The sequence below is a fragment of the Plectropomus leopardus genome, chromosome 19, assembly GCF_008729295.1.
Source record: "Plectropomus leopardus isolate mb chromosome 19, YSFRI_Pleo_2.0, whole genome shotgun sequence".
NCBI lineage: Eukaryota > Metazoa > Chordata > Actinopteri > Perciformes > Serranidae > Plectropomus > Plectropomus leopardus.
The window spans coordinates 7734573-7805457 of record NC_056481.1 but is presented as its reverse complement, the minus strand read 5'-3'; the positions used below and the strand labels follow the sequence as shown (position 1 = coordinate 7805457).

Genomic DNA, 70885 nt, shown 5'->3' with positions numbered 1-70885 from the left:
GAGTACTTAGTGAAATCTCACAACAGAAACCCGCCTTATGGGGTTTAATCTTTTGTAGATAAAGGGCATGTGAGGTATCCGTACATTGTGATGGCCCAGACTGGCTGAAACTGGATTGTTTCTGCAGCTGTTTGTTTAAAAAGTAGGGTAAAGGCGCGCAGAACATTGTGGGAACACTGAACATGAGCCAGAAGTCAACGCGGCCGTACATACCACGACAAATCAATACAAACACAACAACTAAGACTGGAACTGATAAGATGACAACAGATAACTACAGTGGGGCTGCAAGCAACGATTATGTCCATTATTAATTAATATGCCCATTCATTTTTTAATAAATTGAATAATCACTTGTCCATAAAATAGTGAAATATTCTCGGTGTAATTTCCTAGAAACAAAGGTGAGGTCTTTAAACAGTATGTTATATTCAACCTACAGTCCAACAATCCAAAGTTATTTGGTTTATTATCATATATGACAGATAAGCATCAGGTTCTCACTTATTAAAGCATGAAACAAGCTATTTTTTTGGCTTTTTTGCTTACAAAATGTTAACGACAGTTTGATGATCAAAATGGTTACATAAACGTTCTCTGTCAATCACCTAATAGATTAATCGACTTATTGTGCAGCTCTACACTACAGCTAAAGGACACATTGGAGCTGCAACTTACAAGTTATTTTCATGATCATGAACTTGTCAGCTGTTAAATTAATTGGCAACTAATTTGATAAATGTTTAATTGGTAATTCTTTCAGGAAAAAAAAGGAAAAACACTGATTCCAGATTCACTGGTGTAAATATTTTTTGGTTTCTTTACTCCTCTACAGCAGTGAACTGAATATATTTGGCATCTAAGGATGTCATGTTGGGCTTTGGGAAAAACAAATCAATATTTGTTTTACAATTTTCTGACATTTTGTAGACAAAGAAATTAATCGGTTAATGGAGAAATGTTTTTACTGTAAATTATTGGTGTTTTAATGCATTGTACATGTTCTCTGTATCCTTTGTTTGTAACTTACTTAAGAGACTTAGAAATAAATAGATATACTGTATATCTTTATAGCAGCTTTGCTAAAACAACAAATATGTGGTGAACTAAGACTTCTGCACAGTACTGTACATATAAACACACACACACACACACACACCATCAGCAAATCCATACACAAAATACATCCAAAAACATCGCAAATGCATTCCCAAAGATACACGCCAAATAAACACTTAAGATATTAATCCTTCACAGGAAACACACCTGTAATTATCCACAGGAAAAATAAAAACTTTTAAAAATAGTAAATTCTAAAAAAAATCCAATAATGACAGATACTATGTATAAAACTTCAGCGTATAAAAGTGCAGTAATTAATAACAATGGTTATTTTAGGGCATTAAAAAGTTTAATGGCAGCAAGCAGTAAAGTCCCTGCAGCGTTGAGTCCTGCATCTATCAAAATACATCCTCAAATCCATTTAATCGATCATGTGAATAACAGTAGTTTCAGGCAGGAGAATGTAAAATTAGGAGATGAAGACATAGTGCTGCGGCTATCTGACAACAGTTAAGTTCATTCTTGAGAAACTGGATCTGCAGGCCAGAGCACAGTCTGAATACATCTGGATAACTCACCAACTCAGTTCACTCAGTAAAGGCAGTTTTAAACTTGTGCGAGCATTAAATATGTAAAATCATACATTCAGCTCCTCTAATAAAGGCAGAAACTCGGTGTGTGAAAGAGTTGTTTGTCTTGTGTTCACTGAATCGGCTTAACAGCAGTGAAAAGAGTTAAAACATGTCAGTCGGAGAGTGATGCAACTCATAACTCCAGTTAGCAGCTGACGTCCGCAGCAGCAGCATAAACAACCAAACGACGAGCTGACGCGACGGCGCACGAGCTGCAATCTTTATAGAGACAAAAACAGAAAACATACCTTTGAAATGTTCCTCTTCTTCAACCTTCCCACACCGCAACCTGACAGGTAAATCAAATGTGCTCGTGTGGCATAGTAAAGACATGTGCACGTGGCATGCCGTCGTCCAATCACAGGTTGGGGCAGCTCCCTACGTGAAAACCGGCGAAACCCGACGCCTTATTATTAATGTTTACGACCTAAAACTTACAACACACAAGATACACTTAATACACCTAAGAAAAAATAACTAAAAACACACTCAACACACTTAAGATGTTTGCTATGATGCTAGTTTACAACTTCTGAACGTCACTGTTATGCTAACTAGCTAGCTAATTACCTCCTTAAAATAAACGTTTTTTTCTGCGTCTCGTGTCGAATTTAAGACACATTTACTTGTAGCAACTTATTATAACGCCTGTCTGCAAAAAATACTCGCGGGAGTATTTTTGACCTACTTTTGGCACATTTAACTGTTAGCAGCTAAGCTAGCTAACTAAACTCGTCCTCCATGTTTGGGGGCGGGGCCCAAGTTTTGTGCGTAACTGTGCGTCTGACGTCATCCCCCTTAGTAACCCTCGGCGGCGTCTCCAGGAGAGAAGGCAACAAGATGGTGAGTTCAATTTGTCGTGTAATATTTAGCTATTAACTGTTAACATCAAACAAAAATGTGAACGTATTCACGTTAAGTAGCGCTCAGATGAAGGATTTTGATATTTAATGGCTGCCGATATTTGAAACTTGCCGAGAAAAACATCCAAGTGTAAAAGCTGCTCCTTGTTGCTCCGTTCAGTTATCAGGGGAGATTAGCTTAGCACGTTAGCTGCGCTTAGCTCCCGTTAACTATCCCTGCGCTCAAACTACTAACCCGCAAGGGACAGAAAAACAGACAAAGGAGATGATGTAACTATCTACTCACGGGATGTGTTGTTGTCTTCGTGTACCAGTACCGTTAGACTGATGTTTTTCCATTAACAAAAGCCACAATAGGGATTGGAAAATGCACTTACACGGCCTGTTATGCGAGATGCATCTCTGCAATGGTGGTTAGCTGTAACAGTGCTCCCCCTGTCCCCCCGGCAAAGCAACATCACATGGCTGTTTTTTCACTGCAGGGATTGCTGTCCATCCTGCGTAAGCTAAAAAGCACACCAGACCAGGAGGTGAGGATACTGCTGCTGGGTCTGGACAACGGCGGGAAGACCACCCTGCTCAAACAGCTGGCATCTGAGGACATCAGCCACATCACCCCCACACAGGTCCGGGGGACAGCCTCACACATGCATCACCTTCTGTGGGAGCAAACAGACACAAGAGACATGTTTGAGTTTCTGGGAATCAGTGGAGGATGATGTACCTAAAAGCCAAACTTGTGCAAAAGTACAGATTTCTTTTCTAGAAAAATATTTTGGTAGAAGTTAGAGTACTACTTGAGTAAAAGTCTTAAAGCATCTGATATTTACTGTACTTACTGTACTGTTCTCAATAAATTGATGATAGTAAATGTACCTAAGTATTGAAGTAAAATGCTGAAAATAAAAATGCAAGCAGTCAGAATTTTGAGAATTGACATTTACTTATGCATGTTACGAATAAGCAAATGTCAAATTTCTCCATCCTGAACGCTTGCTTTTTTATTCCTTGAAATACCCTAAAATCCTAGGAACAACCTCAAATCCTAGAAATGTTCCAAGATGCTAGAAATGTCTTGAAATCCTAGAAACATCCTAAAATCCCAGAAATGCTCTAAAATCCTTGAAATGTCCTAAAATTCTGGAGATGTCTTTAAATCCTAGAAATGTTCTGAAATCATAGAAACATCCTAAAATCGTATTATTGTCCCAAAATCATAGAAACATGTATGGGTCTTTTTTTGCAACTTGAAAAATTTAAATATCAAAATCCAGTCTTTCCTTTCCTCCTATTCCATCAGTTGTTCGTCCCTTCCTTCCTTCTTCCCTTTCTTGTAGTAACTAACTAAATGTAGTGACGTAAAAGTCAAAAGAAATAAAAAAATTCAAGTAAAGTAGAGGTACTCCCCAAAAATACTTAAGTACCTTAAGAAAGTATCACTTCTTCATTACACTACACCACTGCCAGGAATTACAGCTGTCTTTACCTGCTTTATGTTTTGTGCTCTCCAGGGATTCAACATTAAAAGCGTCCAGTCTCAGGGTTTTAAACTGAATGTTTGGGACATCGGAGGTCAGAGGAAGATCAGGCCGTACTGGAGAAACTACTTTGAAAACACCGACGTGCTGGTGAGTTTGTATTACCCGACTGTTTTATTCATCATCCTTTGTGACGGCGCTGTTTATTAAACACACACCGAGGACCTGCTGCACACGCTAACAAGGAAAACTTTTTGTTTCAGATTTATGTCATTGACAGTGCTGACAGGAAGAGATTTGAGGAGACGGGTCAGGTATGTACAGTGTGTTGTTTTGTGTCAGTGTGCACTGTGCATGCACTGCAGTACTGAAGGGCTGCAACTTACCAATACTCTCATCATCTATCAAGCTGACGATAATTTCTGGACTTTCACAATAGAGATGACGAAGCGGCACAAAGGAGGAGTGACTTTGATGACATTATCTTTTCTCCTCTGTACTGAAGTGGGGAATTTACAGCTCACAGCAACTTAATACGACACACTCTGGCTTTTGTTTAATATGTAGTGCCTGCAAATTTCCAATTCCTAGTTGGTGCAGTTAGCTTGTTTACCATATTACATGAATGCTGCAGTCACATTAAGCATCCCACTGAGCCTCTTTCAAACTTTTAGACTTCATATTTCAAAAAAATGAATCGCTGGATGTTGGTATTGAACGTCTGAGTATGATTTGACCGATATAATTACGCTACTAAAATCCCACACTGGAGCTCAATGATGCTGCCGTTGTTTTGTGTAAAAATGCGAAGGACGCATAAAGAGGTGACTTCATATCAGCTCTATAGCGCGAGCTCTGTGTGAAAAGGGCTTATAACTGACAGATGTCTGTGTGTTGCAGGAGCTGGCCGAGTTATTGGACGAGGAGAAGCTGAGCGGCGTTCCGGTACTGATCTTTGCAAACAAGCAGGACCTGCTGACAGCCGCCCCGGCCTCCGAGATCGCAGAGGGCCTCAACCTGCACACCATCCGGGATCGCATGTGGCAGATTCAGTCCTGCTCCGCCCTCACTGGTGAGGGGATTCAGGTGAGCGTACCAACTGAGCCTCTTTTTTTTGTCGAATTTTTGCAACTTCTGTTTTCTTCAACTCACGGTGCTTCTGTTTCTGTTGCTCAGGAGGGCATGAACTGGGTCTGCAAGAGCGTCAACTCCAAGAAAAAATAGTTCCGCTTCTAGTCTTCTGCTTCTCAGGAGGAACAGCAGCAGCAGCAACACATACACTGACACACACCACACCCTCCTGAGCCTTAGTACGATGGGATATACCTGTGAATGTAAACACACTACTAATACAACATGGACCTGGAGTTTTTAACCCCCCGCACTCCCGAACGGCCGACTAACCTCGACACATCTTCCCACGAAGAGGAGGGCGGTTTGACTTCAAAGGGAACAACATGCCAGGAAATCAACCTCCTCCGCCCCAGACGACCCACGTCACCATCACTGTCCCGGCCAATCCACAGCCGCCATCCACGGCCCGTCACAACCTCAAACATTCCCGTTAAAACTGCTGTCTTCTAACTGGAATTCCCGCTTGTTCGTTAAACTCTTTCACACACTGTCCTGGAAACCAAACCCTTGCCTCCGCCTCCATCTCCGTCTCCTCACAGGTTGCTATGTGTTGTTTTTTTTTATCATTCCACGATGGCTGTACGCTCTTTTTCCTGCTATGGCTCTGTTTGAAGTGAGGTATATTTTTGTAACTGTTTTATTTATGGTGAAGTAGAGCGTAGAGTGCTTTCAAACAACAGCAGGTGTGCTGTGTGCGTGATCTAAAGGATGTTGGCTCCCCACTAAAGAAGATGATGTTAATATGTATAAAAAAAAAAGTAAGATTAAATGGTTAAAACGAACTACGTTTTTGATTCAAGTGTAAATAGCCCGGCCCTGTGGTCATATGTTACGTTATGCACATGTTATAGAGTATATGTTACCCTGCTGTAGTCTATAATGTCTGCATATCTAATATATGCTGATTTTTAACAGCGGTACTGTAGGTCCCGATGCATTTCTTCGTGCTCGTTGGGTTTGTGAGGGAATTCACTCTTTTTGGTGTTTCCTTTTGATATTCTTGAATGTAATCTGTCCAGAATTGAAGGTACTGTATGCGAATAAAAAGACAAGAAATTCAGAAATCACTGAGTTATTATTGAAATAAAACCCTCTAACAGTCACACACAGAAATACAACTGCAAAAATTATGTGATGTTCCTAGTATAATGCATTGTAAAAAGTGCAAAAGTCAATGTAATGAAATAGAAACCTAATACAGTAAACATATAAAAATAAACAAAAGTAAATAGATGCACATAAAAATTAATGTTAAAAACACAAATTTGTCAAAAAAATGGTTAAAAAAAACCCCTCAAATTGTTATGGTAGAAAAAAACAGTCAATCTAATATAATAAAAAATAAAAACACTAAAATGCATTGTATAAAAACATCTGAATAAAATGAAATTGGGGTTTGCCCAGTTTTTAGTGAAGCATTTTGATAGCAAAAAATGTCAACAGTGCGGTTACAGTGCCTGTTAAAGGGTTAAAGTTGCTTCCTGCACTAACACTGTTCGCTCGGATCTCACCGGGCTTCAGTGGTCACACACCAGCAGCAGGTGGAGTCAGCTGTTCATGACAGCGTTAAAGGCTGCGTGGAGAGGCCTCTGTGTGAGACAGCAGCAGAGCACAGGATTAAACAGAGAGCTGAATTCTGTTTTAAAATGTACTGAGACGTATACAAGCATTAGTACTTGCCTATAAAAATTCAAAAATTTTTTTGGAAGATGGCAATGAGCAATGAGAGAAGAAATTACCCCCCCAAAAATAGAAAGAAAATAGTTGCAAGTACAAGAAAATTACCTGAAAATGATTAAAAAATAAATGAATAAAATAAAATGAAAAGTAAAAGACATACGGACACAAGGAAATGGGCTAGGAAAGTGCTTAAAAATTTAATATTTTTAACATAATTTTTAATATGTAATTATGAGATTCTGGGTCGGCTATAGAGAGCAAAAACTCTTTTTTTGTGCCAGGCTGTTAAACATGTTTATTTCTGCTGTAAAGTTGGGCATTTTAACACAGGGGGTCTCTGGGGATTTACTCAAGTGGCCACTGCAGTTTTTTCACACTTCCATGTTGGCTTAATTTTTCAGTTTTGGAGGTTGCCACTTCCTAATTACACATTGTCAAAGTGAAAAGACAGAAGATTAGATTTTTTTTTATTATTTTTGGACAGTTGTGCATGGTTGCTTGTTATATCATAGATTTTCATTTATATTGTGGGGATGTGTCCCTCCCCATTTCATATTATGATTTATATTTATATAATTCATATTACAATTTCTTTATAATTATTATGCTTTAATTGTAAATACATTATATATAAGAAATTATATTAATGGATCATATATCATTTTTTGTGATGCACTGTAAGTCACCCTGTCCTAAGTATTTTGCTTTTTTTTTAATGGAAATTATGAAAGTCAATGTACTGTAGTTTTCTCTTATCAGACACCTACAGTTTGGGAGGCCACAGAATGCTTGTAGACAGACTTGAAAAGTTTGACTTCTTAACTACATAGAAAAACCTGTCATTATCATCCTTATTATTATTCTTATATTACTTTTTTAAAATGTATTTATTCATTACCAAACTTTACAGATGTAATCAAACAGCCCCAGAAAAGATTAATATCTCACATTTTAATGTTCAGCTGCAGCAGTGTGCTAAATGTGAAATTAAATGTGTTCTCACAGGCAGCAGGTTCAGGCAGGTGGTGCTGTATCCACCTGGTCGTGTCGGTTCCTCATGGCCTGAGGCTGAGCAGGAGAAGCTGTGCAGCTCGTTTCTTCTCCTCCAGCCAAACCGCCAACCATCTGCAGCTCACATCCACCTCCGAGGCAGAGAAGGCTGCAGGTAGGACACATGAGAGCACCTGCATACCTGAGAGGGGAGTCAACGAAGACAACATCGTGGCTGTCCACCCAGACTCACTAGTGTAACCTAACTAAAGCTCTGCATTTAAGAACAACTTTTAGGTACTTGTACTAGAGTTTATACTACTACTCCACTACATTTCAGAGGTAAATATTGTACTTTTGACAACACTGCATTGTTTTTGACAGCTAGTTACTGGTTTCTTTGATTTTAAGTAGAAAACATGTGATCAGATTATAAAATACTTATTGTTACTGATGAACGGCTCTACATACTCACACAGTTGTTGCCAGTTAAGTTTTGACTTGTCCTGCAAGAAAACTATTAACATAGCCTCTGGAGTCCTACAAAATGTTACTATTATATTGTGATACAAGATACCTTGTGTGCATAAGGTTAAAAATAATTTTTAAAAATTCAGGACATTTAGTACTTCATGATGTAACACTAAAATAATTTCATATTATCATATCAAATATATTTCATTATACTTTTTCTGTGATTATGATTATAAATAGAGTTTTCCATTTTCTGTTTTTTAAAAAAAATATTTTCTCATAATCGTTCCCTCTTTTTTAAAGCAGATTTTTAAGTAAAGTTTTGTGGGACATTTCTTGCCAAGTTAGTCATTGCTTTGTTAAAAAATAAATAAATAAAAATGTACTCAGTTTTCAAAGGGTCATACAGCTTGTAAAACACACCTGAGTACAACACAAGAAAACTGAAGTTTAAGGAACATTTTGATTTTAACTCAATTTGTGGAATTAATCAGACAAAATAACACAAGTCTGTTTATAACTGCTTTCTCTCCAACATGTGTTGTATTTGTTTGTGCTGAAGAATTAATAAATAAATTATAAAGCTTGTAGAGACAGCATGTGTTTGAATAAGTTGTCACCTACAGGCTCTTTACTGAACTCCTAACTACACTGGGGTCATAAATAATTGCCCAGAAGAAGACATTTGGAGGTGTTACATGTCTAACAGCGTGTTCCTGCAGTAGGAACAATATGCTGTGTGTTTTATTTTGTGAAACATTGTATGTGACTGATTCAAAAGGCCTCAGAGACTTGCAAACAGCCTCTTCTTCTTCTCTCACAAAGATTCTCATTGTTCAGTCGTCTTCTCCTCTCATGGACAGAAAGAACCAGTATTGTTCCTCATTTCTGGCTCTTTACTGCCTGTTACTTTAAAATTCACACAAAAGATTAGGGAAAATTAAGTATGACGCACCCTGGGAGTTAGAAACATAAAGGTATGTTAGACATCTCGGAAACTGTTTGGTTTCTGGTGGATAGTTTGATAAGAAGATAAATATCACTTTCATGTCTGTATAGCCTCTTTCCTATTGCCCAAAACTCCCCGCTAACACCCGCTAGGCCAACACACACAAAATACAGTACGTCTCTGCCCAAGTAACACTCAAACCAATCCAAATTAGCAATAAATTTGAGAGAGAGACTGAATAAATAAGAGAAAAAACAGAAGTAACCACTGTAACATTTTCACCGGCCTCAATGCTGCTTGCTACTGACTTGTTTTCCGGCCTGTCCGTTACATCAAATGTGACGCACCAGGAAAAAAAAACAAAAACACACACAGAAAGGTATGCTCTTCTATTGTACACAGCTCCAGTCTACTGTCAATGGGAAAGTGGTCTATTGCTCATTTTTTATGGTTGTTCCGCATTTAAAAATCCTGCGTACACGCACTAATTTTCGTGAAAAAGGGTTAGCCACGAAATCTGCGGGGGTACAGGGATTCTCCCCTGACACTTTCTCGGTGATAAACAAGCTCAATTTTGATGCTGTTTTATGCACTCTGGCACCTTATATGTACTAAAAGTACTAAAACAATTCCCAGTGTGAATCATTTTTTTTTATAGTGAATTAGAAAATGGCTGGTGGGCCACCCAGCACCCTATCAGGAGCCAGATTTGGCCCACGGGCCATAAGTTGAGTGTCACTGGTTTAGGCTAAGTGTGCACACTGAAAAGAAAAATCAATGTCAATTTTCTTTTTCTTTTATTTACAGTATTTTTGGTGATTTATCTTGTGTTTTTTTAAAACTAAATAAGCAAATAACTTATGTGGTTGTTCTATCGATGAATAAAAGCTTTTTAGTGTGTGTGTGTAATTCAAAGGAGCCAGACAGTGTGAACGTGTGTGTGTGATGTTTGTGTGTGTGTGTGTCAGAGATACATATCAAAGACGTAGGCGACCGGATTACTGCCTTTCTCCTCATGGATCAGACAGCTGTGCAGCAGCTGTGTGCGCAAGTGTGAGAAAATGTGTGTGTCAGGAGAGAGAGCGAGAGGGGAAGTGTTTGTTAGTGTGTGTGTGTGTGTGTGTGTGTGAGAGAGAGAGTGAAAGATAGAAAAGCAGCGCTGTAATTTATGCTGCACCTCCGACCCCACAGTTCTTGGCTGCCTGCGTCTCTGCTGAGGTTTGCTGACGTGATAAAACCAGAAAAGAGCAGCACATCAGACCATGAGACGGGAAGGCGGTGGGAGGAAGACGAGGGTGGAGCGAGAAGAAGCTATATGATTAAATATTTGTTTTTACGTGTACATTAACCACTGATTGGCGTTCAGAAACTCAAAGGGACATTTCTAAATGAATGTTCAGCTCTTTAAAGTTTATTTTTGACTTTAGAAGCAGTTGCACAAAAGCAGTCTCATCACATCAGGTCATGGAGTTATAACGGAAAATTAAATTTACATTTTTCTAAGAACTTTGCACCCATGTCAGCTTTTAAGTGTTACTTCAGTAATTTTCAAATTCGATTTGGGTTTTTTTCCTCATGTTTTTGTGTGTAAGTAACTTTTTTTTTTTAACTGGTGCAGTACTGAGAGAAACAGGCTGCAATGTAAACACTGACAGGCGCAGATTGATATTCTTGTCAGACGACATTATGAAAATGATCCCTACAGAGATAGACTATATTGCAATATTACAAATTATTATAAAATATTACCCAATACATGAAATAAATACTTTTTTTTATTTTCAGCATTTCTTTTTGGGTCATTTTCTGTTTGTTTTTGTTTTTTTTTAAACTTTTTTTCCCTTATTTTCAGGTAATTTTCTTAACTTGTTTTGTTTTAGTATTTATTTATTTTTTTGCAAATTTTTGGGCAATGTATGTTTTTCAAAGAAATAAAACCAATGTGTTTAGATTTCAACTTACAAAACCAAGAAATAAAACAACACATTGGTATATTTTGTTACCTTTTTTACAGATGCAGTAGTTATTTCCTGTCTTTATGCTAAGCTAAGCTAACTACCTGCTACGGACGCAAGAGTGATGTCAAACTTCTCACCTGACTCTCGGAAAAAATGTAATTAAGCATATCTCCCAAAGTCTAATTTAACGAAATTAAATCTTCTCTCCCAAATATATATATATATATTAATTACCAATCCCTGTTCATTCACTTCAAACCCATGAACACAAGTGGCTCATCCCTGCTGTCTGAATGGGGCTCAGAGAGCTGTTGGAGGAAGCATTAACTCTTAATCAGGCTGAGGGGAACAAACACTGACTAACTACTCATCTCAGGACTCGTTCTCTCCATCCTGTTTTCTCTCTGCAGACCTCCGCCCACACACACTCATGAGCCCCGTTTGTACTGCGCAGACAGAGACACAGAGGTCTAAAGTTTTGTGTCCATCTGTTCACATGTCTTTTAAGTTAAATAAATACACTAATAGCTGGGCGTATTAGTTGCTTGTGTAAGAAGGAGCAGAAGAGTTTGGGCGGTTGTTCGGGTACAAGTGGGAGGATGTCGTTTCTTTTTTAAGTCATATGAAAAGTAAGCAGATGACTGTGTAGGGGTGACTGCATGACCTGGAAAAAAAACACTCAGTACGAAACAAATGCTGAGATTCTGTGATTGTACAAATGTGAGAAATATTAAATAGGATCAGAGGTAATGCGTAATGTGCTTATTTTCAACCAAGCCCAAGAAAAGCCCAAAAACAACAATTTTCAATTAACAAGTGTTGTTAGATCTTACTTTTCCATAGCAGATAGATAATTGGCTAAATAAATTGATGTATCAAGATTGTTTACATTAATCAATGGACTTTAAATGACTTGTTTGATTTTCATGTCAGATGTAACAGTTTTCAAAATGTCAGTTTCACAATTGTAGTTTAATATTGACATGAATGCTATTTATGAGCCAGAAATTACAATAACTTGAATGAGATATGAATGCAGCATTAGTGATGTACTATTACACTTTTCCGTACGGTAAAATGGCCCAGCATTCGATCCCCAAAAAAGGACGTCCTGTGCTTGCAGTTTTTTCATGCTGTTTTCTTAAGTTCATTATTTTGTTGTCCCGTGAAAGCAACATAATCAGCCCGTTTTCATGAGAAAACAAAAGATTGTTTCCTGTTGTTTCTTAATGTTTATCAGACATCAGGACAGAGGGACGCTGGTCAACCTCAGACTGTCTGCTCTGCTGATGCAAGTGCAAAAAAATGTTTGCTCAAATGCTTTGACTTACTTTCCGTTTAGTCATGAATCCTCCTTTTTCTTGATTGTTGCCTCAGTTCTGAATCCTCCCCGACAGCCATGACAGTGATCTTGAGGGCTGAAATCAGGTGTAGTTACATGAGACAGACATTTTTTTACTTCTCCACAGTTATCTTGTAATCTTGAGAAAACAAAAGTAATTTCTCTTCATAAATTATCTCAAGAAGTCAGCCTTTTGTTTTCTTTAGAAGTGACGCAGGTTGGCCTGCTACCACAACAAAACGAGCTCTGTTGTCTTGAGATAATAAAATAATTAACTCAAGATCCCAAGATAATGGCATTAAAACTGCAAGAGTGGTCGTTCTCTGCTTCCAAATATTTCTGATGCTGGTTACAAGTAAATACTGATCAAAGTGATCAAAACATGTAAACAGCGTAGGGCTGCAACTTATGGTTACTTTCATTGTGGATTAATCTGTTGATTCTTTATTCAATTAGTTGATCTATGATATGAAAAATGGTGAAAAGTGTTGATCAGCTCAAGATGACGTCCTCAGATCTCTTCTATTGTCCACATCCCAAAGACATTCAGTTTTCTGTCATAGAGGGGAAAAACAAGAAAATATTTACATTTTAAGATGGTAAAATCAGAGAATTTTGACTTTTTTTCTTAAAGTAACCGATTATTAAGTATAATGTAATCGAGTTGACAATAAATTGAGAAATTGTTGCAGCTGTTAAGCAGTGAATATGGGTGCTGCAGCAGCTAACAGACTAATAGTGTGAAACTGTACTAAAAATAACGAGGAAATGTGCTAGAAAAATAACTTCTCCAATCCTGAACACAGTGCAACAAGGTTTCTATAGGCTCATCAAGCACATGCACATGGTCAAAGCTGAACCGATACTCCCCTCATACATGGAGCCGTGCAGGTCACTGTATTGTCAAAAACAAGGTCCTGAATATATTTCACAATTAAAAGTCTCCTGTTCACAGCTTAAGGGATTCTGACCCCCGAAACATTGTCAGAGGGCTTTTATTTTGAAATGGAAACAGGAAAGGTTGAGATAAAACATAAATATTTCTATTTTTTCATGCCTGTGACAGCTGCTGTAGTGAAATTTGTTAGTGAAAGGTTGTTAAATCAGTACGACCATCAAAAACCCATTTCCCCCCATCCCGAGGTTTGTAGTGACAGAGTTGACAGCAGAGGCCGGTTTAAATTTGTTCGTTTATTTGGAACCCTCCTCCAAATCACGTCTGTAATTTTTCCATTTCACAAAATATTTACAAAAAAAGATACTTTTATGTTGTTGTTTTTTTTTTCTCTTTTATGTTAACCGTTGTAACAGCTCCTTTTTAGGATGATGACAATTGCTTACATCTCGCAGTCCACTCTTGTTCTTTTAGAAAAAGTTCATGAAAAAAATTACTCCCACCCTTCTTTTCTCTCATACACTCGATTTAAAACTGCATACGTTTTGCTCCCCCCATTGTTCTTCTTTTGAGTGCTTTAAAAAACTCTTCCTTGCATGCTTTCAGCTGCAAACAGGAAGCCAAGAGCTCATGTGCTTATAGAGAGGAAGTGACATCTTTGCCCTGCAGGAAGTACAATTACAGCATCGTCAGATCCTCCAGATGCTTGATTGGTTTGGTCTGTCCAGTCTTGTCTTTTTCTCTTCAATCACAGAGTCTCTCTAGACAAGCATGAAGCCTACAGATGTACCAAATAACACAAAGTCATAGTAATTACTAAATGGAAACAGTCTTTGTCAGAAGATTTCTGTCCTGTGAGAAGCCTGATAGCAGGAAGGGAGTGCTAAGAATAATCCCCCAAACTCTTTGGGCCGAGGTCAACCGGCCCTTCAGATGCAGCTCTAGTGTCCGAGCATCTGTAGTCCAGGCATAACAAGGCGTCCACAAGTGCATTGTGGGTGTTCCATGGAAGAGCGTTTTGTGTTCAAGCCGTACGATCCATCCCTGAACTCAGCAAAGAAAGGAAGAAGTGCCGTGACGATGAAAATCAAGAGACGCGAAGGGACCCTCTTTAAAGAACAAAGTGAGCTGGGCAGAGAAAATTATGATGCTAATAACATAAGGCAACTGACCTCAGTACGACTAGAGGGGCGATTATATCAGCGAAACATGAGGCGCTATACTGGGAAGCTCAACACTGCACGGATTGAATCTCTTTTTCCCTTTAGCGTCAGTGAGAAGCCACAGATTTTCTATTAAAAGTTTATTTTCTATCAATCCATCTCCTGCTCTATAAATAAAAAAAGAAGCATGTCACGTTCTCCTCTGAGGCCTCTCTTGTTTGTTGTTTATGTGTACGATGCTGAAGTTGTGCCAGAGTGAGCGTGTTGGCTTGCATTTTACGTATAATACACTACATGAAACACTGACAGAAAATAAAGAAGAAAATAAAAACACAAAGATATCGACCCTGCCCCCGAATTGTGTGTTCTAGATTTGCGTGTGTGTGGATATAAATCTTACTTTTTTAATGCGTGATAGGCATGGGCGGTATCACAGTATCACTGTATACCAGGGTATTTAGAAAGATACCGTCAAAAATTCGGACCCTCATCTTTGTATTAAATTCATACCGGAGAGGCTGTATTGAGCATGTTTTGCATGCAGTGCGCATCATGTGCCATGGAGGTTACGCCCGGGCCACACTGCAGGTGTGAGCAGTGTGTGTTCACATTGGCAGCGTTTTTTGTTGCTGCTGCAGAGCTGTAATAATTACTGTATTTCCGTTAAGGCTGCCACCTGAAGGTCAAAGAGATTCAAATCATCAGACGGGACCCCTCAGTTGACTGAGATTGCTTCAAGTCGAGCTGTCATTTTTGCTGCGGAGTGACTGTCACGCTATTCTTTGGTAGAAGCTGCTGCTGCACAGAGAAAGAGAGGAGTGCTCTGTAAGGCTCAGAGATCACATGATCTTCTCTCCTCTGTTTAGAAGTGGTGGATTTACAGCTTACAGCAACTTAATGCGATACAGTCTCTTGCTTTTACTTGATATCTTGTGTCGGCAAAACGCATTTGTGTTGTTACGATAGCTTGTTTACCGTGTCGTGTGAATGCCGTTGTCACACTGAACATCCTGCAGAGCCCCATTAAAAATTTTTATGGAGAAAAAAACTAAATTGTCAAATATTCTCAATAACCAACCAAATCTGATCTGACTTGACATAATTCTGAATCTCGTACAGCCCTGATTTTCACAATTAAAAGCACAAACTCGTTTCTGAAGCCGTGCAGTTAAAGCATCAACGCAAAACTCCTGCAAATGTTTCACAGTAACATTGGGGGGGTGTATGCGCCACACACTGATACGATCATATACTGTATACCCCAATGAAACGACTGGAAGGTATGAAAAAAAAATACCGCCCAAGCCTAGCGTGAATAGTATTACTGTGTTTTTTCCGGTTAATAAGACGGTAAAGGTGTGCTATTTTGGTGCCTGTCTCTATATGCAAGTGTGCGTGTGTGTTTGTGTGTGTGTGTGTGTGTGTGTGTGTGTGTGTGTGTGTGTGTCTACTCTGTTAACTGGTGACGTAGTGCTTTGTCGACGGCTGCCCGTACAGCCCGTAAAAATCTGCATGTCTGTGTGTCTGCGATGCGTCTATCCAGTCCCTCACTGCTAAACCCTGCATGGACGGACCCCCGGAGGCCAGGCCGGGAGGAGGGGGGTAGTCCTGGGCACTGACCCAGGGGAAAGAGCCAGAACGCGGGTACGGAGGGTGGCTGCGGTGGCCTGACACTGATGGCACTCCGGAGCAGTAGCAGTTATCCATCGTGCACACCAGGATCTTACGGCCACCATATTGAGGCAGCACGGCCTGCTGGGAGGAGTGCGAGGAGCTGCTGCCTCCGGGAGGAAAGTGCGATGAGCCGAACACGGAGCCTGAATGGTGGTTACTCAGAGAGCCGCTTCCGCTTCCCGTGCCTCCACTCTCGCTGATGTGAGGCGGGCCGCAGGGGCCGAGAGGCTGCTGATTGGTGGACTGACCTTCTCCGGAGGCAGAGCCGGAGCCCAGGTAGGGCTGCTTGGCTAACGACGAGGAGGAAGATGAGGAAGAAGAGGAGGAGGAGTCCTTGAAACCAGGAGCGGCGTTTTTTCCGACGTTCCCGTTCCCCTCCGGGAAGGCCGTGGAATGTTTCCGTTTCTCTGCTCCAGAGCCGGAGCTCTGACCGCTGGGATACGCAGGAACAGACTGTAGGAAGGTGGAGGGAGGGGTGAGGGGAGCTGAGAGGAGAGAGAAGATGTGAAATAAGAGGAGTAGTAATTAACATAAAAAACAATCATGATTATGATTAAAGAAGATTTCCAAACGCTCAAGGCTAATAAGATTGAAGACTTTTTAATAACCATTTTCCACTAAAATTAGCACGTGCATGCAGCCTTTTCAAACATGGGTAAACCTGCTAAATATAGGCGGTTGACTGCATTCCCGCTGCCAGCGAACACACCTGTGGAGCACACGAGTCTGCCTTTCTATCAGCTTTTGTGTGGATTGGTGTTTTAGCACTGCTTAGGAGGAACTAATTAGTGACAGCGCATCATTGCATCTTGCCAGGTGAGGAGCTGAGATTAGAGCGTTCACCTGGGTGCTGTGTTCCCGTCAATGCTGATGAAAAACCTGAGTCTACTGCAGAGTCATTTGACCCGGGTGTGAATGTTGATCGTAAACATTCTCATTGCATTAAAAAGCCAGATGTTAGCGGGTGTTGGCATTTTTCTGTATAGTGGGAATGAGGCTCAAGACTATTTTAATGGCACTTGGAATGATATTCAAGATCAATGTTAAAATAACCAAAATTGAAGAGAGAGAAAAAAAACCAATAAGCGCCATCAATTGTAGAAGTTTAAGGAAAATTTTGCCCAAATAATTGTGACATAAAACATGACTTTGTTGTCTCGGTGAGGAGGCAAGGGTAGAACAGAAATGGAAAATGGCTGACGTTTAATAAGTTTTTATGGCGATTTTATCATCTTTAATTAATTAATTAAATGTATTTTTAAAGGATTTGTAGGTAACCTGTTAAAACTTGATGGTTTGAAATCCTACCTTCCAGCGTTCTCTTCAAGCTCTTCTCTCTTTTTGAGATTTCAGAGAGGAATAGTTTAGAGTTTAGATTCCCCACTTTGTAAGGAGGGAGAGTGCTGCCCACACATGCCTGAGACCTGCAGAAAGTGCCAAGAGACATGCAAAATTCAAGATAAGACGTCAGCTTGGAGACATCACCTGCGTATCAAAGACCTACAGGCAAAAAAACCCCCATAACTTTTCTCTCACCTGTCTGTGAGGATTTTAACAGGCTTGGTGTTTTTCATGAAGCTCAGTTCCTCCGCCTTGCTGAAGGCCGTGTGGATGGAGCTCAGCAGCTTCTGGGCCTCGTGGCGCTGCTCACCCAGAGCTAAAACCTGGGCGGCGTTCTCCTGGCAGAACCGGGCCTGAGCCCGGTCCAGAGCCTCCAGTGTCCGACCGAGATCCTCCTCCAGCAGCTGGTGCATCCGCTGGTACTGCAGACGCACCTCCTCTTTCAGCTCACACACCCTGTCCTGCAGAGGAACAAACACAACATCAGTCCGCTTTTTGTGTTATGCAACGGCGTGGGGAACCTCTGAAAATGTGTGTAGTTAACGCCCACAGATGTAAAAACATACCTCCACCACACACTTGTCAGAGTCGAGTTTGCAGAGCTGCTCTTCGATCTCCTGCACTCGCTCCTCCACACGCTCCTGCTGCCTTAACAGGCTTTGCTGTGAGGTGAGGGAGAGAGAAAGAAAAAAAGGTCTTAAGCTTTGGGAAGTTCTGACCTCAGCTCGCCACAAGCATCCCCTCCCCATGCCGGAGATATTAGAATCCGGGAGCCAGCTAATTTAGTCTCCAACCAACACACAATCCCTGCGGGGGAGGAGGGAGGGAGTGCTGTCATAGCAACCAACAGCTATTTTGTGTTTGCATTAGTGAGTGAGGACTAATGTTGGGGGAGCAGAGATAGATAAATGGGCAGAAAAAGCTCCAGCAGCTCTCCCCTCAGTGCACCTCCTCTCTGTACTTAAAAAGATGTATTCACACAGAAGAAGCTGCTCTGTGAGCTGTGGCAATGTTGTGGCAACAACACTTGTTATTTCTAGGACGACGACGGCATGTGAACAACAGCAGACGCCTGCTCAGGCAAAACTGAGATGCCCATCCGGCTCTGCTTGAGGCCAAAATAAATTAAAAAACATAATTAATGGCTCCATATGAGACCAACAATCCTTTATGTTGCTCCCTGCAACGTATCAGTCTGAGTAAGAATGTCATTGACACAGAATTGCTAATCCTTCATGTTATTAATATTTAATGTGGGATATGAATAATCCTCAATCAACATTTAATGATAGAGAAGCGTGCTGATAAGATGGTACAGAGAAAAATAACACGGTGATGCAAACATGACAGATTTAAATAAACAATACAAACAGTCTTTATGAGAATGCTAATGCTAATGAGCACAATGACAATGCTAATGTGCTTATGCTAAGTGTTGTGGTGTGTTGGTATGGTAACTTTTGTCACGTTTTGCAAGTATTTGGTCATCAACACAAGTAGGGCTGAAACTTACGTTTATTTTCATTATTCCTTTACTAATTAATAAATCATTTCGTCAGTAAACTGTCTTATTTTGTCCCAAAAATAATCCAAAACTAAATTTATTCAGCTTACCATCATATAAGACAAAGCAAAGCCTAAAATCCTGTCTTTTGAGAAGTTGTAATGTGGCAAATGTTTGGTATATTTAAGGAATAAATAAATAAATGATTTTTTATATTAACATTTAAAACTGTTTAAGACTGTCATTAGCTTTGCAGGTATGTGGAGCTGCAATTAACAATCAAATTTATAACCATTAAATAAGCTATTAATTTGTTGATGAATCAATTTGTTTAATCAAAGCTACTAAGTCTATGAAATGTAAAAAAAAATATAGAGAAAAGCCCCTTTAATCTTCAAAATACTTCAAAAACAAATGCTTAGTTTTAACGCCTGTTTCTTTAAGCCCCCCTCCTGAAAAACCTCAGTGTGCTTTGATTGGTCAGCATTTCCACGCTACTGAGTCTCTGCATCTTTGGACAGTCATTGCAGTCGGGAATGACTGTGACGGAGAATAGCTGCAATTTCTACCATAAAAAATAATCAGCAAAGGCTTCTAAACACAACTGGACATGTTCCAGCAGGAATATGATCCAAACTGGGGAGAAATTAACATCAGCAAACAAGATGTTTTCCTGGAGTGGATGGATATATAAAGAAATATGTCACGAGCTGACGTCAACTTGTAGCCAAAAACATTGTAAACTGAGTATTCAGAACGGTCTGAAGGTCTGAGGTCTGAGGTTTTTGCTAACAGCATTTAATGCTCAAATGTAGCCATATTTATTATCAATATTTGACCTTTTAACATTATATAGAGGACCGAAATATTTTTTTTTTAAAAAAAAGCATAAGAGGTGCCCTGCAAAAGACCAACACAGTCAGAGAGATTCATCCACTGGGGAGCACGAATACAAAATTTCATGCCAATAGCTGCTGATGAAAGGAGATTAAATTTGTCATTAATTCCACAAGTCAATAATCAGTAGTTTTTTTTTTACTGTTCACAACACCATCATTATCATCATCATCATCATCCTCATCATCATCCAATCATCCCCACTGACCAGCAGCTGATTTTATCATTAGTGATCAGCTGCTGTAGAGCTCGATTGGAATGAAAACCCGCATAGTCTTGGGCCTCAGTGGCACATGGCTGGAAACCACTGCCCTAGATATCTCTCTCTCTCTCTCTCACACACACACACACACACACACACACACACACACACACACAGACATCTTCATACTCATTAGCACACACACACACACACACACACACAGTTGGCATGGTGAGATCCAGGACTGTGACCTGGTTGTGCTGATTGATTGAGTTAGGCTCCGAGCAGAAGCCAGGGGAAAAACAGGGTCGAAGGAGCCGATCCTCCCCGCAGGGGGGTAGCAGCTAAATGTATGGGATACCTTTGGGTGAGGGAGGGGGAGAAAGTGTGTTGGGGGTATAAGAGGGGAGGGTGCTCTTTAGCTGTCATTTCACCACAGCGTCTTTTCCATCAGAGCCATCAAAGCAGGAGAGCGGGGCCCGAGGGAAGGTCGGCCCTCGCCTCGAGTGGCTGGTGGATGGTGTGAGGTGAATTTGGTGGGGGGCTGGCGGAAGTGAAAAGCATGTGTGTGTGTGTGTGTGTGTGTGTGTGTGGAGAGGGGGGTCCACTCCACATTCCTTGATTGCATTCAACATGGAGGATGTTTAAGTAGGGTTAACATGGCTAAAATGAATGTCACAATGTTATAAAATTATTTTTTATATCCCCCATGAAATCATTTAGCAGTAAAGCACCACAGTCTTGTCTTGTGATCATTTTCTGAGCAGAAGAAGTAACACTTATTGAGGATTTGGTATTTACGGCTCTTTACATCTAATAAAATTGTTTATAATGGTTTTATTATGTTAGTTGAAGTTAGAACCCAACCGAAATGTCAAACACTGCTTCTGATATGTCAGGATTTAATGGGTTTTTTGTTGTTGTTATTGGTAGTAAATAGATATCTTATAGTTTGGGACTGTTGGTTGCACAAAATAAGAAATTTGAAGACATCACTGCGGTAAATTAAAATTTGCCTACAGATCCATCAAATTTAATGCTTGTTTTATCCCCTTTCTAAATTTGTTTTTTGTTTAATTCTGAGTTCTCAATGTTCTACTCTGCATGTACTTTTATTTTATGTCAGTGTCACTTTTTTTGTCTGTTTATACGTCCCTACACTTGCCTTCACTTGTTTTATTATCACTGCGATTCACAATAATAGAAGTCTCAAAAAAGGAAAAAAAGAAAATGGCCTTTTCCCATATTTTTCTGATTTTTTGGGGGGATTAAATGTATCAATTACCTTCTAAAAAAAGTGTTATCTGATTGAGACAATGAAAACAATTGTTAGCTGCAGCCTTACTTTTTATTTATGTATGAATATTTACAAAAATAGTTTTTAAATCCATCTTAAAACTCATTTGTAATACTTTACTTTTAACCCAGAAGGAGAGTTACCATAATTGTTTCTCTCTCTCGCTCTCTCTCTCTCTCTCTCTCTGTGTGTGTGTGTGTGTGTGTGTTAGTTCCTGTGTAACTTTGCTACTTATTGACTGTACAGCAATTTGGTCAACTTCGTTTTTTAAAAACTTGCTTTATAAAAAAACTTTGATTGGATTGTAAAGCTTCAATGGCCATTTGTTTTTAGTGTTAATTAGCATATGCTAGCACAGGACTGACCTGAATTCTTCACAACTTCTTCCAATGCCACGATAATTGACGTCCAAATCAGTATATGAATGCTCCATACATATATCAATGGTTAAGTCTGACTAGCTCTCATCTAATGTTAGTCACTCGCTGTCCACCACTATAGAAACTGGGACAGATTGACCACGTAACAGGCTTACAGTCACGCTGGCAAGATGTCAAAAAAGTGAAGCATCGAGAATAATTTCACAATTTGTGAAGATGACTCCCAAAAAGTCAAGTGCCAGATATGTTGGCACGTCACAAATCTAATATGAGCTTGGCAAATCACCTAAAAAAAAACGTGCATATCTCTTAGCCGTCAAGCAAAGTGGTCTTTTATTAAGCAGTTATGGGTAATGTTACTGTGACACAGAAGCTGACAAAGTGGCAAACTGTCACATTTTTTATGGTGCATAAAAGTCTTGGCATATGTCCTCATCTTTAGTTACTTCCCCATTGCAGATATTTGTCATTGAAGCCTTGATGCAAAAAAATAAATACAAATTTTAAAAAAGGGTATACAGGACAGCTCTATGCTAGCATGATTAACAGTTAAAGGCCTAATAATACAATATTATCACAATACTTAAGTGACGATACAATATTATTGTAATTTTTAATTGATTGTGATAAAATATACTGTAATATATTGTGTTTTATTACCTTTTTAAAACCAAAAATTTTGTCCCCAAAGGAAAACTTCGTTAACATCTGATTGTTTTAATATAAAAAAGTTCAGTTCATCATCTCACCTCAATTTTTACTGCAGCAAAATGTATCTATTGGACTGAAAAAGTAACTGATTTTATTATTCATTCATTCATTTTCCAAAATGAAAAAAATATTCAATACTATATTAATTTTTCCCCATTATACCTGTTTAACATCAGCATGTCAGCACAGTCATACACCATTTTTACCACAGACATTTTGACTTGTTGCAGTAGGAACATCACAGGTGTATTAAATAAAATGAATGATGGCTGCATTCCACTTTGGGGAGGTCCTGGTGTTACGATGCTGGCTTACTGAAACACTGAGTCATCGTTAAGGTTATATATATCACACCTGTGCTTTCTCTACTACGACATGCCAAAATGTCTGCTGTGAAAAAAGGTGTATTGTGTGCCTAATTGAATCGAGCTCTGCTTATCCCTGAGCCTGAGTATAGATGATGTAGGACAAGCTCTAAATGTTAAAGATTTAACAGCTTTTAAATTCAGACCAGGTCCCGCCCGATGGCCCTTCCTGTGCCCCAGGCGACCGATTAACTATACATAAAGCTGAGTCATAGCATTACCGACAGGAAATACACCCGAGCATGACACCTAAACAGGGTGTTGGGTGAACAACATGAGTCACTGAGGTCTTCATGGTTCTCCCTCTGACTAAACTGCCCCGCCACACACCCCTTTAAAAAAAAAGGTGGAGGAAAACCAATACGACCAGCTTGAACCGACAACAGCGAGCACCAAAGCCCCAGGAAGGGAAGAGGTTAATAAAAAAAGCCCCAAGTAGACCGCAGAATCAAGTGACGAATCACTTTAATCCCCCTTCCCCTTGTCTACGCTCCCACCCCCCCTCACAACTGGCGATCCCTGAGCTAGGATGCACCTGTGCTGCGGAGATAAGGCCCTCTGAGGGCCCCTCATTGTTCCACCCTCGACTGCATTGTTTGTCATTCCAACAGATGAGAATGGAGGCTGGAGTGAATCGCAACTGAAAAATGCACAAGACTCTCACACAGGCGCTAAAAAAAAGGGAAACAGTCAAAATGCAATTGTGTCTCAAAATGGAAAATTCTGTTTTGGATAAAATGAAGTGATAAATAATCAAACGATTGAGAACTTTGTACCCAAATTCTCCTCGCTTAAAAATTACTTTTAAACATGCTCTTTGTTCTGTTGATGTTTCCTTAAGGATTACAAAAGGATAAAAATGACCTCACTGGCTTGTGTGAAGCTATGTTCTGCTCCTTCAGTGGGCACTTAGCCATCACTTATTGATCACTGATGAATTGGCAAATTCTTCCAAGCAGGTTGACAACTACCGGTTATCTTCTCTCCCACAGAGCAGGCTGTAAGACCACTAATAGATCACTTTCTTGGTTGTCGATAAAATGCCCAAGGAGGGTTGCAGCAATATACCAGTTTTAAGGCATACCATGATATGTACGTTTGCTTATCTAAGATACTGAAAAAATGCAACTATATGCAGCAATACCCATACTGTGGCTGCATCATCTATTTGGATTTTACCCATTCATATTTTCATTTTTAGGATGCCTTTTAACATCAGGCAAGGGACTCCTGATGAAAATTTGCTCTCCAGCTAACTCAGGTGCATGTACGTTTGTTAAAATGTGGATTCTCATGTACATCGTCCCTTTTTTTTTTAATAAGGGACACCTTTTCAACATACCTACATTAAAAATGGTTTCAAATCTTACAATATTTGCTAAACCAATAAAACCCTTTCTGATCAATATTAATAATTTTGTAATACCATGACACTGAAATACTTTCTGAGATGGTCATCATAGCTGAAAATCTCATACCGTATCAACCCTATGTACACGAGTTTCCCAAAGCCCAAAATTAGGTCTTAAAATGTCCCTCATTGTTTGACCAACAGTCCAAAACCCAAAAGATGTTCAGTTCATTATCACAAAAGATGTATTCAAATATGAGAAGCTAGAGGATGGATTCTTGGATGTACTGCACTTCTCTCTTGAAAAAGATTGTCTCGATGAAGAAAAGTCAGTAATTGGAAAGCTGAAAACACAATTCTTGGCATTGCAAAGAACCGCTAGCATCCTCGCTACTGTACTCTTAGACGAATGCACATTTATTAGTTAAGGCATTAATAAAATATTTTGTTTCAGAGGGGTCTTTCAGAGGGGTCTGGGGCTCTTGATGTGGGTACCGCCCCATAAAGGCAACTGTAGAGGAAACACTGCAGTGAGAAAAAATAAATCATGTGTACAAATTAAAGAATTTGATGCGTCAATACTCATTTTATAATTGCATCATAGCCATTAAATTAGAATTGAATCATGAGGTGCCTTAAGATTCCCATCACTAGTGCCTCCCCAGTGAGCCAGTGATGAAGTCGTACCACCGGCTGTAACTTTGCGTCTGTCACAGTTAGAGGTGCACGATGATATCAGCACGTCATCAGCAGAAATTGGCTTTGCAATGAAATATCGGAATTGGCCAACATGCTGATTTCTGCCGATATCACAAAACAATTTTTTTTAATTGACAAAGTGAACATGTAGAAAGTATCAGCCCAAATTTGAAGTATTTTTGTTATTTTGCACAATGAATGAATATTACATATATTTCGCAACATTTTATGTTATGTTATGGCCATCTGGATAAGAGTACGCACAACATGATGTTTATTCCACTACAGGAGAGACTTGATGATCACTAAAATTAGGTAGTGAAAATAAGTGGATATATTGATATCGGTATTGGCCAAATTCGTTGACATGTATCGACAAAAAAATCCAATATCGTGCATCCCTAGTAACAATGTTAGAGCGTGACTACACCTTTAAGTAAATAAACAAGTATGTATTTATTTAATGTTTACGAGATGTGATTCTTACTCTGATGTCATTGCGTCGCAGCTCCACGTCAGTGACCGCGTGGCCGTGGCTCGGGTGGCAGCGTGCGAAGCAGCAGTACTGGCACACGGCTGTCTGCTCGGCCTCGCAGTGGTACAGCCTGTACTCGTCGTGCTGTAGGCAGGTCCAGGCTTTCACCGCCTCTGCCTCCACCAACAGGTGCCCGAGGGCTGAGCATGGCTGCTGCAGGTGTGTCTGGACGTGGGACTGGCAGCACGGGGCGTTGCAGCGCAGGCACACCTTGACAGCAGGGAGTGGTGGGCCTCGGCGACACAGGATACACTGCAGCGCCGGCGTGGTGGCCTTCTCCACGCTCAGGGCGTTGTACTTCTCAACTATGTTGGACAGTTTGTGGTTCTTCTCCAGGCTAGGCTTCTGCGTGTAAGCATGATTGCACTCGGGGCAGCGGGCCAGCGAGGAGTCTTTGGCCCAGGCCTCGCTGATGCAGCCCCGGCAGAAGTTGTGCTTGCAGGGCAGCTGGATGGGATCTGAGAACACGTGCAGGCAGATGGGGCAGATGAGCTCCTCCTCAAAACAGTTCCTCCACGTCTCAGCCATGTCAGAGGCCATCATGGCACGGGCAGGCATACACTATTTTCCCCACTTCTACCAGACCTTTCTTTCCTCGCAGGGAAACCTGACACTCGCAGTCTTGAGAAAAAGATAAAAACAGACCCGACACTGTCCTGACAGATCACTCTGTGTGTTTGTGACCAAACTGAAGGAGACTCCCTGACAGATGACGAGTATTGCTTATTGCTGCAGCATGAAGGCAAATTCCAGAAAACTGACCAGAGAAGGCTTCAGGCAAGGATGACAACACCTTGGTGATTTCAACACACACAGCAGGGGCTGACGTTATGCAGATTACAGTAAACGGTGCTTTCCTTTCCTCTAGATCACACACACACACATAAACTGGGCCTACAGCTTCTGTGTGTGTTTATGGGCCTACAGGAAGCTAAAAAGCCTGTCAGCTACAGGTAAACCATGAAAGGCACAGAACTAAATACCTACACAATTACTCAAATGAACATGAGGTGAATCAATCTCTGTGTAGCACATGAAAAGACACTTGATCCCTTTTCTGCTCGGGCCACCCTTACCTTGGGAGCTTCCTTCACTTCGTCGGATTATGATTGACTGTGGACCAATTCAGACCAACAAACGAAGCATGAAAAGCTTCAGTCCACACCCTGATTACTATTCACACAAAGAGAGCTTTTTAAAGGAAAAAAAACCTGAATGTGTTTTCTCTGGACCTCAAGGACGCTCAATAATCACAACGCAGCGCAATGCTTTTGTCCGCTGAATCATAAATAAGTATCCGAGGAGCCTCCACCTGCAATTTAATTATACATACAACCAGCGACGGTTTGGCAGTAGACGAGAAATACAGTTTTACGAGTCAGATTAACAACACAGCAACCCCCAGCTCTTCAATTTAACATAACATTTCTATTTGATGAATAACGCCTGCTATGTGGCACAGCTCGCATATCTGTACACAAGGCCTCGGATTTTTTTTCCACCAGGTTTCAGTCGACAACAAAGGCCTTATAATCTCATTAAACGGGAAATCATACCATCATTTCGAGCTTGTTTACTGCATAGTTAATCGTTTTAATAGTCGAGTCCAGCTCCTGCGCACAAAACAAAGGGTTTTAGGATCCGCAGGAATGTTGGCTGCTGTTGCAGAGCCTTTTGGTTTCCCCCCTCCGACACATCTATCAAATATCTCTTCAAACCAAAGATTTGATCCTGCTTTTTATCTTCTTTTTCACTTTACCACCTTATTCACCTATCGTCGCCTCAGCCTTTAGCCAACAACATTATTTTTCTACTTCCTTATCTCGGTTAAATCGCGTAAATTACCTCAGACGTCACCTCACCATTTTCTACCAGGTGCAGATAAACACTACATTAACCGACAAACACGATTAATTTCGGGCATTATTTTTTAAATGCAAACATATTTGTGTTATTTAACTAATAGAAATACAAAAATATACCCTCCTAATCTTAAAGGGGACGTCGCTTTTTCTGTCCTTGTTAGGGGTAGCTGTCATCAGCCATCTTGCAAATCCTCATTTAAAAAAAAAAAAAAGAAAAAAAGGAGATATCCGCCGAGGCTGTTTCACCAAAGCTGCTTTTCGATAGCTGACCTACACAGGCACATTAACGGCAAACTCCCGTCATTTTTAAGAGAGAAAAAACGCCTATTTGTCGTTATTATAGGTCCAAACGGAGCAGGCTTGACGTGGTTATTTTTTTGGTTCTGTCTGGTCGGTGTGTCCGGAGTGAGCAGAGTCTGTGGTTCATAAAAATCCAACACGGTGGAGGATAATAATCGGTGTTTTCTCCCCCTTTCTTTCTCTGTCTCTATCGGTCAGGCTTTAGAGAGAGGAGGAATGCAGGCGAGCTGGACTGGTCTCCAAAACCAGCGTCAACGAAACCAGTATAACGTAATACTTCCGGTGAAGCTTTTCAAAATAAAACACTTTTTGAGTGCAGATTCTGAGGTTAAACCGGTCTGATACATTAGCTTTTTATGTATTAATCTGTAGTGAACTGACATTTTTTACTTAAAGGCCCAGTATGCAGAAATTAAGGCCATCTATTGGCAGACATTGCATATAATATTTATTTTATTAATGTATTTCACCTTTTTTATTATTATTATTATTATTTTGTTTTCATTAGTTTATAACCGCCTGAAAAAAAGAGTTTTGTTTTTGTTACATTAGAATCAATAAATATCTATGTATGGAGCATGTCCTCCTCCACCATCCATGTATAAAGAGAACTGGAAACAGCGTTGGAGGTGGGACCAATTAAAACTTATGAAAGTTAGTCATATAGTGCCCCAGTCAAAGTCAATGGGTTTTTTGAATGGGTTTTTGGTTTGAAGCCTGAAATTAGGTCTGCGATTAACACAAGCTGAAGGGACTTTCTCATTTTGTTTTATGACATAAAATATATCAGTACATACCCCACTCACAAATTTTGAGCCTGTTATGAGTCTTTTTCCAGATGTGTTTCCAAGGCGCTTTTAGAGCGGTTGCACCTGCTGTGATGAATCTCAGTGTGATCGCCCCTAAACGTTAGCTTTTTATTTCTACTACTTTTTTTGCCCCAGAGCTGCAGTGATCCAATGTAAAAATCCCATGGGCTTTTAGATGAGGGAACCAGGGTGACGTTAGCTTCCAGGTTGGTCTACAGAAAAACATTATCCCTGGGCCACTATATTGTACACAGATTAATCAGTAGTAAAAAAGTAAGAATTTTTTATTTATACGTCCAGTGTGAGGAATGTAGGGGCAGATATCATATATAATATTCATAACTATGTTTTTGTTAGTTTATTATCACTTGGGAATAAGGAACTGAACTTGTGGTGTGACTTGGATTCTTATTTTTAAAATATCACGACCCTCCCACAAACTACATTTACTACATTTCTCCTTAAGCCTCCCTGAGTGACTGGGGGGAAATACATGACCCTCAGTCTGCAATAAACAACCATATTTCACAGTTTATGGCTATGATAATGGTGCGATTTTGGAGACTTTTAAAGAAAAAATCTGCTTTTTAAACCCACTTGCAGGTTTTGAGGTACTTAAGGTATTTTAGATAAATACAAAATGTGACCAGTTCAGGTTGAATGTCCCTCCCCAAAGCCAAATCAAAAAACATATTTCCCTTCTTGGTGCTAAATGTTTTTTATGAAGTGCCTAACCCATTTCTGCACCATCCCCTCCCCTCCCATAAAAACAAACAAATAATCCCTAAGAATCTTGTTTTCGTTACCCTCAAACGAGTCATTACTATCTACAAAGGGAGCACATCCTCTTCATTCACATATGTATGACAGAAGAGAAATGGAAACTTAATTTACAACTCTAGCTACAGACATGATCTTATAGGACATGATGCATTGCTCTTTTTTAACAGCACAATAAAAGTCTTTATCATAAAAACAGACCAGATCCTGACAGTCATTGTTTAGATAAATGGCACCACTGCCCTCAAGTACTTCTCATTTTTTTAAGTTAATGTGATTCTGTTCATCTTGCCACTATTTTTAACAGGAGCTATTTTAATGAGCTTTTAGTTTCCTATCTCTTCACTTTACGCCATCCTGTAATGTTAAGTGTAAGTGTGTCTATATATGTCTTTTTGTGAACATCATGTCTTTTATAAATAAATAAATGAATGCAGCAGCTTTTGAAATAGGCACAGGGGTAAAAGCTCAACATTTTGGGCTCCCAGTTTTGTAATAACATGAAATTACTTTTGGGCCTTTTATGGACCCTCTCCAGCTGCGGGGCTTTTACTGCTCTTTTCTTTACCTGCTCCATTTGTAGCTTCACACATTGTGTAGGAAAGAAAAACTGGAACACTAACAGGGTGTTTTGTTTTGTTGCATCACAGGGTGTTACATACATATTATATAAAACAATCAATCCCTCAAACACTTATTGATAATTTATGAGTTCACCCACATCGTCTGCACCACCTGCTTATGGACCAGCATGCAGCCAATGCATCAGAAAAACAAAAGGAAATTATATTTTAACCTGCGTCTCATGACTAAACCACACCAATACATTATTTCAGTCAGAATATAAGTTAACCAGTCTTTATAAATATGAGTCTTTAAAGCTGCACTTATTAAAGTTGCACCACTAAAGAGCAAAAAAGCTCCGAACAGAATAACAAACACACATCCCTGAAATATGACCACCTTTATTGCTATGCTAACTAGAAATGTGTAAGACTAGTCAACTGGTCACTGATTTTCTCATACTAAGCTCAGTTGCGTCCAGGTGAAACAGACTACACAAAGACCAGATCTTAATGACACATTTCCTTTCCTCTGGGGCTGCCTGCTGTGACATGGCATCAAAACATGGTGCTAAAAAAGGCTACAAAGCTTTAGAGAGCTGCATATTTGGGTGATTATTCTCTGTGGGTTTGTCACAAGCCACCTCATATGTCAGTCATTTGATTTAGCTTTGTTATGATGTTTTTTGAGTTCTTATTTATGTAACAAACCATACTTTGCTTTATTCTGAAGCGGAGTCACCCAGCTTCCTGTCTGCATCAAGCAGTCTGCGGCTGACCTGACGCAGTTTCTCGGCAACATCAGCCACCCCCTCCTCCCTCCCCGCCGCCCTCCCCTCCCTCCTTCCGGATCAATGCTACGGCCGTCACGTGACCTGTCACACAACTGATGTGTGTCACGTTTTAACCGGGAGGAGCTGTGGGACGAACCAGGGAGGAAGGGCAGGGAATCATACTTAAAGGGCTTACTGCATTTGTTAATGGCTTGGACGCTCATGATGTCCCTCTGGGGCAGAACTGCACATCTCTGTGTGTGAGTGATTACGCATGCTGGTGTTGCAGGAAAATACAACCGTAATTTTCCTGCAGAGACTAATATGGTTGCAACATGCATTAATATGATATTCCAATAAAAGCAAACGCTATATTCATTATTCATAGTGGTAGAAGGAGTTTTCATATCCTTTACTGGAGTAAAAGTACCTCTGACACATTATGAAAATACCTCAATAAAAGTATCAAATATTATCTGCAAAATATACTTTAAGCGGTGATGTAATGTATAAGTACATTTTCTCAAGAACTGTGCTTGAGTATATTTTTAGGTGGTTTTACTTTACTTGATTATTATTTTGATTACTTCAGCTCCACTACAGTTCAGGGAGAAATGTTGTATTTTTTACTCCACTACATTTATTTGACAAAATTAATAACTTTGCAGTTTAAAATTGATAAATCTGTAATATAAGGATAAAACTTAATTGATCCTCTAGGGTAAATTCATAAGCAGTAGATAAAGTAATGCACACATTATTGCATCAACAATTGTAATCCAACAATATGAGATACATTATTCTAAAATTAGTCATTTTGGATATTTTTACTTGATGTATATTTTGACACTAATACTTTTGTACTTAAACAAAAAATTAAACTTAAAATTTTGAATGCAGAACTTCAAAGTATTTCTACACTGTAGTAGAGGTGGAGGATATGGTCCTACAATATTATCATGATATTTCAGGGCATTTTTGCAATAACGGTATCCTTGACAAAATATGCACAATTGGTATTATATTACCAATTTCAAGAACACATTGCAGCAAAATAACTGTTATAGTTTTCCATGTCAACATAAACATAACAATTCCCCTTCAAATTTTCAGTAAAACTAAATGATTATCTCCCATTTATTTAGTTTACAAACAAGTTACTTTGTTTTTTTTACTTTGTTGAAACTGACAATAATCATGCTATGTGCATTTGATTATGAAAAGTATTGTGAAAAAAAATAGCAATCTCACCTTTACTTCAGTTATTTTCAAACGGGAGACTTTTTACAAATATTTCCATTTTTATAAAGACTGCTTTAAAGTTTCAGTTATAGTCATAAGTTTGTTCAACAATGTAAAAAAAAAACATTTTCATTCTTTTTCTGGTTTACTGTACCTGATAATAACATTTCCGCAATACTGTGATACCATGAAACCATGATATTTTCTGAGTGTTCATACCATAAAAAATCTCATATCGTCGCAGCCTAGTTGTTAATAAACCTGATTCTGATTTAAAAACCAGCATGAAAGAAGCAAAAAGAAATTAGTCTTTGTAAAAAAATAAATAAATAAAATAAAATAAAAAAGTGTTTCAGGATATTGAGTAAAACTGAACATTAAACACTTAAAACTAACAATGTAACATTCCATATTTTGACTGATATTTATGTTAAATGTGGCAACACTATGATATAATCCATTTTGCGTGATGAGAATTTTACTCCTGGTGCTTTTATTACTTCTGTAACGGCATACTGAAGTCATAACTTATGCTTGAGTTAATTTCAAATACAACATGTTGAAATTATTTGAATTTTGATGCCTTTATTGTTGTTGCATGGTCACATACAAGGAGGCATACTGTCTTTCATAATGAACAACCGCTCCTATACTTAATGCTGTAACATACAAAACACACACAGCTTTGCTGAAAGCAAACTAGTATCGTTGTCCTGACTAAAATATTCTTTTTGAACAAGAAAGGGAAGCCCCGCGTTAGCAGGGCATCAAAAAATTGAGTAAAACTCTTAGTGTTCCTCTCCACGGAAATCTTTAGTAAAAGGCGAAAGATTTATACGATCTGAAGAGAAACAAGAGTGATCTGCTTCAGGACAGTGAATGAGATCGACGTGATTCACGGCGACACTAATCTGAGTGCTGGTTCACTCAAAATACACAAAAATCAACGCCACGTAACGTGCAGAAAACGATAACACAACAGCAACAACGTAGTGCGGACTTCTGGTGTTAAAAAACACACGTTTATTTAGCGTCGGTTAGCCGCTAAAGCTATGGCGCAATGCATGATGGGATTGCGTGTTCACTTCGGGATACATTTTTAAGTTTTATTTTCTCTCTACGATTTTTTTCAGTAATTTGACTTCGACCACACAATCAAAAGCACAACCTTGTTGCAAGATGATTTATTTCTCGCTGCGTTAAATGTCCCCACATGTAAATAAATCTTAAAATTAAATTCAAGAAAGAGCCGCCCACACACACACACACACACACACACACACACACACAGTATGAATATAGGCTTATATTGTGTGAAAAGCATGGGAAAAAAAAAAGGCAAAAAAAATAAAATTAAAAAAAAAGAGAAAGAAAAGATAAAAAAAGATAAAACTGAAAAATCTGTTAACTTTATGTAGCATATTTTAATACACAATTACGAAATTTGCTAAGTTTGTTTTGGATATTATCTAATATTCCCTACCCCCAGCTAATTTTAGTGCATTTTCTTTGCACCATTCATTCATTGTTTGTTTAGCAAATCATGGCTTTTCTTGCCAAGTTGCGCATTGCATTTCAACGTTTGTAAAAGGCGTCTGAACTCCCCACAAGTAAACTGAAGCCGATCCAGGTGTTATTTGAGACAGCTGTTTTAATAGTAAATAGTAGCCTATGAATATTATGTTTTGCTTTATTTCTATAATTCAGTGTATATTCTTTTCTTTTTCTTTTCTTTTTTACATTTGAGTGTTCAACCTGAGGCAGAAGCTATTTAATGAACAGGACTCGCAAATCTGCCTTATTTGTTTGTCCATATAAAGTTCATTTAAGAGTACTAAAAAAACACTTCCCTTTTCTGGTTTGAAGTCTTTGGCCTATATTAAATCTAAATTTAGATGTAATAGTTTAAATAAAGACTACAATGGTGAATATTCTTCCTATTGTTTTTATTACATTTTGGGCCAATAGTTATGCATGTATGTATATATGTATTTATTTAAATTTAAATCAATTTAATTCAATTCATAATTTTGTGCTTATTACAATTTCCACACAGACATGCACTGTCTGAAGCTGTAGGTTACTGTTAACTATTTACTCCCATAAATCTGTAGCTTTCATGCACAACAACGACACCATGTGGTAAGACACCAAACACAACCAACAGTATCCTTCTCAACACAACTGCTAAATTTGTCTTTTTCTTTTGTTTTTGCGTCAATTAACCATAAAACCTTACTAATAATTTGCTTTATCGCAGAGTGAAAAAAAAATGGAGAAATACAGTATCGCAGGTAGGGGACATGGTCCAATCAAAGTCCCCACGGATGTTAAAACTACAACTCCTACAAGGTAAAAAAAACTCTGACAAATTTGAAGTTTTATTTTGATAACTGTATAAACACAACAGGCATGCATGAAAATAATAATAAAAATGTCCAATAGATGAGGTGTAGTCTGCCAGCTTTGATGGTTTGGATGTAAGGTTACTGTTTTAATCTGTTTTCTGTTGTGTAGCGTTATTTTTTAAACAAAATAAGAATAACTACTACTACTCCATCCCCACACAAAAGTAAAGTAGCCAATTCGCCATCACTAAACAATGTTTTTATGCTCTGGAAACACAAAAACAGTCCAAATAAAAGCACCTGGAGACTTACCTGTTTGACGTTGTGTAACGTTACTCCACATCGTCTTTGCACCACAGCTAACCGTCGGTAAAGTCCACTTTCCAGCGCAGGTCACATTCAAACATGATGAAAAAGTTACTTTTTAAAACATTTAACCGGTGTTTCACTTCCATATCAGCAGCTAACGCATCGCGTTTCCTCACTTTTTGACGTTTTGTACTTGTTTTCCAGCGCTCCGCTATAAAACTATCCGCCATGATGGCAGCAGCTAGCTTCACTCACCTCTGACCTCTTCTTGACCGTTAACCTAATTTCAATTGGGCAAAACCTAACCAACCAAGAATGAGTAATTGTATTAAATTAATTCAAATTCATTAATAAATTAGTACAAAAAAATGAGTATTTAAAATTTTCACTCATTAAAAAAAATAAAAAATTAATCGTGTTTTTCCTTCAGTCCCTTCGGCGCCCCTTGCCGTTGGCGTCATCTCAGCAGTGACCCGGATGTTTGTTCACAGGTGTGACACCGCATTCTGTTACCATTAGATTCTGTGACCCAAAGCTAATTTGACCTCCCTGATGTCATATAATTGACAAAAATGCCCCCCTAAAATATCTAAAAAGGGTCAGTTTATAACTGTATATATTCAGATAATAGAAGCTGATACAGTCACACAGTCAAGTGCATTTATCTGTCTGTAAACTGCAAAAATAACTTAGCACTGACTTAGCTTAGCATAAAGACTGTAAACATGTGGGAACAGCTCCTGATGCTGTCACCTAGCAGAACACAATGCTAATTTATTAGAAAGTCATATGTTCTTTATTTAATACACACAAAAATAAAAGTGCGTAAACGACAATTTGGCAATTTTTTTTAGGGGTTGGTGTTGCCTGACTGGGAGTGACAGAGTCAGGCTCGCTCTAGCTATGTTTCCAGTCTGCTAGGCTAAGCTAACCAGCTGTTGGATGCAATATAAGCCTCATAGGTTACCAATATTGTCATCTACCACAGCTCAAACACATTATGTCTCCAATGTTAATTATATTGATAAATTAGTAAAACAAACAAACAGAAAAAAGCAGTATAACAGCTGTCCATTAGAGAAAGAATAAAGGTAAAGGAGATTATAGCCTAAAGGATAGACTAATGCTTTATAATAGGCCTGCAACATTTTCTAGTAAGTATGTAAAACAACATAAAATTACTTACTCAGTTTATATGATGTGATGTTGTATTTTCTGTTCTACTGGATGGATAGCAGCATTACCTATATTATTCAGCTTCTGATCATTCTTATAAATTCTTTATTCACAATCAATCGTGGTCTGACTCCAAACCCTGCTTTGATCAGTGTATTGTTGATCTCAAGCAGTATGGCCCTTACTAAAAAATGTCAAGAACAAAAACACTGTATAGACTTAAAATTTTTTAAAGAAAGCAAGTTTACTTTGAACTCTAATCTTAATTTTGATCCCTCTGGTTTGCTGTATGACAGAAAACCAATTTGTCACAATTAATTTGTTACGATTAAAAGTTAAAGATAAACAAAAAAAAAAACTTGGCCTTGGCCCTTGGCCTCCTGTCATTTGTGTAAAGATTTGTATCCTCGCTATACATGTTCCCATTTACAGAAAACCATTATAAATGGCTTGAATATGGCTAAATGAGGCTAATATGGCTGAAATATTAGCAGCTATGTCATGGTATTACCATTTTCAGCCACCAGATGAAGACATAGACGCTGAAATCAGAAGTCGGGTTATGAGATCCTACCTGCTCAAACTGCCCCATTTTAATCAAAACAGACTCTGACACAGCTGCTGTAACCCGCTCTAAGTGACCAAGTGATTACTAATTTTTAGCAGTTTTGTGTGACCAGACACATCTTTTGACAACAAAAACAGCAAAGGACACAAGTTGTAGCTGTAAATGTACTAAAGGCCCAGACGCACCAAACCAACATTAAAGAACTAGTAGGCAAAAGCCAAAAAGTTGTGGGATATTTTTTGCCAAGTTGCTCCATATATTTTTCCTGCATGTTGAAAGAAATCAAACCAAATTTTCCAGGTTTCACAGGTTAAAATGCTTGTGAAAGGCATCTAAATGCAGCACAAGAAAACTAATGACAGTCCAGGTGTTGAAGGGTTAAAAAAGTTAAAGGCTGTCACTTGTTTTTTTGTGTTTTGAACTGAAACAAAACCCTGCCCTGATTGGTGAATCTTTCTCATTAAAAATCAACAGGAAATCACTCAGTGAGCGTTTAGTTGCAAAAACTTTATTATCCGTTTAATGTTTTCTTTGACGTTTTCACTCATAGTTCTAGAAAAGTGAGGGTCGTACAGATTTCGGACCCATTCCTTTGATATCATTCTGCGACTGGTGCCAGAGAACGACTTCATCTACACATTCGGACTGTGATCACGTGACTGTTTGCAGCTTGGATATAGTAGTGCAGTCCTCTTGACCCGAACAGTTCGGGCCGAGGAAAAGGGAGCCAGCAACGGATATATAACACTGCAGAAGGATATGGTCCGGCTTTTTGTGTGTGCAGTGATCCATCATCAAGTTTTCTACAGGAGGGTGCGGGCTGACCTAGACTAACATGCTTACTCTACTATCGCCTCATGCACCGCAAAGTGTGTCGTCTAGGAAACAGCTAATAGTGCATTAAATGTTGATATTGTCCCTTTTCAGTTATTCGTGAGCGCGCATGTGTGCGCGAGTGTGTAAACAAATTTTTCACATATTTTCATCCACATTCTAACAAACGACACAGTGTTTTGCAACAAATTAAAACACGGGAACGGAGAACATCGACAACAGGTGAGCTATACATTAAAGTTATACAAAAAAAACCCCAAAAACTAAAAGCTTCACAAACGAGGAGGATAGGGCTCGTCAGGGTGAGAATTATATGAAGATGAGGAAAATGCCAGCTAACCACAGTATGGCCTAAATCTCAGATTCACTGTTTGATGTTTTATCACAATTAGGGGTCGACAGATTACTGGCCTGGGCGATTATTGGAGCTGATATTTGGCATTTTGCATTATCTGTATCTGTGTTTTATTTCAATGACCTCCAATAAAATTAATTTAAAAGTGCAAATAAAGTGTCAGCATGGGAGTAACTAAAGCTATTTTTATTTATTTATTTATTTAATTCATTTATTTCAGTTTTGATTAAACATCTGCGAAAGGCATTTTAACAAAGTTTTGTGTTGAAGTTGTCGAAATATTGACATTTTCATTGTAAATGCATATTGGTTATCTCATTAACTACTAATAATCAGTATCGTAATGGCCCTGAAAAACCAATATCGGTCGACTCCTAACAACAATAAATCCTTTTACAATGGCAAAATTAAAATAAAAAATAACATTGAATGTAACAGGCCAGTGCAAACACAGTTTTTGTTTGAACTGCACATGAGCGTCCTCCTGCAGGAGAAAAAGGAGATGCAGCTTCAGCCTCTTTATTGCTTGGTGGTACGTGTTGGTTTCCAGTTGCACTACGATAATACTGACATGCTAAGGTGATGCTGCAGGAGAGGATGGCGTGGTGTGTGTTTGGAGAACAAGTTCAAAGTTTGAGTTTAATTCCAGTTCAAATGTCTCGTACATTCCCCTTCTTAGAGATCCACATTCGGTGTGACAATTTTTCAGTCAATTTCTGTTCAGTTTGGCCGCCATTTCTTGGCTCTTCCGCCAACCTCGCGAGTCCAACCGCTTCGCACTCAGCACAAGGTTGAAAAATCGTGGCGGGAATGAGAGGAAAAAACATCAGCAGAGGTCGAAAGCTGCGTGCGAGACGAGAGCTCCCTGATCAGAGGAGAGGAGTCAGCACTTTGCTATAAGGTAGTCCGGTGTGAGCTGACTTTTTAAATCGTGCCCGCAACACTCACTCAACATACAGTTTATAAGAGAGAAGAATTACAAGTACATTAGTAATAAATCCGATTGCCGATCACAGTAGCCCCTGACTGTTTGGCTGGTAATAGAGGAGAGGAAAACGGAGGAGAGGAGCAGCATAGTGTCACAATACACAGCTCTGATTGGTTAAACCTACAGTAATAAATAATAACGTAGCGGTCGGCTAAACAATCCCACAAGTTAGGTCACAGACAAAAAGCAAAGAAATGTCCTGTGAGATAAAAGTGCACAGACGACAGATGTGATGTCCTTCTGTTCCTCTTCCTCCTCTTTCACACGAGAGGAGTTTCCAGCAATCAATCTAGGAGGTGTTCAGGCGGATGGAGGCGGAGGTGGGGTTTCCCTGCTCAGTGAGGACAGTATCCAGCGATGCAGCGCTATGGCAGGGTAAGAAGAGCTGACTCCGGACGGAGAAGTCTGTGTAATTTTGTGTGTGTGTGTGTGTGTGTGTGTGTTTGTCTGGGTGTGTTACACAATGAGTGGTCCGCGGCGAGGATGTTTGGGACTCTGGCCGTCCCGGTTCTCGGCCCCCTGCTCCTCCAGGTTGATGTTGCTGGTGGAGGTGTGGTGGGGGAGGGGCTCCAAAACAGGCCGGTAACCCCCAAGATACATCAGACCTGACGGAGAGAGAGAGGGAGAGAGAAAAAAAGAGACAGAGAGGGAGACACGGAGAGAAAGACAGAGACAGAGACAGGAGAGACAGAGAGGTTTATGATGTAAATCCAAAAGACATTTCATCAAACGTTTCAGGACACAGTTGTATTTCACCGCTGTAAATTCATGTCCCAACACCAAAAGCGGGGATGGTTAGTTTTGCTTTCAAGAGCCCAATACCCATTGATCGGCAACTAATTTTTAAGAAAAAAAAGACAAATAGAAGAGGCTTTTCTTTTTCGCTCCATTGCATCATAAGAATAAATGATGAAGCATGTAGCTTAAAGGGATAATTCATCTAAACATGACAATTTAGTCATCATCAACTCACCCTCATGCCTAGATTGGAGGATTAGGGCCATGTTAAAGAAAAGAAAAGGGTAAATTTCGAGCATACGGTTATTACAAGAATAAAGTCGTTTTTTCCTTAGTTTTTGTCGTTAGTTTTAAAAGACAAAAGTTGCAATTTGGGTTTTTATAAAGTTGGGATTTTATAATAAAAACAAACATATTTCCATAAAAATATAAAACAGGTGAGAGCACAGGTCAGGAGGTTACTGTGGTTGCTAAGGAAGCCGCCTGTGCTTTCAGTCTTTTCATGTTTTCAACAAATATTTTCTGCTATGTATGATGTGTTGAGAAAGAAATCACTGATTTTGTTTTACCTGGACTTTTTGGTGTATGTCAAAATCCGTGTCACAGAAAGCATTTCTGAGTATTTATGGATCAAACTCCCTCTCTCTTCTCATCCTGTAAATTATTAATACATATTTGCTGACTCATCCTGCAGTCTTGTTTGGATCTGCAGTCTGGAGACCAGCATCCTGGACTCTCTCGGTGCAGCATAATGATCAATACGCATATCTGGATAAAACATGATCAGTTATCATCCTTAAAACTGAGACTGGCTGTCTTTTTCCTTTGCAAAAGGACAGGATGCTCTACTTTTCTTCATCTGCACAAAACTTTGTAGAAATTGCATATTATACAGCTGTAATTTGGACCCAAGATAATCACACATTGCACATTTCTTCACTGTGCATTACACTGCAGTCGTGTCCTGAAATGAAGGTCACTTCAGTTAAAAGCAACTCAAACACTCACAAACCATCATGGTCCTGACTTGCAGGGAATAACGGTAATTATTAACCGGGGAATAAAATCAATTATTGATACTTTTAGGTCTTGACCACAGAGAATATGAATAATGAATAACATCAGCAGCGAAAGCTGCCTCACCTTAACTGTTACTGTGCAATCAGAAAATATAACGTACGAGAGAATCAGAAACAGAACAGCCTTAAAACAAACAAACATGCTGTGTTCATTTCCTTCTTGAACAAAAAAAATAGTAAAGTCTATACATTTAATTCGACTTTTATTAAGACAATTAGTTTCCTGTATTTTTTGTCAGATCTTATAATGCAAATTTTTAAAAAAAATTGTTCTGGTGCATGCAAACTACAATATATGACCCCGGAGTCTGAGCTACCATCTAGCCATTACTCCATACCTAGTCCTCAATGTGCACTGGGCACGACTCCTCATCTGTCCATCCGAAAGAAGGCGAAAGAAGGAAAAGAGACAAAGGAGAGAAGAGAGAGACAGAGAGGAAGGAAAAAAAGTCCAGGGGAAGACAGCAGAAGATGTGAAGAATGACGGTGGGGAAAAGGAGAGAAACAGAGAGATAACAGAACACTTTTACGACACAGAAAGAGAAAACATGTCACACCATCCACCATAAAAGACCAAAGGCGTGATGTCGGGTCTGAGGGGATGAAATCGGGGTTTAAGAGGGCTACGAGACGGATGCAGAGCTAAAGGCTGTGGAGCAAGTTTGAACTCGAAACTGTTAAACGACCAAAACATTAAAATATAGTAAATCTAGATTGACACCTTTAGCTCTCATCGCAGTAGCCCGCCGAGTGTTAGGAAGCAGGGAGGAGGATTAGGAGAGGACGAGGGGAGGGAGGGAGGGAGGATGGAGGGCCGTGAGAATGAGTTGCAGATGTTTTGGCAAAGCGGCTCGGAGCTGGCAGACGCTGAACATGAACTTCAAACTCTGGGATGGACCTTTTCTCTCTTTTGCACACACAGGGAGAAAACACCAGCATGCAGAAAGCGCTCGTCAGACGCACGATACGATGCACTCACACACAAACACACACACACACACACGCACACACCAGGGCTGGAGCTAAAGGAGGGAGAGGAGGGAGAAAGTGCACAGCTATCCGCTACTGAAAAAGCCATGAAGCACCACAACACCAAAGGGTAGGGATGAAGAGAAGAAGGAAGGCTCCGGATCTTCATGCTGGGCAATGATAGTCACTAACTGCTGCTAAATTAAGCATTTATGTTGTTTTTATCGTTTCTTTCTAGCTTTAATTTGCATCAGCGTGTTAGTAAATGTGTCAGAAATCCTTATTTCTTCTGACTCATGCACTCTTTCTGTGCTACCCCCGCTCATCGTCCTCACTTCCCCCCCTCACTCTCATGCCCAGTCCTCAGCTCTCATCGGTCCATGTTCGAGAGGTTGCCACTCACCGGCGAATCGGCTGTCGGGAGCCTGCTCATTATCCAACCCCAAAGAGGGCGTGTCACAGAGGGCGACGCCCTGATTGTTATTGGCCAACTCTGGACACCTGCTCCGCCCACCTGCAAGCGAGGGCAAAGGTCAAACAAGAGCAGCCAGGCACAGCAGGGGGAGGAGGAGGAGGAGGGGGGACAGGCAGGGTGAGAGGAGGGTGTCAGAGGTGGAGGGGTGAGGTCGGCCATGCTGGAACGGCATCATTAAAATAACAAATGACAGAATATTTCTGCATTTCAACACCATGAGTCTGACGTAGACGTCAGAGATCAAGGACACAGTCTTAGGGACAACAAAATCAGCTCATTTGCTCTGATCCTCAGTGTCTTAGGCAGACGTTTATGGAAGCAAATATGAGACATAAGTGTTTTAATTAGCCTTAACATTGACCTTAAAAGACCACTGAATTCATAGCATTGAAATATTTTACTTTGAAAACCATTTATCTTCATTTATTTGTTCTGAATTAAAAAACTAAGAATAAATTAAATTTTGAAATTAAAAGCGGAAATTTCTTGATCTTGATGTGAATATGAACAAATTTTCATCAGTGTTCATAAATTCATATCCAAAATTCGAATTTCATAAAAAAAAAAAAAATTCAGATTACTGTTTTTCAAATAATAATTAATCAGTGAATCAAGTGTTCATTTTACCAATAACCGATTAAGGTAAGTGCTTAAAATTTGCAACCCTAGTGATCATACACACAATTTAAAAAAAATTAAATTCAGCTTTTAAAATTGCAATTACACATTTTTTTTTTTAATTAAAGAGGTGATATACAATGTGTGATGGTAAGTGTGTGGTGCTTTTTATATCTTTGCATCAGTGTGATGATTTTTTTAATCAACACAATAAAATAATAATAAACAGTTCTTCTAAAGATTTTCCAGAAATTACATTTTATCCTGACATACAGTGAAATATATAGATACCCTGATAATAAGAACGTAAACCATATTTTTTCCACATTTCCCACTTTTTAATTTTTCTTCTATGTGCAGATTTTTAACACACCCCAATCTGATTAACTGCAATTAAATAAAAATAATTAAAGTAAGGATAAAAATAGTTTTTTAAAACATAAAATTAAAATATAAATAAATGAAAATACATAAAATATTAAAAAATCATATATAATTATAAACAAATATATATGAAATAAATATAAATTAAATGACAAAGAAAAAAAATGTTCATGTTTACTCCATAAATTTATATTTTATGTTATATTTTGTTTTTTTCCATGAATTTTACAAATTTTAACATAACCTCCAGACTTGTATCATTACAATTACCTGCAGTTTTATTTCAAAACTGCCACTTGGTTCTCATTTATTTTCTTTTTTTCTCTCATCACTTAATGCAGTGTTTTCTGAAACTGAATCACAACACACTGGAGTGAATGATTGCCTGATTTTGTGTCCATTTTCTCATTAATTAGGTAAGCCTACAAAAGAGGAAAAAAGCTGATCCAGACAATTTATACTAACAATTCTGCCTTTCCCAGCATGGCCAGATAACAGATACTGACATGTTTCATCAAGTGCCTCATGCCTGCAGCAAGCCTGAGTGTGTGTGTGTGTGTGTGTGTGTGTGTATGCAGCATGTGTGTGTGCTAATGAGGAAGAAGATGACTGGATGATTGGCAGCTCAGCACAGAGACACAGACAGGGCACATACAGAAGCTGTCTGGCAGTGCTGCTGGTGCACAAGATGCAAACACACATCCTACAGCGCGTGTGCACATTCACAGTCTGTCAGGCAGCACAGGTCCGCTCGGCTCCTAAAGAACTGAAAGGTCATTCGGTAACTCACAGGTAGATTGTTTCAGTCTGGCCCCAGGTGGCACACACACACAGACACACACACACACACACAATCCACAGAGAAACTAATTTACATTTACAAGTTTCAAACTGTTTCCTTATGAGGGTGACCTTGTTATTTTCACTTCAAGCCTTACTGGTCATTGACTCACACTCTCACACCACAGCAACACTTTCTTTAGTCCTCCATCAGTCTCTCTTTCACACACATGCGGGCACACACACACACACACACACACAAACACACACACACACACACACACAGATGGCAGAAGAAGCCTTCACTTCATGATGCAGCAGCTAAAAAGCGAATGGTGCAGAGCTTTTCTTGGAGCACAAACACGTAAATATTAAACCTCATACACATACAGTAAATACACAGGCACACATAAACATGCACACAAACATACACAGAAACACAGAGGGGCAAATCATGCAAATGCAAGCCAGTCGCAGCAGAACCTCATCTGCACACCACACAACGCCTGTGCATGCTCATTTCCTGTTGCGAATAAATGGATGCTCCGAATCAGTCGATGCTGTAGCCGGTTACTTGATTACGGGTTATAAAATTCACCAATAAGGAAATAGGGGAAAAATAGGGGAAGCACATAAACAAAAGTCACTCCAAGACACTTTTCACTGTCGGACTTGTCAGCTGTGTAATCATTCAGAAGCTGGATCCTCTATCTGAAAGATGCAGGGTTGATATCAGTTTGGTCTCTTTTAGTACAATACTTATTTATTTAAAGGCACTTTTGACAGAGCTGTGCTGAGTAATGAAGTATAGAGTCATTTTCACATCACGTTTGCTGTTAAACTCACAAAAACTATAATTTTTTGGCAGAAAAAAAGTCTGGACATGCCACTGGACATCTAAACAATGAGCTGAAACGTGATATAAATCTAAAAAACAAACAAACTTGTATTTCTCTAAAAGATTTGGAGAAACCTTTGAATTGGAAAGGGCCTGTTGTTATGATGTACTCGGTTTTGAAATGCAGACTTGGGAGGATCCAGTCTCTGAGTTAGTACACAGCCTGAGGCAGTTAATGTTCCCGTCTATCTCTTCACAAATTAGGAGTGAAAGGACTGTTTCCTGCGGTGGGACTCAGACGGTATCTTTGGGCTTTCTGGTGTCTTGTGTGGTCACAGTCTACGACATAACGGAGTCAATGATTCAGATTTGGGGAGCCGGTCTTCGCCACATACAGTCCAGTTTTGTGACCACAGGTAAAGACCGCACTGGGACAGTCAGTGACAATATTTTAATAAGGAGAGTTGAGACTTTACTGTGAAGCAGACCGAGGTTCTGGTGCACACAAACTGCATGAGAAGCCATTCACTCCAGTCCAGATGCTGCATGTCGTGGTGGTTTCAGCCAACGTTTCGTGCAATTTGAAAGAAACTGCCCATCTAAAGGACATGTCTGACATATAAACCCTTTATTTTGAAAGGGTTGTCATTACTCAGCCATGATTAAAAAAGATTTACAGACAGCAAACATATTTAGATCGACCACTCCTTCCTTAGTTTGTATGAAAAGGTGTTTTTTTTTTTTTTTTTTTTTTTTTTTACATGGCCTGAGAGCAACAAAATGCAAAGGGAGGGGGGGGGTCTGAGGTGAAAGGTGAGCAATGGTCACCATAGTTACCTTTTCCATTAGATGGCGAGGAGCAGTCCTCTTCAGTGACGTCGTTTCCCTGAAGAAAACAGAAAAAAAGCTTTGTAAAACTTTGTAAAAGTTAGATAAATACATAAAACAAGAAGCATAAATACTGCTGTGCTCTCACCTCTGAGTCCTGCTCCTCTACAGCCACTGAGTAGTTTTGTTCCTTTGGCTCCTGGGAAAACTCCTGTCCAATTAGGAGACAAAACGTTTACAATTAAATTCAGGATTTTGCCAAATTTCACCTCCATCCATCTCGACATCGATAGATTCCTCACCCCGTCCTGCTGCGATGGTCCTCGGCTCTCCATGGTGGCGTCCTGGTTCTCCTCGCCCTCGGCGTCTCCCCCCTCGTCCCCCCCGGGCTCGCCATCGGCCCCGGCCAGGTAGGACCCTGACATGGAGGACATGGTGTCAGTGCTGATGTGGGAGTGCTGCGAGTGGGACGAGGCCATGGACATCACTGACTGGACCAGGCTGCAGCTCACTGGGTCTGACAGACACACGGAGACACACATCACGGGCGGGCTCGGGGTCAAACGACCTTTTCTTTTGGTGCCCAGTCAGATTTCCACCATTTATTAAAATAAGTGATCCCTACTCTCACAGAACTACCACCAGCACAAAATGCAGATTATTGTTCTTTTAGAATAATGGGCAAAGAAGAAATTTTTAGGAAGGAAGCGCTACAGTAACTCACCATCTTTCTGGGAATTATACGAAAAGATCTATAACACTCCCATTTCTGTGCACAAAGTGTGGAGCTAAAGTCTGGAGGTTGATTAGCATCACTTAGCATAAAACTAGCCTGACTCTGTCTAAAGTGCAAAAATATGCCTCCCAGCACTTTCCAGGGTGCAGACCTTTGAATCCGCCCACTCCACAGAGTTGGCTAATACGTCTGGCACTATGACATGAAACGCTGCTTTCCTCACTTCCTTTTATCTTTTCGTATGTTGAGCTGAACTGAAAATCAGAGTGATTTCTCGCACCAACGAGTCCCGGCGTCTCTGCCGCTGATTCATCACGCTGAATCAGCCAAAAACCAGGTCACAAAGGAGCACACTCCACAAAAACAAAAGTGACAGACGCTCACCGACGGCCAAATATTGACAGATAGCCGTCAGTCTGCTTGGTGTGTCAGAGCCATAAAACACAGTCTGCATGTGAGCAAAAGGTCAAAACACAGAAAAAGTGACATTTCTAATTTTCCCCTTAAATGTGTGAACTAGGTCTAAAGCTCAGAGTATCCTGGTTTCTTTTGCCTAACTTTACTCCTAACTTTACTCCTCTGTCATCGGCACGACATGGAAGCCAACAACACCACGATTAGCTTAGTATTAGAGGATAAACGTGTCTGAAGCGACTGTTTCATTGAGCCTTTTATTCCAGCTGGAACAACAGCCCTCTCTTCCTGTTTTGTGCTGAAAAGTCATCCAGCTGATTTCCCATCAGATCAGATCCAGTGGCACGAATGTAAAATGCGGAGGTGTTAAAAGCTTACGATTTATTTATGTTAAAATGCTCCATGCAGCGTCTGGAGGTTTTGTAACCTCCTCCGCCCTGCTGGCACTGTGAAAATAGTTTTTATAGACTGAGATGAATCTCTTAAAAAGGGCTCATTCACAGTTTCTTATTGTTTATAAAGCAGATTTTATTTATGTTAATACTCTTAAGAGATGAAGACTGAAAGATGTTGAAAGGCAGAATGAGATTCAATTTCTCTCTCTCTCTGCAGGTTTTACCTTTACCTAGGGTGAAATTTAAAACCAATTTTATAATAACCAAAACTGAAAAAGAAGAACCAATTTTTTTTTTAAATGTTTATTGCAATATAAAACATTACGCATTTTGGTCCACTTAAAAAGTTACATCTGGTTAGAACTGGGAAAAACCTAGCATTTATTGGTGATTTTTATCATTTAATTTGTGTGTCTCACTCTTTAAGTGGGATTATTCCACTGCTTTAATACTCATACGGAGAGGGGCTTAAAAACAAAAAAAAAAATTTAACAGATGTTTCCAGTTAGTTTGAGATTTTACGGTGCAACACCAGAAAAAAACAATACAAAAAATCCTACTTTTAGTTTCTTAGCATTTTAAGACTTTTGAAAAATGATTTTAAGACACTTTATTGCCAATTAAGGCCTTATTTTTAGATGAATGAATTCAAGCATTGTAAGGTTTTTGGGGGGTCCTCAGAAAGACTGGTAATCCGACAGTAAATTCAGACTTGTGCCGCGCTGAAAGTGATACAGAAATCTTATTAGGTCTGTTGCAGAAACAGACTCAAGGCCTTTTTAAGTTTTTCGCCCTTGGCATGCCTTAAGTTGGAAAATATTTATGAGCAAGGTGCAACCTTGACTGCTGCTGAGGCTTTCACATTAAAGTGAAGACGTAAGACTGACATGTAAAAATCACATATATCTAACAGGAAGTGTGTTTGAAAGAGGCTTCAGTACATTATGAGCATCTACTACAGTATATACGGTATGAAGCATGAAAAAATAAACATATATTTTGCATATAGGAAATAACAACAACATTCATTGTTCCAGTGCTACTCCAGAATTTGGTTCTGTGTGTGTGCGGGCCACAATCTGTCAGCCATAGATAAGCATCTTTCACACAAGTTTTTGACATGTCTCGCACCACTGGCACTAGCTGGCCCTTGTCAGCTATTTTTCGGCTGATTCATCATGTTGAATGTAAGGAGGAGATGATTGATCACTCTGATCGGCAGTTCAACTCAGTGCACGAGAGGAGAAAAAGAAGTGAGGAAAGCAAATTAAGGATTAAAGTGAAGAGGGAGTGAGATATAAAAATAAAAAACTTGTCATATTAGGTACGTTTATGTTTTTAGCCATTGAGCTCTTCAGCAGACACAGTTCCTAATTGTTTGTGTTGCTGTTCACAAGTGCACAATAAATATCATGTTCAGTCGGGCTAACTGGCATCTTGAATTTGTACAGTCGGTTTTCTGTTTTTTTTGAATGTCGATTACAGACAGTGGTCGCCTCCGCTTATCAATAGTTGGCCTTCGTTGCCGCTAGTTCTTTGATATCAGTTTGGTGTGTCTGGGCCTTTTGACAGTATTCTTTAATCTTAAACAAGTTCCATTATTCTAACTTCAACAGTATCAGTACAAAATTTAAAATATAAAAAAAAAAATACTCTCATACCTGAAAATCCGTTTTTTTTACCGTAAAATCTGCATACTTTTTCATGCAGTTATGAAATTTCACATTCAAGGTCAGTAAGGAAGTGGTTAAACAAGAAATGGATAACATGACTCTTAGGTCATTCGTTCTCGGTGGAAGTGGTGCTGTTAAAACCGTCTCGCTGTTAGAAGCATCCCTGGTCCCCTTGTTTAGGGTAAGTATGTTGAGACAAACGTGTGTGTGTGTGTGTGTGTGTGTGTGTGTGTGTGTGTGTGTGTGTGTGTGTGTGTGTGTGTGTGTGTGTGTGTGTGTGTGTGTGTGTGTGTATGCGCGTGCCTGTGTGTGTACCTTCAGGGGAGGTGATGGTGGAGGAGAGCGGTGTTCCCGTGCAGGACGACTGGTCGATGGCTCCAGACGAGGAGAGAGTCAGGTTCTCGCTGTCTGGAGTCACTCCGTTCTGTAAAACAACGAGAGCGGCGGTAAGAGAGGAGCTCAAGACGCCACATGATCCTCCAAACACAAACACACAAACAAAAAACGCACACACATCCACAGCATTTGACGATACTTGACACCAGGAAGAATAATTCTGTATTTTTTTTGTTTGCCTCACACACACTGACACACACACACACACCTCCTGCTGGTCCACGGTGAGTTTGTGGCGACACGCCTCTGATTCGCTGCAAGACTTCTCATCTTCCTCTTCAGGAAGCACAGAGGAATTCTGGGAAAGTGACCTAAAATAAACATAAAAATCGAGCTTCAGACAGAAATAACAGGAGTGGGTTTAATGCACCTGTACCCGAACTGTAACAACACGGGGACAGTTAAAAAACATTTATGTCAGCAGGATGAGGTTATAATGAGAAACACTGTTTCTATTTAAAAAGCCAGTTAAAAAGTTTTTTTTTCTTTTTATGCTCCAAATGAGATTAAAAAAAAAACAATGGCACAAAAAACTAAAAAAATAGTTTTAGACAAATGTAAATTTGAGTGCAAACACAGGTTTAGATTGTGTATGGAAACATAGCCGTCCATACCTTATGTTTTTTTCTTCTTTATCATTTTTGGAAACTGTAGCACAAAATCAGCAGCTTTTTTTTTTGCATAAACTTTCTCTTTATTTAGACATACTCGAGATATAACAATAAGAGTGTAGACTATAGCAGTGATTCAAACCATGGCTAACGTCACCCTTGGGGGCACTAACTGGGGGGCACATGAAAAAACTTTGGTATACAGTAATTTGAAAAATGTAAATAAGTGTTTGTTGAGAAAATAAAATATGCACGACCATATGGTCACTTTTTTTTTTTTAGGAATTAATGGGTCCACAGACCACCGCCATCTGTAACCCTGTCTCTGTTAAAAGATACATTATTATGACCTCCTTCACCTTTGTCATGTTTTCAGAAAATCTGAAATCTGCCCTCTATTGGCTGTATCCATGGCAACATAAAGGATGCACTGTAGAGTATGAGGGCAGTGACAGTCTATAAATCTATTTTCGTACGTGAAAAGAGTATAGATCGGCCTAAAAAGTGACAAAAGCAAACTCTGCCCATCATTGCGACTCACTTCGATCCGCTCTTCTTGAGTTTGAGTCCCTGACTGGAGTTGGAGTGGTCTAGAGGGGAGAGCGAGCGGGCCGGCGCCGGGTGAGGCTCGCTGCTGTACGGAGGCAGCACTCCGGAGACGTGGCTGGGACCCGAGTGGAGAGGGGGAGGATTCACAACGGAGGTGTTGAGGGGGCCGTTCAGCGCCTCCAGGAGAGACACCACCTCGTAGCCTGGAGGGATGTGCTCCGACGCCTGCAGACCAGGAGAGGACACTGGTGAGATTACTGGGAATTATTGTAATTTTTTTTATATTTAATGTGTTATTTTTTGTGTCAGCTCTGTCTTACTGAGTGTTCCTCCGAGTCAGAGGTCTGTGAAGTGATGACGGGGTTAAAGCTGGTGGGTGACAAAGGACTGAGTTTCTTCCTCATGGCTCGGATCTGCAGCAGAGCTCTGAATGCTTTAAGGAACAACATATGACAATAAAAAGAGATTAAAAAACTCTGTATATCTAATATTACGGCATTTACATGGATGTCTTTTGAAGCCGAGATGACGTTGAAGATATAGCGTTGAGGTAAACAAACTACCAGTGCATTTCAGCGTTAGCAGGTTCTTAAACAACTACAGGCTTTCTTTTTGTCTTCCTTGTGCAGGTTTAACTGCCGCAAAATTGTGCAACTCTTTTGTGAATTTGCCTGTCAGTGGGCAGACATAAAAAAAAAGTGCACTTCTTCTTTTAATTGTCTAAAAAACTTCAACTGTGATTCCTGCCAGGCAACAATGTTTAACATTCTGCAAATTAAATAATTTTAATAAAATGCTGCATGTCATCCCCTCACTACCTGCCCTTTTCTGCTTCCCCTTGTCCTGTCAAATTAAGGCAAAAAGCCAAAAAATTATCTTAAAAGAGATTAAATGACCCAGAATTGAGCAAGTAATTATTAAAAAGTACAAGACAATTACCTCAAAATTAGCATACAAAAAAAGACAGTAAAGCTGGAAATAAAAAACACAAAAAACAAGGAAATTACCTAAATACAAGGTGCTTAAAATTCTAACAATTCTGTAAAATAATTTTAAAAATATTAATTTATGATCGTTCCAAATATGGTTCTACAGACATTTCTCCTGCAGATTTTTTTAATAATATCATTTTTCTTCACCCTTTTCACCACATTTTTTTGGCTAAATTACTAGTGAAAGGCATGTGAATGCAGCATAAGAAGAGTGATGTCGATCCAGGTTTTGCTTGGGAGGCAGCTTGTATCAAATTAAATCATTTTCTCATTTTGGAAAGAAATTCGTCATCGTTGGTTGGAACTCACGCAGTCTGCAGATGGGGCAGCAGTTGGCCTGGTAGCGCAGAGTGTCGGCGCAGGCGTTGCAGAGACACAGGTGTCTGCACGGCAGGATGAGTGTGTCTCGCACATCCGACAAACACACCACACACTCTGCACTGTTGTCACTGATCTCATCGTCAGCAACCTGGAGAGAAAAAAAACCCAAACAGTTAAATGGTAGGAACAAAGAGTCATCCAGCCAACTACAGCCTGACAGTTACACTGATTTATTTTGCTGCACTGCCGTTTCAATTGTGACGCACTCAAAGATGATCAGACAGAAAAGCCTGTCGTGTGATACTTACCTTTGATTCTTGGCTGTTGTATTTGTTCTCGATCCCGTAGATCTCCTGCAGTAGATAACTCACTCCATCCACCTGGGAGAGGGAACACAGCGAAAAATAAAGGCTGCAGGTCTCGTGGGATCAGGCGTGATGTTCAAGAGAGAAATAAAGCTTTGGTATGTCTTTGTCTTTCAAAAACGCAAAAAAAAAAGTTACAATAAAGGAAGACAGTAGAAAAGAAGGTGTACTCACCACCTGTTTCTGCTTCAGAGGCTTCACACAGTAACTCCCGTCCATGTGCTGTCAAATAAGCAACAGTTATTGACTATTTTGTCTAATGTATTCCAAAAAGTCCCTTTATTTTTTATTCATATGCATTGTTTATATTTGACCGACACTTGACTGAACTGTCACTCGGTGTAGAGGACTTCTTTTGTTCCTACATGTGCATGTTTGACATCAGAGAGCAGTTTGAATCTTCTCCCAAAAGAAACGAGGGATCGGAGTTCTTGCTAATGAGCACTCATGAGACAACGTATTTCGGCTATTAATTGTTTTATCTAATATAGGGTAAGCCTGGGACGGGGTGGGCTGGGGGGGGGTTTGAATTTTGGGTGGGGGGGGCTGTCTGTGTGGAGTCTACATGTTCTCTTTGTGTCAGTGTGGGTTTTCTCTGACTTCTCCAGCTTCTTCCCAAAGGCCAAAGACATGCAGCTTAATTGGTGACTCTAAAATTAGCTGTATGTGTGAACGTGAGTGTGACTGGCTGTCTGTCTGTCTGTCTGTCTGTCTGTCTGTCTGTCTCTGTGTCGGCCCTGTGAGAGTCTGTCCCCTGTCCAGGGTGTCAGCTGGGATACGCTCCAGCCCCGTGCGACCCCTGAGAGGATAAGCGGTTACGGCTAATGAATAAAAGAATGAATGAATTTCGCTCATGTGTGATGATTCCCCAACAAGACGAGATTTATTTCAACACCACACAGCAGCATTTGTCTTTATGCTGATGTCAGTTCATGTATATTTTATACATATTCTTATTTCTATTCTTGCTTATGTGCATCTTGTTGTTCATTGTTGTAGCTTTGCACGCATATTTATATTTTTAACAACATACTAGTTTTATACATTGCATTGTATCATATTCTCAGCACATTATCCATATTATAATTGAAATATTCACTCAAACTATTTATCAATGATCAAAATAGCTACGGAAAAAAAAAATCTCTATCTGAGCACCCTGGTAATCTCTGTTGAAAACCGAAATTCCTGCAAACACATCATGCCTGGCACAGTTTCTCTGATACAGAGCGTCTTTCTTACCTTCTCAAACGTAGCCAGCAGGATGTGAGAGTGGCCCAAATGTTCTGCAAAGACAAAACACAGCGGACACGTCTTTGCTTTAAATTCTGCAGCTTAACTTCAACATCAGGCCGTCGGTGGGATAAACTCACCTTCCCCCTCGTCTACGACGGCCTGCACCACCATGGGGAAAACCTCTTTGTCCATATCAAACAGCAGCTGAGGACAGAGACAAAGCTGATATCTATCTGACCTTGTGTATAAAATGTTTTTGCAGCAGCTCAGCCTCGAACAGGCGCGTTTCAGTATTCAGCGGACAGACGCGAGCTGCCTACCTCCTCGTCGGCCCACTCGCTGAGGTTGACGGTGTGTGAGGGCAGACAGAACTGCTGGCACACTCCCCTCTTGAAGTGCACCGTCTCAGACTGCAGAGAGCTGTCCTGAGGCAGGTAACTGCAGGGGATGCACAGACAGTCAACAGACAAAATGCGGGTGAATGATAGATCACTCAGCTTATCAATATCAGGAGGTGATCGGTTATACCTGCTGCAGTTTGACAAGCGGATGAAAGAAGAGAAAGAGACAGAATTTTTTTTGTGTGTGCTAACTGTCAGGTAATTTTTTGTTACTTTTTACCTATTCTTTGCTCATTTCAGCTAATGTCTTCTGAAGTTACATGTTTTTGAAGCCAATTTGCTCAGGTTTCAAGGGGTTAAAGGTTTTATTCTCTGATGTGGAAGCTCCTGGACCCTGCAGGAGCAGCGCTGGAATCACAGGTGGCTCTTTATGCAAGATATGCAAATACTGATGTATAATATATACATGATATGAATGAGATATGTAAGACCATGTTGGAATGACTTATGAGTGTCTGCATGATATATTTATGGAAATGTTGTTTTTTTCCCTCTTCTATACAAGCCTATATTTCTATTTCTGTTTTTGATGACTGAAAAGCAACAGATTTTCCTCTTTTGATATTTACTAGAGATGCAAGATTTGACTTTTTCTCTCTAACGACAGATTATGTCACTTCAACTTTAGCGTATCCATCGTGAGAAAACAGCGTCACAGTGAATATCTCACAATAAAGTCTTTAAGGATGCGTCGCATTCCCAGTGCAAAGCTACTTGATAATATTATGCCAAAATAAATGTTACGCATTTTCTACATTTCAGTGGAAGTAATTAGTGCTCGTCTCGGGTGAGTGCAGTCTCTTGATTGCAGACAGTTGAGTGTTCAGTGATAAATCAGCAGGCACATTAATAAAGCTGCGATTTAAAGACATCGGAGTCTATACACATAGAGTAACACAAACAATTTTACTGATATAGTCATTAGTTATTAGATTTTACCAATAAAAAGCAAAATTTCTGCACACCTGAGGGTCAGAGGGTGCGTAGGAGAAGACCATGGGCTGATTATCATCGCACAAAGAACTCCAGCACAATAATATTACTAATATTCTGCACTGAAATGTTGTTCTTGTTCCAAATAAAGTGTGAGTGACAGTGTGCAGGAGTTCTTTGTTTTAGTGTATTTTATCATTTTTATTTACATGCATCCAGTGTTGTTTGTTCACCAGGACGCATGCTTCCACTTACACTGGCACTCCATTGTGAAACTCTTCTATGGCCTGGTAGTAGATGGTTATGGCCACCTGTGTGTCGGCGTCAAAGGTGAACTCTACGTTGTAGCACGCCCTGTTTTTCCCTGCTGCTTCGTCACCCGGCAGCTTCAGGTCCTCGCTGCACCTGTGGGTCGGGAAAGAGGAGATTAGGATGATTTTAAAGAAGGAAACAGAAAGCTGTGCAAGATCCAAACTCCATTTACTCTGGTTGGAGTCATAAAGAGTGTGCATTTATAAAACAGGCATGAAAACCAGTTAGAGTGCTCCAAGCCGCAATAATCACAGAGAAATTATCTGCAACAGGTGGATTGATTCATTGTTTAAAGTCATGTAATGAACACATCCGAAGTCATTTCTTGAATAGCTCTCCATATTTTTTGTCAACCGATCAATCAAACATGTGGACTGTGAAAACAACAGAAATGTCAGAAAAATTAAAAACACAGCAATGTAACAATTTAAGACCAATGCATAAGAGACAGTAAAATAATGAAGAATATATATATATTTAATAAATTAAATAAAATTAAAAATATTTAATAATTTAAATAACTAGATAAAAATACATTCAAGACAAAACAAGAATACAAATAATGACAAAATAAAAAATAAATAATTAGTTTTGAAAGCTAAAATAATTAAAAGCTATAATAATATTAATAATAATAATAATAATAAAATAGCTCAATAAAAGCTAAAATAAAAATACATTAAAATAGATTCAAATATTTTTTTAAAAATGGTAAGAGAATAAAATAATACAAACAATAAAATTAAAGATCAATTTAAATAGAGTAGGACCTGTGAGGTGTACTGGGTCACACACTGTAAGCATGTGAGAAATATATGTCAGGTGCAATTCATGTTTATATCTGTTATAACATTATTTTTTGTGTATGTAAGTGTTTGTGATTTTTTCAGGATTTTGTGCTTTTGTGTTTGAATTTTGTAATTGGATTTTATATTGTTACATATAATTTTGTCATTCCTAAAAAAAAGTTTGAATAACGTGAAAACACGCATGAACATGACACCTTAAATTAGATGTTGTGGCTTGCTGTCTAAAAAAAGCTCAGTGGACATAAAATTAGTCAACAGTGGTGTAATGAGGGGTTAGGTGTACGTTTTGGCGGATAGAGGTGCGTACCGTACGAGCCGCAGCGTGTCCTTGCGGATGTTTATAAGGCTTCGTAACGTCTTTACTGGTTCCTGAGGTGGAGGGGCTGCGTACGGGAACTGAAAACAAAAAGAAAACAAATTATAGATGTAAAATACATGTTATGAGACTGAAAAGTAGCGGCATTCATCTTCCCTCAAACCGCCGCAGCATTCCTCTCTTCACCGCAGGGAATTCAGGGTTACACGGTGACCGCGGCTGCTCCTGCTTTAACCTTAACACAAGTGTTTTCAGTTGGTCAGCACCAGCGAGATCCGTGCTGACAAGTGCTGAGCCCGCAGCTAAAAATCTGCTCAGACTGTGTCTTTCCAGGGACGAGGCTGACACTTCAGACAGTGTTTAGGCACATTTCTGCACACGCAGGGACCACAGGAGTGTAAAACAGGCCAGGGTCAAACAGAGCCTTTCTGCATTTCAAAGACCAGATGGGTGAAGTTTAACACGTCAGGGGGATCCTGATAGTGTCAAGTCACAGATAAGGATGAGAAATACCTTCTTTTTCACAATTTTCTCATGTGAGCAACCCAAATATTAAAAACTGATGTCAATTTGACACATAACCTTTAAACTTGACCCAGTCTATGCAGGGTTCATATACGTTTTTACCAATTAATTTACACGAATTTTCCATGACTTTGAGTCAAATTTTAAAGACCATACAACCTCTGACCATTGATTTTCCTTATCAGTTCTTTTTCATTACTAATTCATAGCTTTGTAAAATATATATTATTATAAAAATAAATGAATTCAGAACAGGATTAGAACTGAATGTTTGAATATAATTTTGGGAGTGTTCGTTATTGATGAGATGGGAGTGAGCGGTGCAAAAAATAGAATAAATGTCAAATATTTTTTTAAGCACTGGGAAGGGACTTAAGTGTTTTATTTTGTGATTTAAATGATTTTTAAAGAAAACATGCTTTCGTAAAAAAATTGTTGGCCATTTGGTTTGAAAAGTTTTTTTGGCCATTGTTAAAGACAAAAGTAATACTGCTGATTTTTTAAGAACATGCTCTCCAAATCCGTGTTTGGGAGGAATGTTTTCTTTTTAAAAATGTTGGCATTTTTTTAATGTTTTGCTGATTTTTAAAGAAAACATGCCTTCCAAAAAAGGCAATGTTTTTGTCTCTTAAACTTTCAAACTTTCCGACGGTCCTACATCATATTATGTGTTATAATACAGGTTTGTGGAAAAAATAATACACAGCTTTTCCAAAACTTTCAGGATATATTTAGTTTTCTAAAAGTTTTCCAGGCCTGGAGAGGGCTATTTGCAAATTCCATGTCTGTTCCAGATTTTTCATGACCGTACGAACCCTGTCTATGGCCCGACTCTCAGCACTCTTGTTGTGTGTTTGAAGCCTGAAGTTGCTGACTGAGCGAAAGAGGAGAGCTGAGGTGGTTTGAGGATCACTGGAGGAGAAACATGCAGGATGTGGTCAGATACCTCCACACTACAACCCCTCATCTGTCTGTGTGTGTGTGTGTGTGTGTGTGGTGTGTGTGTGTATATTTGTGTGGCTGTGAATGGCACCATATTCACTCCCTAAACACATGCGGGCACAGCGGGAGTCACGCCTGTAAACTACACAAGCAAACACACACGGAGTAACAGATGCTGAAAAGAAAGAACCATTCATTAAGGGACTCACAGGTAACACTGCGGGTCTTATAACGTGTTAGAAATCAAGAAACATCAGAGCCACAGTCCGTATTTCCTCACACATACTCAGACTAAAATCAAAAGCTCTGTTTCTTTTCTGTTTGTCAGCGTTGTACCAACAGACTACAGCCATGCTAGCAAAAAATGGGTACAGTTACTTCACTGACAAAACACAAAAATCCACATTTATAACAAGATAATCTTGAAAAACTCATTAGCTGATCAAAGTTTGTTAGCAAAAGATCTATTCTGGTTTTTTTAATAATAGTTAAAAATGATGACGCCTTCACTCACAATTGAGTCTTTTGTCTTTTTTCCTACAGAGCACACAATGTTAAACCCTCACCAAGGTCACAAAATTCATCCTCTGTGGGATCATTAATTTCATGATAATCCTTCCAATAATTGTCTAGATATTTCAGTCCGGGATGAAGAGGACTGACTGACCGTCACTGCTGCTCGCATGGCTGAAAATCAATTTTGAATGTATCTGTGTGCTTCGGGCAGGAGTTTCTGGTAGAAATAAACCCTAAATATAGCCTCGTCCATTATCATATTTGTAGAGCGCTGCAGGAGACTGAGAACACAACAACTGCGGTTGGTTTTATGATTCGGCGGCACCATCTGCTTGGAAACTACCAAATATTATATAATGCTGGTAAAGCTTTAGACACACATACAAGAAAAAAAAATCACCAGCTGCATCCTGTGCCCACAGGAGGATTATAAACACCCACATAATCAGGAGAAAAAACTGCACTCCTAATTTTAGCCCCAGTCTAGACAAAAACAGCCGTGCGACTGAGATTAGCAGTCTCTCCGTATCAGCTCCACTTCGTCAGGGACTTTTCTCCCTTCGAGGCTTTCAGTCTGTGACGAATTCGCTCTTTCCTCTGCGGACTCGAGCTCTTTTTGATCTGCAGCTCTCATTAGTTTGACCTTCAGGTTCACGATTAGGTTGAACGAAGCCTCTGAAGGAGCCGCCGCTTATCAGCCTCTCTGAGCCGGCACGCTGTCATTTCACTTTTAATTAGTTTGACAGGACGAGACGTTGAAATAAATTTCAATCAGTGACAGGCTGAAAGCTGCTAATTGACACTGCAGGAGTCTCTGGTGCCGAAATGTATCAACTCCTGTTCAGTGATTTAATGACGAGGAGACGGCTACACCTTTGGGTCGATTGATTGATCAACATGAAGTTATTTCTGAAGTCATCTGTCGGACCAAAATGCAAAAAAAAGTTTTTTTCTTCTCAAATGTGACGATATGCATATTTTCTCTGTTTTATGTAAATGTGATTTATTTAACTCTGGTTTTAGACTGCTGGTTAAATAAAACAAGACATTTTCAAGATATAACACCAGATTGTTTGATATTTTTCATATTTTAAAACACAATAATCAAAATAGATGGCTAGATTATAAATAGCAGACAATGCTTATATATAATACTTCTATCTATACTGTATGTATATATATCTATCTATCTATCTATCTATCTATATATATATATATATATATATATATATATATATATATATATATATATATATCCTTTTTGTTTAATCTTTGCATTGTGCTCTTCAAATGTTAACTGACTGGTTACTTTTTCTGCTCTGTGCTCTTTGTTGTCATTTATCCTTTGTTGTATCTACCTGTGATTTTCTAATTTTTGTCTGTTGTTGTTGTTGTTTGTTGTTATCAGGTTGAGGGGGCATCCATGTGTATAAGCCTTCTTGACCTCTCCGGACACATTTCTTTCTTATTTTTATTCATCTGGATATCATGCAGTTTTTTTTCAGTTTTTAATTGTTTGTATTTTTTTTTAGTAAAGTGCAGCTACAGGTTGTAAAAGAACAGCTGACAAAAACATTTAATCTCAACTCTGCGTCTTCCTTTAAATACTCCCAATAAATGTAAAGTTAAACATCTAAAATTATGTGACGACTGGGTTTAACTTTTGGTGACATTATTGGAGTTTTTAACGTATAATTCGGCTGTTTGTGTGTGAAAACACCTACCGCCACAGGTCTGGTCCCCAGGAAGTTAAGGTCTGTGTTTTCCCCAAACAGGTAACCCTCCGGATGAGTGGAGTCAAACTTCTCTCCCCCCATGATGAAATGGCTGGCGAAGTAACTGCCTGTACAGAGAGAGAGACAGAGAGAGACTTACATTTAAAAATAAATTTAAAAAAAGCATCTCATCATCTGAAAAACATGTTATTGACAAAGACGTCAGGAGTGAGAACGACATGGCCTTGCTACGACAAACTGTGACTTCCTTGACTTACAAAATTATGTGTCAAATTGACAAATGTAATTCCTGGTACAATTCACAGGATCAACAAATGATTTGTCTTTCTTCTTTATAAAGTTGTTATTTTTATATTCTTTCATAAACTCTCATTTGTATATTCTTTCAAACAATTTATTGATTGATTTTTTTAAGAAAAAAATGTTTTAAAAACTCAAAGAAAATTGTGCGTAACATGAAACGTCAATTTAAGTTAATTAAGTTAAGTCAAGTTAATTTAATTTTTCTCACTTGAAAACATAAAATTCTGCCGTAATAAATCGATGCGGCCGAAATTTGAAACAAGACAAAAGAAGATGGATACATAGTGTCAAGAACTGTTTTTTTTTTCAGCTATTTAATTAGTGAGCAAAAACTAAATGGCAACAGTCTCAATTTTCATGGGAAAGTTCAATAAATGGAAACATCATCTAACCCTCAATAACCCTCAATGTCCCAATAACGGACAAAAAGAGGAGAATTTTGAGTCATCACCCTTTTGCCAGATGCAAATTCAACCCATTGTGCACTTCTCTGGAATGAAATATTGATATTTCCCTTAAATAATTGAACCATTTTGCTGGCGCTGTTATTCAGAGACACCTCCAGTCACCCTCAAACTGCTCCAGCTTTACATCCTCAAATCATCCAGTGCGAGCGGCAGCTACGACTACAAAAGACGTGAAAAGGTTGAGTTTTTCCTCCAAGAGGACAACTGAATTCCTGAAAAGCATCTGTGACGGCACTTATTATTGTGTGTACCGAGCTGTTTACCAAGACTTTGGGTGGATGACAACAAAACTAAATATACGTTCTGCCTTTTAATCACAGGTTGAGCTGATATCATAAGACTGTAATGGTGGTTGGGAGTCTTTAAACACATGCTGGACGGGCGAGTCGTGTGTCTGCTGGGAGGACATCTCGTCTGGCATCTTTCACACTTATTAGTGCTGGAGAGGAGGAAGGATGCTCTGATATTAGAGCCATTCACGCTGTAGAAAAAAAAATCCATAACACGACAAATCATGAACTAAAAAAAGCCACGGTGACGCCGCTCTCTCTGCCTCTCTCTCGTCTTCGTCACCTTATTATTATTTACAGCAGGTGGGAGAGGCGAGCTTGGCCGAGGCTTTGTCACCAGATCCCAGAAACAGGAACTGGGGCTGACAGATCGGTTTCACCAGCAGCCATCGCTGCCACCTTCCTCCCCTCCCACCACCACCAGGCTGCAACCAGGACTGTTATATCACAAATTCATTCAGCCTGGGACTAACTCAGCTAAATCATGGTGAGAGAGACGCTAACGGCAGCCACAAGGCAGCCGTTTTCTTCCCTTTCATTCATTCCTCGGTGCCTAATATCACTTTAAAACTGACATATTGTTATGATATCAGGGAAAAAAAGCCCAACACCTCACATCTGACTATAATTAAATCTGCTTCTAGTCCCTGATTCTGTTCCAGGTCTCATTTTCGGAGAGATTTTCATTTACTTTATGTCTTTGCTTTGATAGAATTGAGAAGCAATAACATCATTTCTTCACAATATGATTCTGTGATGGTAATATTGGATTACGGCTAAACCCCGGCGGGGGAGCTGAACACACTGAGGTTGTCACATAGAGGCACAATAACAAGACGGACTCAAAACACAGAGGTCAGCTCCAGGTCCAAAGGACAGTTTGTGAATAAAAAGAGTAAAGTTTGGTATATTTGATACAGGTGCTGATGCCTGATTTTTAGGGGGTTGACTGATATTGGTTTTTCAGGGCCGATTTGATACCGATTATTAGTAGTTAATGAAACCAGAAACCGATATCTAGAACCTATATGCATTTATAATAAAAATCAAAATCTTTCTGTCAATTTTTTAAATTTGTAACATCATAAACTCCACCACAAAACTTTGTTTAAATGCCTATAGAATAAATAAGTTTCGCATAAAAAAGGTGTTTTTCATACACTTTCGTCACAGAGGGGCTTTTAACTACCGTTACCAAGACAAAAACACAAAAACACGAAAACTCAAATGGCCCTGTCTACTGTAGAAATATGGCATTGCAACACAGACGAGGACCCGCTCCCTGTGTAGAAATAAACAGCTCTTTCTAAAATAACCAAAACACAACTTATTTTCAGATGATTATAAACTAAAGAAAACATATGAATTATCTTCTGTTTCTGCCAAATGATTTTACTCAAAAAAATAACTGATCAGAGGATAAATACACAGGATAATAATCAGATGGGTGTTATGAGCTTTGATTAGAGCTGAAACAATAAGTGGATGGACAGAAAATGTGAATTTTTTAAAGCAAAAATGACAAAAAAGTTTCCGTTTTGATTCCATATGTGAATTTTTGTTGGTTTTCATAAATTTCTCTGATAGTAAACTGAATATCTTTCGGTTTGGACTGTTGGTCAGATGTCAGATTGTGTTCTTGTAAATTATCATGGACGCTTTTCTCTTTATTCTAAAGTTTTATTGACTAAATGATTAATATAATGAATTGAGAAAATAAGTTCAAGATGATGACTTTTGATAACCGGGAAAGAGATCTATTATTGTATTTGTCTTAAAATTATTGCAGTTAGCTGCACAATAATCAACTTAAAAAAAAACGACATCATGAAATCAATCAATTGTAAAAATCTGATCATTTAATGAATTTATAAAGCAAATATAGCTAACATTCTCTAAACACAGCGCCTTAAATGTAAAGATGTTCTGCTTTTCACTGTTTTATTTTATGTAACCTTTATAAAAACTCTATATTTTTGGCTTTTAAATGGAAGCAAATAAAAGACCAAAAAAATAGAAAGGACTTTTCAACTTTAATATCTGAATTTGATTGGTTGCATTTGACTGATGTTCTATTTGATTTTTTTTAATATAAATTTGACCAATTACATTTGAGCAAGCTTAATTTTAATTGTTAAAATTTTAAAACTTGAATTTCTGAATGTTAACAAAAATATATTTAATTTCAGCTTCTGAAACAGCAAATCAGGAAATTTCCTATTTCAATTTTAAAGAGGTGAACTCAGAACAAATACATTCAGATGTAGTTTTCAAAGTAAAACATTTTAAAAAGCTTTGAATTCAGTGTTGTTTAAATTTAAATATTGAGTATTTCGTAGCTGTTAAATTTAAAATATGTCTCTTTTGGAGCACTTGGAAGGTATCTGCCTTAATTCTGAAATTACAAATTACATATTTTTGCACTATTTTGGCATTTCATATATCGAAAGATTGACTATACATTAAAAGCTAATAAAAAGCATGGGTTGCAGTAGTATTTCCACTTTAAAAAAAACCCCTCATGTACACTGAACACACCAATAACTTCTAGACAAAACGTCTGCTGCTAATGGCGATGTTGGTCTTTTCATTTTCATCCTCTTGGGATCCATCATGACTTATTTATTCTGCAGACAGACTGAGGCAGTCATGATGCCATGAAGTCCAGCTCTCTGCTAAGAAATGCTCATAGATGCACTAAAATGAGAGCCAATCCCAATTATGTGTCTGACACTCTGCAAAAGGACAAATGTGCATGTATGCATGCATCAAAGTAGATGTACCCCTGTGTTGCAATCAGCATCCCTCCATGGAAAATTCAACAATGCTGCAGCGCGAGAAATATATTAAAGTACACGCTGAAAAATGCAATAAATTAACATTAAACAGAGGCAAAGGTCTAATTTGAATCTGTGGAGCTGAAAGACAGAAAAGGCAGGTCTTCCCCCTCTCTCCACAGGTAGCTACTCCAGGTTAAAGGCTCAGATGCCCTGCAGGCCTGCAGCTATAAAAGGTAAGATGGTGATGGTTTTGATGGTGATGTCTACTTTCCATCCCCCCATAAAAGCACAAGATAAACCATCTGCAGTAAGCTTTAAAGCGTGTATTAGAGCATGTAACAGCTGCCCGTCCCCAGTGTGACCTGTTGTTGTGTCACTTACCAGATTTCGGTGGATAACGGTACACCGAACTGGACGGTATGTCCACTTCTTCCACGCCTATGTTTTGTCTGCTTGTTAAAGCTCCCATTTCCAGTCAAATGAAGAGCACACGGATAAACGGGCATAACACTGCAGGGTCGCTTTGTTCGTCTCTTTCACTCGCTACCATTTAATCCAGTTCGTGCTGCCCTGTCCATTTCTATCGGGTCCGAGCCCCGCCGTGAATGTGACCGTCCTGGGGATTAGTTCTCCGGCCGTTTATCCCTCCCCGGTCAACAGCTCGTTTTGAGGCAGAACTCAGCTCTTTACCGGCGCAGAGGCGCTCTCATGGTGGACAAAATCTCCGTGTCTCTGCTTGACGTTACAGCCGTGTGCTCGTCGACATCTCCCGGCCCGCTGGTTGTCGGTCGCGCATCCCCGGTGCTCCTTCTCGGTGTCGGATCCTGTCAGAGAGGTCTGAGGCTCCCCATGACGTCAAGCAAGCACAAATCCGGGCCGTGGTTTTTGCGCAGTCCTCCTCTCTCCGGCAGCTAGTGCCGACCCACTTTGTAACGTGACCTTCCTACGCCAAAGTGGCGCTGACTGCAGTGCAGAGAGGACTACACACCGACAGAAAACTACATTACCCTCCGGACATATGTGCGCAACAATTTACCCTCACAACGGAGAAAGAGTATCACATAAAGAGTTTTTTTTTCGCAACAAGTAGGGCCACAAAAATCAAACTGTGAGAGTCGCACAGCGACCTAAAACATCCCGGAACAAAACCTTGGCTTAATAAACCCTAAGCAAGCGTTAATTCACAACAAATAACTAGTTTTGTGTTTTAAAATTAAACTAAACGGAACAAAGGCGTCAATGGTCCAAAATAGCCGTTAGAAGACGACGCTGAAGTTAGCTTTCGATTCGTAGCTAACGATTCGTTAGTACAGGGAACGTAACTCCCCAGCTAACAGGGAACGTTCCCACAACATTGGCTTCCATCACCTAGAAGTTGCAATAATGTTTAATAAACGTTTTTAATATAATGTTCAAAGAACGTTTGAGGATGTGTATCTTTTAAATAATGTTGCTTTAAGGGTAAATGCTGACTAAGACATAATATTGTAACTGTAACGTTCTGAGTATGTTTTGGTGATGTTGAGAGGTGACAAATCATAGAATGTTCTATAAAAAAATGTTCCCGTAATGTTACATGAGAACAAAGGAAGAACGTTTTTAAAGCAACATTCAGAGCATGTTACTGAGGACTGAGATTACACTTTTTTAAAATAAAAAATTAAATGTAATGTGATGTGTTAACAAACAAAAAAACCCAACAAAAATTAACATTTTTTATGTTTACAGAAAATGTTACCTGAACTTTAAGAAGAACGTTCTAAGAACTAAAAGAAAACTATCTACTATCTACTACTAATCTCGTCCAAGTTTGTCAAAGTATTTTTTGCTTTGGACCTAGTCCAATGTGGTCTAGATTTTAAAAATGCAGTAAAGTTTTTTTTCTTTTCTTTTTTTTTTTACCTCTTTATAAAGTTGTTATTTTTAACATTCTTTCATAAACTCTCATTTGTATATTCTTTCAAACAATGTATTGATTGATTTTTTAAGAAAAAAAATGTTTTAAAAACTCAAAGAAAATTGTGCGTAACATGAAACATCATTGTGAAGTTCACAGGAGAATATAAGCTTTACAAATATGAAATTGTGCTTTAAATAACCTTTAGCCTCTCTGGGATGATCTTGTACAGATTTGACCTAGGTATAGGCCCAGTGGTTTGGGATGTGGACCTGGCCTAAAAAAAAAATGAAAAGCAGTGAAATCTCCCTTTTCTGCATTTTCACAAATAAAATAAGTGTTTCACAAATCTGAAATTGTGTTCAAAGTTATCTTTAGCCTCTCTGTGATGATCTAGCTCAGATCTGACCCGTTTAAGTATTGTGTATTTTGATCTGGACTTGGTCTAATATGTTCCACATGTGAAAAAAAATCTCCTTTTTGGTGTGTTCTCACAAATAGATTAAAGGTTTTAAAAATGTAAAAGTGGGTTTCAGACAGCGTTGGTGCTTTACATTAAATGTTTAACATGCTTTTACAACACTAAAAGGTACAAAACATTGAGGATCTTTCGCTACTGCAGCTTTAGCTACGAATCGGAAGCGAACTTCAGCGTCTAGGTTAGCGACGTCTCCCAGGCAACAGGGGGCAGTGTAACGGTTTTGGAACACTCGAGCAACCAATCGGAGGAGGCCACCGCGAGCGCAAAGAAAGGGGAAGAGGAAACTTTGTTGCCGCCATTTCACGTGAAAGCAGCGCGCGGCCGAGACGACAACTAGTGCCAAACAATCAACAAAATCAGCTACATTTTGAACCGAAAACGCCAACGGAGGATTTGCAAACTAACCGTAGTCGTTTAGTTAACGGTACGGGCCAACGGGTTTTGACTCTAACCGCCCGGCTGTGCTAGAAGGCGAAGAAAATGAACTACGGCAGGGCGCCGCCGGACGTTGAGGGGATGACCTCCCTCAAAGTGGATAACCTGACTTACCGGACTTCTCCGGAGACTCTGCGCCGAGTCTTTGAGAAGTACGGCCGTGTGGGTGATGTGTACATCCCCCGGGACAGGTACACCAAGGAGAGCCGCGGATTCGCCTTCGTGCGGTTCCTCGACAAGCGTGACGCCGAGGACGCCATGGACGCTATGGACGGCGCGCTGCTCGACGGACGGGAGCTTCGGGTGCAGATGGCCCGCTACGGTCGACCCCCGGACTCCATGTACAGCCGGAGAGGAGCTCCGCCGCGCAGATACGGAGGAGGGTACGGTGGACGAAGAAGCAGGAGGTAAATACCGGTGTTATTGGGTTGTGGGGCTCGTTTATGTTACGTTGTAGAAAACGAGCACATGGTTCAAAGCGAAACTAACCGCGCTCGCAGTAACATCTCGCTTGTTTTCTGAAGTCTCATTATGTAAATAATATTTCTCAAATAATAGCAATGCGTTAAATCAACTATACACAAAAGTAATAAAAAAGCTTTTATACACAGTTGTGATATACTGCAGCGACCAGTGTGTTAACTGTTAACCCTTCATAAGCTTTCACAATCAAATTGATGCGATTTTCTGGAAATTTTATCTTTTTTTGTTTAAACGTGATTGCAATTTGGTGAGAAATGTTCTACAAATTTCATGAGATCAGTATATTTAGAAAATTATTTTTAAAAAGGTAGACAAAACTCTCTACGGGAGAAGGAAGACACTATGGAAAAATTAGATTTAAAAGTATCACCATTACGCATTAAAAATATTTTACAGAAGTAATGTTTATTTTCGAGTCCTGTTTGTCTTCTCCATTTTTTAATTTTTTTATTTATTTGTTTTTTGTTTTTAACTTATTTTCAAGTACTTTTAGAAAGTAAATGTACTTTTTACTAATTTCTTACTAGATTTGGGGTTATTTCCTCAAGGAATGCACCATTATAGCTGCACATCATCCTTTTTGACAAAAATTATTATATAGGTAATATCGCAACTACAAATTAAAGTTTTGATAGACCAAGAAGATAATGGCAACGATTGTTTTTTTCTGTCCACTAGAAACAATAAAATGCTGCGAAAAATTTAATGAAGTGAGATTAACCAACTAAAAACTAATTTTTATTTTACCCTTAAAATAGGCAATGGAATATATCAAAACATATCATCATAATAATACTGTATTGAGATAAAATTGTATTTGGGGGCCTCGATAGTTCCCACCCTTATTAAAGACATTTGTTACTAGCCAAATGATATTTTAAATGCCGCTGGCAGGTTTCAAACTTTGCATTATGAACTGAACAATATCCTTCAGAATAAAAAGAACTCAAAGTAAAAGTTAACATAACATTTAATGAAAATCATATTCTTTAGAAAAATAAATCTTTAGAAAACATGCCAGATTTTTACATCATTTCCATTGGTTGTGCTGATTATCGAGGGCAGCAGCGTTAAATCAAGTAGTTGACTCGTTTTGCACATCCCTAAATTCAGTGTGTGCTCTTCAGATTACATTTATCAGTTTTTGGTTTGTGCTTTTTGCCAACTAAAGTGTTTCTCCTGTTCACCCCAGCCGTTCAGCCAGTCCCCGTCGCCGCAGACGAAGCAGAAGCCGCTCCAGGAGCAGAAGCCGTTCCCGATCCAGAAGCCGCCACCACTACAGCCGCTCCAGGTCTCGCTCCGACTCCAGATCGAGGTCAAGGTCCAGATCCAAGTCCAAATCCAAGTCCAAGTCCAAATCCAAGTCCAGGACCCCTAGACGAAGCAAGTCAAAGTCTCCCTCCAGGTCTCGGTCCTCCAAGTCAAGGAGCCGAACCCCGCCTTCCAACAGAGGGTCCAAGTCCAGGTCTCGCTCCAAATCCAAGAGTAGGCCTAAATCTCCAGAGGGCAATGAAGCAGAGACATAATCCAGACGTGGACACGACATGACGGTATTCAGGGGAAAGGGAGGGTTACTGTGACTGTTTTCTGTCATCACTGGGGTTAGTGTTCTGCAGTCTTTGTGCTTCGTTAGTCATTTGCAAACAAGCAACAAAGTCTCCAGAATCCTCAATGTTTTTTTTTTAAATTTAAAATAACTTGGGGACTGATGTTTTCTGCAGTCCGAGCTCTGTGTGTGCTTTACTTTGCCTGTCAATCTAAAGCACACACAGGCAGCAAGAAATGTTGGCTGTTACCTAATGTATCATATATTTTTAAATGGGGTATATAGTAGGGGTGTAAACCACCAGATTCATCACGATACAATATTATATCGATTCTTTAGACAACGATACGATACCTGCCGATATCACGAAGTCTGCTACAGTGCCATTTCGATTCTGTTTGGTTTAGGGGCCTGCGATCGGTATGATTCGATATTATACGCCCATTTAACACAGCGCCACGTAGGAAGCTGCCGCCCCCATTATTTTCTGCGTTTAGCAAAACATACGCAATTAAATGAGGCGTTTTTTTATATTCGTAGTTTCAATTTACGCAATTTTAGGATTAATGGAAACCTGCCTAATGTTGCCGTGCTGCTGAGAGAAGTTAAGAGTGAGATGCTGAACCAGGCAGGTACACTGTCGTTTATCTCGTAACGTCATTGTGTACGTATGCCGTGCTTTGTCTGTCTACCTGTATTTTCACCAAAATGGCAAACATTTCCACGCTGAGCAAACAACTTAATCGTCGTCAGCTTTTTCCTGGCTGCTCGCCATTATCTGTCTGTTTGACATTGACAGAATTTCAAAATAAAGGCGTACCCTAAAGACGCCGACATGGATAAGGTGCTTTTAACTTTACATCAGTCAAATCGCATCGTTGTTCATCGAATCGATATGTATCGATCCAGATTGATGGATCGTTACACCCCTAGTATATAGTGTGTATGGGAGGGACGTTGGGGTGCTTCACTCAAAAAAAAAAACAAAAAACGTTCATCTAAATGTGGAATTCTTTCCTCCAAGCTGCGGAGTCCTGTTTGCAAAGAGAGGAGGAGAAGGAGGAGGAGATGGGGGTGTGGCAGTGTGAGAGCAGTTAGTGTGTGACCCGCCCATGTGACCTGCCTGTTTGCTGAGAGCGATGGCAGTTGCTAAGGAGCAGGTCACCAAGGCAACGGTGGTTGCTATGGAGCAGGTCGTCATGGCGGTGGTTCGGGCTGTCAGTTGGTGTATGAGGTGGTGTGGTGAGGTACGTTCGCGGGGATCACAGGCAGATGCACTGAGCACTGCACCCACCTGTGCCTGTGGGTTCCTCCGCCTCTCACAAAGGGAACCGAGGTTTGTTTTTCAAATTCGCCCGAGTGTAAGAGTCTTGTTAGAGCTAGTTTATTTTTGGGGAGAGGGGGGGGTCCAAGAAAGGAGTAAACAAATGTGAACATTATTAGAAATGTTAGGTAAAATACATGGAGATGGATGATTTTTGTAATTGTTAGTGGAAAGAAGATGAAAGCATTTTGAATATCAGCTGCAGGTTTTGACATCGCCGTCTCGTTTTGCCGTGTTTAACTCCGCTCTGTCTTTCCTTCCAGATCTCAGATGATTGAGCCTTTGCTGAGGACATCAGGAAGAGTCTCACATTGAGCAAGTGGACTCCACTATTACCACTGAATGCAGACTGAAAGGTTATTGGAACTTGGTCTAAAATGTTTTAAATTTGACTTAATTTACACATTCTGTAACTTTGACATGGTCACTGTTTGTAAATTTGAGCGGTTTGAAAGGGATTTGTTAGGTGTTTTTTTTCCCCCCTCATTTACACATTTGTACTTCAATAATTTTTTTAAAAATTAATATAGATTTCATTTATTGAAATCTCTTGTTTAATTCTAGATGGATATGAATGAGTTTTATTTGCAGGCAGTCATGTTGGATGTTGAAAGCCTTTACAGCTATGTTATACCACTCTGAAAATAAAAAAAAAGGCTTACTGTACAGTGACATAAAAGCAAAACGTTAAACTATAGCTGTGCCGCTTAATTTGCAATTTGCTAATTGGCAGCATACATGTTCTTTTTCTGTCACGTCTCTATTTTCTGTCTGGTAAAAGTTGCTTTCCTATGACTCTAACCCTCTTTCTTGTGTATCTTTTGTGCACTAGGCGCAGTTGTGTAGCAGTTGAGTAATGCTGGTTAGCTGTTAAGATGCGGTGCAGTGCGGTGGTGACATGGTGTGGCGTGTTGCGGTGCTGAGTGCCCGGCGCTGTTCCGGGGCTCGACCCTCCGCTGCTGTTTGCCGGTTTGTAAGCTCACAGGTGTGGCAGATCATCCATCCTCTCCTGTCTTGTGAACTCTCCCTCTCTCCATGTGCTGTACAGATTCTCTCCTCTCCCTCCTTTTCTCTGTATCCTCCCTCCTCTCCCTTTTTCTCCCCCTCTGTGTTTTTTTTCTCAACTGTTGATAACTGGTTTTGCTCGCTTTTTTTTTTCTCCTTTTTTTAAATTGGGTCCACTGTGACTCTTAGTGAAGGGTTTAAAGGGCAGTCCAGGCTGCTTACTGAATTATGTTTGTCTATTTCATTCCTCTGTGAACCTTTCAAATGTCTTGTAATTGCTTCTGGTGAATGCTAATAAACATCTTAGTTGTTCAAGTCAAGTTTTGAGTCTTTGTCACATATACAATAATTATTGTGGAGCAATCCCAGTGAAATTCTTGTTTTCAGGCTCCCTTGAACAATGCTGAAGAGAAATTATGAATGAAAAAGCACACAGTAAAAATGACAGTCATGACTTTTCTCAAATTTTCCTACTTTGTCACATAATTGACATTTATGGCC

The 70885-nt window shown here is 39.4% G+C and overlaps 5 protein-coding genes and 1 non-coding gene across 11 annotated transcripts in view; 2 read left to right on the top strand and 4 right to left on the bottom strand.

Moving 5' to 3' along the window:
• sfxn2 (sideroflexin 2) overlaps positions 1 to 2026 on the bottom strand; it is an 8703-nt gene extending 6677 nt beyond the window's left edge. Inside the window, exon 1 of the mRNA XM_042507313.1 lies at positions 1943 to 2026. The gene's annotated coding sequence lies outside the window, so the exon portion shown is untranslated. The remainder of the gene's footprint in view (positions 1 to 1942) is intronic.
• Positions 2027 to 2419: 393 nt separating this feature from the next.
• On the top strand, positions 2420 to 6229 carry arl3b (ADP ribosylation factor like GTPase 3b). Its single transcript, XM_042507318.1, has 6 exons — positions 2420 to 2537; positions 3040 to 3183; positions 4069 to 4185; positions 4299 to 4349; positions 4936 to 5121; positions 5212 to 6229. Exons 1-6 carry the CDS (start codon positions 2436 to 2438, stop codon positions 5257 to 5259), a joined length of 648 nt encoding a protein of 215 aa, XP_042363252.1. The 5' UTR covers positions 2420 to 2435; the 3' UTR covers positions 5260 to 6229.
• Positions 6230 to 13738: 7509 nt separating this feature from the next.
• On the bottom strand, positions 13739 to 27997 carry trim8b (tripartite motif containing 8b). The gene is made up of 5 exons (XM_042507310.1): positions 25529 to 27997; positions 18202 to 18297; positions 17831 to 18096; positions 17603 to 17718; positions 13739 to 16779 (listed from the first exon to the last, which is right to left on the bottom strand). Exons 1-5 carry the CDS (start codon positions 26132 to 26134, stop codon positions 16076 to 16078), a joined length of 1788 nt encoding a protein of 595 aa, XP_042363244.1. The 5' UTR covers positions 26135 to 27997; the 3' UTR covers positions 13739 to 16075.
• A 4658-nt stretch (positions 27998 to 32655) lies between these two features.
• Positions 32656 to 32769, bottom strand: LOC121959390. The gene has a single exon (XR_006106901.1). It is a non-coding gene; the product is annotated as a U5 spliceosomal RNA (small nuclear RNA).
• A 5448-nt stretch (positions 32770 to 38217) lies between these two features.
• rnf157 (ring finger protein 157) lies at positions 38218 to 64196 on the bottom strand. 4 transcript variants are annotated; one of them, XM_042507772.1, is made up of 20 exons: positions 63595 to 64196; positions 59362 to 59480; positions 55646 to 55734; positions 54473 to 54622; positions 53204 to 53321; positions 53021 to 53087; positions 52890 to 52933; positions 51822 to 51869; positions 51591 to 51662; positions 51271 to 51430; positions 50290 to 50402; positions 49962 to 50194; positions 49018 to 49120; positions 48729 to 48837; positions 45498 to 45712; positions 45344 to 45406; positions 45205 to 45253; positions 41676 to 41786; positions 40642 to 40676; positions 39008 to 39091 (listed from the first exon to the last, which is right to left on the bottom strand). In XM_042507772.1, the coding sequence occupies exons 1-19, from the start codon at positions 63680 to 63682 to the stop codon at positions 40642 to 40644; spliced, it is 1986 nt and encodes a 661-aa protein (XP_042363706.1). In that variant the 5' UTR covers positions 63683 to 64196; the 3' UTR covers positions 39008 to 39091. The 4 variants fall into 4 exon arrangements, with proteins under 4 accessions (XP_042363704.1, XP_042363705.1, XP_042363706.1 ...); XM_042507770.1 differs by lacking the exon at positions 40642 to 40676 and having other exon boundaries at positions 38218 to 39091; positions 63595 to 64195; XM_042507773.1 differs by lacking the exon at positions 41676 to 41786.
• Positions 64197 to 65874: 1678 nt separating this feature from the next.
• Positions 65875 to 70476, top strand: srsf2a (serine and arginine rich splicing factor 2a). 3 transcript variants are annotated; one of them, XR_006106876.1, is made up of 4 exons: positions 65875 to 66433; positions 67702 to 68059; positions 69643 to 69735; positions 70212 to 70476. XR_006106876.1 is itself a non-coding variant. In XM_042508168.1 (3 exons), the coding sequence occupies exons 1-2, from the start codon at positions 66072 to 66074 to the stop codon at positions 68033 to 68035; spliced, it is 696 nt and encodes a 231-aa protein (XP_042364102.1). In that variant the 5' UTR covers positions 65875 to 66071; the 3' UTR covers positions 68036 to 68059; positions 69643 to 70476. The 3 variants fall into 3 exon arrangements, 2 of the variants coding, with proteins under 2 accessions (XP_042364102.1, XP_042364103.1); XM_042508168.1 differs by having other exon boundaries at positions 69643 to 70476; XM_042508169.1 differs by having other exon boundaries at positions 69080 to 70476.
• The last annotated feature ends 409 nt before the right edge of the window (positions 70477 to 70885 follow it).

Excerpts from the sequence above, each read along its gene's own strand:
- trim8b (XM_042507310.1), bottom strand. The coding sequence starts at position 26,134 with ATGCCTGCCCGTGCCATGATGGCCTCTGACATGGCTGAGACGTGGAGG. Across the intron at positions 18,298-25,528 it reads TGCGACGCAATGACATCAGA|CAAAGCCTGTTAAGGCAGCA; the intron begins GTAAGAATCACA and ends CTCACCTCACAG. Across the intron at positions 18,097-18,201 it reads CTGACAAGTGTGTGGTGGAG|GACAGGGTGTGTGAGCTGAA; the intron begins GTATGTTTTTAC and ends GTTCCTCTGCAG.
- rnf157 (XM_042507770.1), bottom strand. The coding sequence starts at position 63,682 with ATGGGAGCTTTAACAAGCAGACAAAACATAGGCGTGGAAGAAGTGGAC. Across the intron at positions 41,787-45,204 it reads CTCGCCATCTAATGGAAAAG|GTGGGCGGAGCAGGTGTCCA; the intron begins GTAACTATGGTG and ends CCTCGCTTGCAG. Across the intron at positions 39,092-41,675 it reads TCCCGACAGCCGATTCGCCG|GTCTGATGTATCTTGGGGGT; the intron begins GTGAGTGGCAAC and ends TCTCTCCGTCAG.
- srsf2a (XM_042508168.1), top strand. The coding sequence starts at position 66,072 with ATGAACTACGGCAGGGCGCCGCCGGACGTTGAGGGGATGACCTCCCTC. Across the intron at positions 66,434-67,701 it reads GGTGGACGAAGAAGCAGGAG|CCGTTCAGCCAGTCCCCGTC; the intron begins GTAAATACCGGT and ends TGTTCACCCCAG.
- arl3b (XM_042507318.1), top strand. The coding sequence starts at position 2,436 with ATGTTTGGGGGCGGGGCCCAAGTTTTGTGCGTAACTGTGCGTCTGACG. Across the intron at positions 2,538-3,039 it reads GGAGAGAAGGCAACAAGATG|GGATTGCTGTCCATCCTGCG; the intron begins GTGAGTTCAATT and ends TTTTCACTGCAG. Across the intron at positions 5,122-5,211 it reads TCACTGGTGAGGGGATTCAG|GAGGGCATGAACTGGGTCTG; the intron begins GTGAGCGTACCA and ends TCTGTTGCTCAG.